We start from the raw sequence: 72,089 nt of genomic DNA on the forward strand, positions 1-72,089 counted from the left end.
CGTCTAGTTGGTAACCAGAGTCTCCTGTAGGGAGAGCGGACATTGTATGTATAGATCTATACGGGATTGACACCCCCACATCCTGACTGCTAGCTACAGTCCACGGCCTACCAAGCCAAGGGGTGACAAATGTCATATTTTATAGATGCTTGTAGGGCGTCTGGTACTCTAGTGTCGGTTAGTATGGTTACGAGTATCCCAGGTTGCCTTATAATTCATGGCCTTAAGGTAACGGTATTTCACCGGCAATTTACACTGTATGCTGGTAACTCATTTTCAGAGTCACACTGTTTTGAACTTGCGAGATGTATCTTTCATTTGATACTGTCTGCGGTCTGTATTCTCTGTTTTGACCTATTCATTTGATACTGTCTGCGGTCTGTATTCTCTGTTTTGACCTTGCAAGATGTATCTTTCATTTGATACTGTCTGCGGTCTGTATTCACTGTTTTAGACCTTACCAGCTGTACCTTTCAGTTGGTACCTTCTGGGGTCTGTGTCTCCATTTGTTAGACGGAACCATGCGTGTCGTTCGTTCGATACTCTCCTGGAGTCTATGATTCATTTGCCTTAGTCAGCAGTCCTCACTGCTGAGGCATATGTTATTTCCCTGACTTCTCTTGCTTTCTTTAATAATCAATTTCAGTATTTTGATAATGATAGCGGTTAAGGGAAAACTACTTCTTACCACATAACTCCGTCCAGTCTTGGTAGAAGGCTGCTTTTATTAAGGAAAATATAGGATTTTCTGGAAAGAACTCTAATACACTGTAAACTCTTAAACTACTACATTTTAAAGTTATTTGAATAAAATGTCACTAATTACTTATGAACTCACCAGCATTTGTAAAAATGGTGATACTCGCTTTTCAAATAACTTGTATTCTCAGGTCAGCATTAGACATGTACATTCCCGGAGCTGTTGATGAAGATAGCTTAGTACCTTGTTGTACTTATTATATTTGCTTGTATACTTTGATACCTTGTAATGTAAACCATGTAAAACTATTACTATTAATGCAATGTTTTGTTGTACTTTGATTACTATAATGCATGTGTTGTGATACTTGACATGACGTCATCCACCCCAAAACGTTTCCGCTGTTCTGGTTTTGGGGTGTGACATTTAAGTATAACTTATGTTTAAGTTCATTATTGTTATTATGAACCTATAAGAAATATATGTGCTAATAACAATAAAATATAAATTATACAAAGTGTTATTATAATACCTTTTAACTGCTCGCGGTACGGGAAATCTGGTTTGAAGGGCCACATAGGGTTGTTAGATTTAAGTTGAACTTAAATGCCAAAATGGTCTTGCCCCCAATGTTTCATGTATGGCCCATGTCTGTACATAGTAGTTTAAAAGTATTGTTTAATACTTATAAAACGATATCGCTCGTAGTTAATAATTGGTCGCAATAACTATTAGACTAAAATCTAGTAATAATGATACTAGGTTTCGTCGAAGGAAAATGTGACAACCGTCAATTTTCAGTCAAGTCAAAGTCAACTAAAGTCAACAAGTCAAACTGGTCAACTCAACTAACCCTTGTGTACGAGGGCTTATGTTATGTATTTACTAAACAACTCGCTATTCTAACGAGAGATAAATCGAAAAGTGCGTAAATCTAGATCTCCTTAACCTAAAACTGTGGTACGTGGCGAGCCAAACCGATAAAACAATGTTGCATACTCATCGGGAGTATGCAAGATCCTTAAACAAGGCTTAACAAGGTTTACGGACCTTGCATTGCGAAGCCAGACACTCAAAAAGGTCACAAATGAAACCTCTCTCAATCGCTTTCACTCTATCCCTCTCTATGTGAAATCTCTCCCTAATCTCTCTAAGTATGTGAAATCTCTCCCAAATATCTCTTTGTATGAGAAATCTCTCCAAGCATGTCAAATCTCTCCCAAATCTCTCTTTGTATGTGAGATCTCTCCCAAATCTCTCTAAGTATGTGAAATTTCTCCCAAATATCTCTTTGTATGAGAAATCTCTCCAAGCATGTCAAATCTCTCCCAAATCTCTCCAAGAATGTGAAATCTCTCCCAAATCTCTCTTTGTATGTGAAATCTCTCCAAGAATGTCAAATCTCTCCATGAATGTGAAATCTCTCCCAAATATCTCTTTGTATGTGAAATCTCTCCAAGAATGTCAAATCTCTCCAAGAATGTCAAATCTCTCCCAAATCTCTCCAAGTATGTGAAATCTCTCCCAAATCTCTCTCAAAAGTTTCCGTAACTTTTTGAAGTCATTCGGGTCATTCCGACCCTTGATCGGGTCAAAAACGGCTTGAAACGGGGTAAAAACAAGTAAAATAGGCTTGAGGACCCGAAACCCCTCTTAAGGACCCGAAACCCCTCTTAGGGCCGAAAGTCCTCTTATGGACCGAACCCTCCTGAGCCGAACCCGAACCTGCTGAGAACCGAACCCGAAGGGTCCTTTCGGGCCCGAACCTCGCATGCCCCACCCGAACCCGAGACTACTGTTCATTCGGGTCTGACCACCTTCGCTTCTGAGACATAGGACCGAGCCTTCGCCTTCGCTTCTCACTTCTGGTTCGCCCCATTTCGTTTCCGGCTCGGCATCAGTAAGGACCGAACCTCGGCCTAGGGACCGAACCTCGGCCTAGGACCGAGAGGTCTCGCTGGAAGTCTTTTTTTTCTCCCGGTTTTCGACTAATTTTGCGTTTTAGGCCCGTTTTTAATTGTTTTAACACGGGATTTTCACTCAAAACTTTATTTTAACATATAAGACCCCTTAATTAATGATTAATCACGTTTTAAGGATAAAACCTTATCCAAAAGAGAGTGGGTGAAGTACAAGAGGTGGAGTGTTGACTTTCCTTTATCCTATGACACAAGCAACCACTCCCATACCCACTCCATGTCACTATTCACCATCAACCCATACCTAGTCATTTCATGGTACTTTCCCACCCTTTTTCAGCCATACACATGGTCAAGGGTAAGAAAACTCTCCTCTATCCTCAGTTCTCTCATTTTCTCTCCTTTCACCAAAAAGATCAAACTCTTTTCTCTCTCACTTCCTCTCTCTAGAATTCGAGATTCAAGGGATGATCTTGGGTTTTTCCTCCACATGTGGTAAGCAAAATCCATTCTCCTTATGATTATTTCACTTCTTTCTACTCAAATCATGGATATCTTACACAAACTTCGTCATAATTGTGTTAGATCTTCGAATCTTCAAGTGATTCTTCAAGTGTTCTTGGGTTGAACACTTCTCTACTTCAACACTTATCTACTGAAATCACTCAAGGTGAGTTCATACCCCTACATTTTTATGTTTTCTTAAGTTTTTAGGGGGGGGGGGGGGAGGGGGATACAAGCTAAAACACAAAGAACATAACTAAAATTTTCTAACAGTTTTCATCAGAAAAGTTGGACTCCATTCACGGACTGATTTGGACAACTTAAACATTCTTGTTTGAAAAAAACTGTTTTAGGTGTAAGTAGTTCCAGTTCTTAGCTTTAAAATGACTACTTTCACATCTCCATACGATTTTTCTACAATTTATGGTGATTTTTACGAAACTGCCTATCATTTCAAATACCAATCCGGACCAGTCTGTAATTATGGACTTTTTCACCCAATTGGAGGTCATTAAAAATCATGATAAAAATTATGAGTAAACTAGACACATTTTGGGAACTCTCAGAATTTACGGATTTAGTTTTCGACTTCGTATGATTTTTCTATGACTTTTCTAAAACAACGCAGAAGGGTTAAATTTAGTTAACAGCATTATAACTTTCATGACACTTTGTATTATGTTGAGCAAAGTGTATAACAATAAGTTCTAAATATTGAATGTGTTTCCTTGTTAGTTTATCATTATAAACTGAAACTTAGTCATTCATGATAAGATTATTCATTCATTTAGAACACGTATATTAAGCTATAATAAGCATAATTTATGGATTTATAACACTAATGTGTTTTCATAAAACAGTTCTTATACATTACAAACATCTCGGATAGACTATAATAGGTATAGTTTATGTATCATTTACTTCTCAAACTTATTTATCAAAGGTTTTTTAGTTTAGTTCACGTAAATCTGTTAATGAATAAGTTTGTGAGTCATTCGCTTCGGGTTACTTCCAAAGTAACAAATTCAAAAAGTCCTGTAAATTGTAACCAGAGTCTCTTGTAGGGAGAACATGATAGTTGTGTATAGATCTATATTGGGTTTGACAAACCCACACCAGAGCTGCTTGCAACAGCTAGACCGGCAGGTCTGTGGTGACAAGTGTCATTTAACGGCGACGCCTGAAGAACGTCGTATTACGAGGCCGTCTATGTCAAGTATGGTTATGATAGCTCATATGTGGTATTAACAATCATAAGATTTACGGGTTCTAACTTTAAATTAGCGAGTTATGTCGATTTAGCTCTCAGAAATTACTTTAAGTATGGAAAAATACTTGTACGTCTTCATATTAAAAAGGGTTTTATGTTCATTTAAAATCACTTTTTATATCAATTACAAATATCGTTGTATATTTTCAGCCTTAGTATTTAAGACTACACACCATTCATTACAAGAGTTTTTCTCAAATCAGAAAGGGTTTTACGCCAATTTGAAACCACTTTTATATCTTTAAGTATGATGAATACTTGTTCGATTTTGGTCCTGGTATTTAGGACCACATAACTTATGTAAGGAAAATATTGGATTTTTCTTGGTAACATACATCTCTTTACAAAGATCGGTTTTCAAACTCTTACCTTTAAAAGCTCATGAACTCACCAACCTTTGTGTTGACACTTTTCAAAACTACTTGTATTCTTAGGAATTCAGTGAAACAGGAAATCAACCACGTTTTGAGGATGGGACGATAAATCGTCAAACAGTTCATTTTGTATCATAATGTAATTGATTTGAATCATGTAAACATATACTTTGGTGTAACTTTTTCAATTATATTTATGATGGTTGTATTTACTTTGAGCACTATTATACTAGTTGTTGTGATACTCTACATGAAGTCCTCCACCCCCGGACGTTTCCGCCATCCTTGGTTTGGGGGTGTGACATAAAATAAAGTTGTTAGAAGCGAGGTGTTGCCCGAATTGCGAATCGTCACTTTAACAAGTGAGTGCATAATTACTTTCATCTTACACATAAATATGAAGTATTTAATATTAATACATGCTATATGTGCTTATTATCTATGTTCCTAATATTTATGTTAGATGAACGATTTATACATGTTTTACATGATTTAAACTGCATATGATTTTTATACCTATAAATATATTGGATAAAGATGGGTAGATGAGTGATGACAAATAGGTGATTATAGAAAGGTGATGATAACTAGGTGATGATAGATATGCGATGATGAATAGGTGATGTGAGATAAGAGGTGATTATGAGATGTCGTAACCTTGACCTGCGATGTTGCGATGTAGTCATCTACCAGAGTATAGATGGCGAACACTGACTAATCCAAACAAGTCATGTGGAAACACTGGCAGGCTCATAACCTGTAGGTGATGAATTACGAGTTCAGGCGATGTAGTAACTACGTATTCATGAGATGATACTCTAACCCTTATTGGACATGTATTGGGGGAATAATCCCTGAATCAGTATCATCTATGCGTTGTAGGCGATGATCCTTAGGAAATGTCCTTAGGAACAAACATACAAGAAAATGCGATGAAAGATAAATACGATGTAGGAGATGACCCTTAGGGTAAATCCTTAGGGAAAAATAAATAAAGATAATGGATATGAGTAATTTGGTTAATTGTTTGACATGAAGTATGTGAAGAAACAAATTAACTATTTTATTACGGTTTGAAAACCCTATATACTCACTAGGTTTCATAACCTGACCCACCCAATTTATTTGTATTACAGGTATCGATACGATGACACATTACACTGAGAGATGAAAGGAGATGTAAATCATTAGTGTAAATGAATGTAATGTCTGTTTATGCTTATGTTTTTGTATTGACGATGACATCCCAATGATTTAATATAAACAAAATACATTTCTTCGAAAATGCTTTGATAATATCTTTATCATGTTTTATGGGAACAAATTCCGCAATATTATTTTCTAAAATGGATACTCTGATTTTTTAAATAAGCATAAATAAAATTTTTAAAATGACCATGAATTTGAGGATCTCACAGAGCCCAATTAATCATCGGTGGTGGTGATTAAAACTCGACTGGTTACACGAGCAACCACCATAAAAATTAGAGTAAGAAGAAATAACATCCTGAAACAAATCACAATAGCCATTCCAACAATGTTCCCGATATTTTTCTTTGATTTTCTAATCGATGATACAGGGATTGTTCTAGTGTCACAGGTGTAAACTCTACACCCATCACCACATAAACTGGGATTTCTCTCTAAGCTTGAGTTTGTAAATGTTAAAAATTGACCTTCATTAGGGATAAAATCCCTAAGATTATTGTGAACGATGTTGGATAATCCATTAAACTACACAAATTGGCAGGGGTATTTTTGGAAAGTTTCTATTTATTAAGTTTTGGTGTTGGTTTAGGTTTCTAGTTTAATTAGTATAAATGTTGTAGATGTTTAATTGTTTTAATTTAAGTTTTTGTAAATTTTTTCATGCGTTAAATAATACTTGGAGCCTAAGTGATTTCCCAGAAAACTTCTTTTCTTCCCCTGTTCATTCTCCCCTGTTTTTCCTACACAGTTAAGTTTTTCTTTCTGCCAGAATCAAGTGAATTGACTCTCAAGTTTGTGTTCCTGTTAAGCTCTAATTCGATTTCCTTCATTTTTTGGAACTTTATAACAGAATCAAGTGAATTGATTCCTACATAAAGTTCATTCTCAATGGAATTAAGTTATTTAATTCCAACAAGCGACACTAAATTTGGATAAAAAACTTAGTTTCACCAAAGATGCAAGGATTGTTCCAGTAAGATCATTGTATTACAAATCAAGTGTCTCCACCATTCTCATACTCAGAACCGTACCTGATAAATTGTTTTGCTTTAAATCCAAAACATGTAGTTTTTTCAAGTTGCCAAATTTAGTCGAAGTTTCGCCGGAGAGGATGTTGTTTCTCAATTGAGGTAAGATTAACCATCAAGGAACAATTGAAATCGATTAAACCATTTAAAAAATTGTTTCTCAAACGGAGGGAATAAATTGACAGTGAATTTGACAACAATAGAGGAATTCCTCCTGATATATTTTTGGAATGGGCTGAGAAATAACTTAAATTCGGAAAGCTATGGAAGATTGGAAGCCACACACATATGTTCAAGGAAAATGCAATTACCGAATTCAGGCAGAATAGTTCCATTATAGTAATTCACAACACATCTAATAACACGAACTCTGATGGCAACCAACTTGGACTATCTTTAATATACGTGGCGTTTTACAATTGATTGTTAAGATGGGTTCACTGGGTGACCCCTTCATATTTTTTCAAAATGACCTTTTAACACGATAAAACACGAGTTCGTGCCCTTAAAATGTAAAAAATAGTCATGATTAACTTTTTAATCCAATATACTAAACATTATTGGGCTACAGTAACAATAACCTTAAAGTTAAATATAATAAATGGTTTAATGATATTTTCAGTTGTTATGATTAATTAATTTTAAAAAGTTTATTTGTTTAAAATTTTAATTTTTATCATTGTAATTATTTAAAATATCAAACATTGTTTTTGTTTTGCAAGGTAACACTATAATTTTTGTATATAATGTTACTTTTAACTATTGTTGTTGTAAGTTATTTAAAAGAACGTATTTGGAAACTCTTAATTATATTGGTTTCAAAAATTTAACTTTTTAAAAATTTATTTGATGAATATCATTAGGTTCTTTGATTGTAATTATTTAAAACAACAAACATTGTTTTTGTTTTTAATGATAACATTATAATTTTATATATAATATTACTTTTAGCTATTTTTATTGTAATTTATTTTTAAGCTATTTATTTGAAAATTCTTAATGATTAAAAAATAGTTTCATGTTTTTTATTAATTTAGGATTATAATTTAGGTTTAACACTATAATTTATAATTTTTAACTATTTATAAAATAGTCTCTCGGTTTTTAACTGAAGTTCTAATTTAAGTTAACCGTTTAACATTATATTGAAACTAATAATTTAACTATTTTGCACAAATCATAAATTATACAAAATTTATGACTTTAAAATGAAAATTGTTAACATACAACAACATATATAAACTAATAAGTTGACTATAATATATGAAAAACTTATGTGTCGTTTGGTTCGTTGGAATCCATTGGAATTAAAAGGAATTGAAATCTAATTTCATCACTTTCCTTTGTTTGGTTCAAGCTTTCAAAAGGAATTGGATTCCTAAGTGAGTCAAATTTTCCTTCCAATGAGAGAAAATAAATTCCATCAAAAAATATAAGGAATTAAAATTCCTTTCAAGTGAGAATGTTGAATGTTACCATATTACCCATTTTACTTTTAACACTATATATGAAACCCCTCTGTCACCACCATCACCACCACTTCCACCACCGCCCACCACCACCGCTACACGTCACCACCACCACCTCCACCGCCACCCACCATCACCACCACCAAAACCTTTGCTACCACCACTCTCCACCCATTAGTACCGTCACCTCCACCACTATCGACCACTACCACTGCTACCCACCACCGTTATCACCACAACCACCACCACACATCACCGCCGTCATCACCCGCTACACACCACCTCTACCACCACCCACCACCGCCACAACCACCCACCACAATCACCACCACTATCACCACCATGCTACCTTCTACCTCCACCACCACAACCATACCATCACCGCCATCACCTCCCCTACCACCACCACCGCCTTCGCCACCATCTTCATCATCACCACCATTACTACCACCATTTCCACTTCCACCACTACACCACCCACCACCCACCACATCCGCCACTACTCATGACCGCCACCATCATAATTACTATCGCCACCATCGTCATCATCTTCACCACTACCCACCATCACCATTATTGCCACCGTCAAAATCACTGCCACCATCACTATCATTTAGTAATTTTATAATTTATATAATATATTTCCACATATAAGTTATAAAACAAAGTAAAAATAATAAAAAAAGAACAATTTTGTCATTTTATATTATTTCAATTTCATTTTTTGCCAACCAAACATAATATGAAATTAGATTCAAATTTCGTTTCTGACAACCAAACAGAATATAGAATTGGATTGCAATTCCTAACAGATTCCAATTTCTTAATAGATTCAAATTCCTTCAAAAACATTCTGCGAACCAAACGCCACATTAAAATCATAATTTTATAAATACAAGTAAAATATGATATTTTAATATTATAGTTTACTTAATTTATGATTGGAGTTTAGTTTTTGCATTAATTTAACATTATTAACAAATTTATAATAACTATTAGAAAGAAATTGAAAAGTCGTGAACGTTTCAAATGCATGTAGAGCAAGTAAAAATGTCTCTTCTATAAATATATTGGACGATATTTTGTGCATTGCGCAGTTATAATTAAAATATTGATAAATTTATGTTATTAAAATAAATATGTTTTTTGTTAGTAACTTCAAGTTAATAATTCTTACACTGATTTATTATAAAACATTCCAAGTATTTTAAACAAATGATAAGCGGTATCAAACATGTGTGTACGAAATTACTTTCATAATAGATTTATGAGTATCAAATAATAGATCATATATTCTTTTATTTAAAGTCGTATCATCTTAATAGTCGCTACCCGTGAAAATAAAATTAAACTCAATTTAGATAGATATATTTATGTGATATTATTTCAATAAAATATATCTATGGGTTGTGTGTGAATTTGAAATTACAATGTAGGTTTTATATTTAACATTTTATTTATACCTTTATTAGTTTTAATGAGTTTTAAAACTATCTTTTGATATATGGTTTATATTTAATATTATATTTAAACTTTTAATAATTTTAATTTATTTTAAACTATTTATTTTGAGGAAAAAATATTATAAAAATAAAATTTTAACCAACTTTTTTTTTGTTAATTTGACATTTTTATTTGGATCTTATATTTAAACATTTTAACTATTTAGAAAAATAGGATCTTAATATATTATAAAGATTATGTTTTGAATTTAACATCATATTTAGATTAACAAACTAACTATATTATAATGAGATTAAAGAATTAATAATGAAATTACAATAATATTGGATTTAATGTATTAATTTAAAAAAAAGTTAAAAAGTAAGGGGTTTCAAATGAATGTGGTTGAAAAAAAATATGTTTATTATAAGTCTATATATATATATATATATATATATATATATATATATATATATATATATATATATATACTAGGTGTAAAACCCATGTATTACATGAGTTCATTTAAAAGAAAAAAAAAAGTTAAATATGAAATTCTAAACATTTAAAACTTTGAATTTATAAGAAAAATTAAAAAAATATTGAATTATTCCAACTTACACAACAACTGAAGCTGTAACGTCCCAAAAATCACAACCAAAATTTTATTTTTAAATTTATGTAAAACATAGTTTCCTGAAAATCCAAGTCAGAAAATCATATTTATTGAATACAATCATCCCAAAATATAAGAGTATCATAACATGTGAAATCATGAAAAACTGTCGATGAGAGTGTACAGTCAAGCCTTTGCCTTCACGCAATCACCAGAAGTATCTGAAGCACATTTATATCCATAACTGTAAGCGCGAAATTTAGTGAGTTCCCCAAAATATCACATACAACATATTATAAATAAACAACTATATGTTATCAACAATCCTGGGGATTATCAGTAGTCCCAATGGGCTAACAGCACACCCGGCTGGCAAACAACACATCCAATGGGTTATCAGTAACCCTGGGGACTATCAGCAGTCCCGATGGGCTAACAACACTCCCCGGAGCTATTAACATATCAATAACACATAATAGCAACAACAATTAAGACCCAACTGGTCAGCATGCACACACACAATGACATAATTAATACAGTGATAAGACTCGCCTCGCGAATAACAAATAAAACACAACAACTCACACACAACGTAGACAGATACAACGAGACACCCAACAACAATAAAGAAGTACCATCTCGTGAATAACAACTAAAACACAATGACTTACACACTAACCCAAGAAAACTTTGTATCTCATATGGGAATCTCGGAACCTCCCACTAAATCACTGCTTCAATCTTGCTAGGATTGACCAAGTTATCGTTCTGATAGACGAGGTGCCCCAGAAATCGAACCTCGCGCAACTAGAACTTACACTTGGAGAATTTGGCGTACAATCTCTCCATCCGTTTAACCCTAAGAATCTCACGAAGGTGCTCCTCATGCTGCTCATTGGTCTTAGAAAAAACCAAGATATCATCAATAAAAACAATCACCGAGTGATCTAACATCGGCTTGTACACCTAGTTCATGAGATCCATGAATGTTGTCGGTGCGTTGGTGAGCCCAAAAGACATCACCACAAACTCATAATGGCCATAACTAAAACAGAAATTTCGTTTTCTGAATATCTTCCTCTCTAACACTGGGTGACCCTTTCAAAATTTTCATAATGACATTTTAAAACCTAAAAACACAAGTTTGTACCCTTCATAGACAAAAAAAAAATAACGAGAGATCATTTAAACTAATATACTAATCATTATTGGGCTACAGTGACAATAACTCATATAGTCATATACTATTTATATATGAATATGTATATATACGTACTAGTTTATAACCCGTGGGAACCACAGTTATAAAAATAATTAAACTTTTATAGTAAAATTTCAAAATTATTAATCAATTATTTTATATAAATTATTAATTTAAGAGATTTTTTATTTGTTATGTGAAATTATAATCGTTGATTCAAATAAATATGTAAAATTAATTTTTTAATATATTAAATATTTTTTATTTGTGAATTAATGAAAACAATAATAAAAAATTTAAAATTTAAAATAGAGAATAAATACATTGACAAATAGCATCATATTAATGAGAAGGTCTAATAAATTTAAAATGAAAAACTAATAAATTGACAAGTGGCAAAATATTAATTAAGATGTCTAATATGGTGACACATGACAAAAGAACTACTCTTTTATTAGTATAGGGATTCATATATGCTAGAACGCTAAAACTAAAAATTCGAAATAAATGACCCAAATTCATTCCCTAATATAACGCTCGTATTTACAATGAGGTTAACGAAAATTAAAAAGAAAAAAACGGTCCAATTAAGGGTGATACTTGTTGACCTCCGGCATGTTAAATGCATATAGTTACAAAAAAAAAAAAAAAAAAAAGCTAAAGGTAAAAGATATAAAAATGGCCGAAAGTTATCCATTTGTATGTAAATTCTTTTCTTATGTCATCTCGTTCTTTTAATAACTTTAATCTACTTTGTCAAAGAAGTATTGTCACAAAAAATGTCTCCAGATCAATCCAGTTTTTATGTGTATCATGGAATTTTTATCAAATGAAACTCGTTTTAATTCGTTGTTAATCTGATTTAACCCAGACAGATATTTATAGAAACCATGTTATGTAGATTTCTCAAAAAATATAAATATAGAAATTGAAAAGTAGTGATATCAAATTATCAATCTTGTAATTAATGCTATAAATTAACACTATTTTGGGTAAATTACACGGATGGTCCCTATGGTTTAAGGTAATCTGTATGTTTGATCTTTAAGAACATTTTTTTTTAACTCAGACTGTCCTTATAGTTTGGTTTTGTTTCGTGTTTAATCCCTCCTACATCTAAAATGAATCGTTTACCCTTTTCTAATTTACATATTACTTTTTAATTAATAATAATCTAAGTTAAAGAAAAGATCCCATGCTTTCCCCACAAGAAATGTTCAAGTCGTTCTCTCACTATCTCTCTCTCTCTCTCTCATTCTCTCTCTTATACGTTGCCAGAGAATCAACGGCTTCAGAACAACCGCCACTCTGTCAGAATCAATCATTACCGTCACTCTGCCACACACCCTCTATGAGACCTTGATCTGCCATCCTCCACTGCTTGAATCAACCCTACCATAGTCGATCTGAAGGTGGCTGCCTCTTGTTCCTCTTTATGTGTCGAAAACCTACAAGTTTGATTTTGATGGGTTGGTGGTACATGAGAAAGAAAAATATTGATAGAGAATTAGAAATCGGTTAGGGAAAGGGAGGTCGATTCCTAATTAGTGAAGAAGAAGACGAACATGGTGGTGGTTCTCCGGAGGCCTGGGCAGATCTTATATAGGGCTAGGGGGCTGTCCCCCCCCCCCCCCCCCCTGATTTTTTTGGCAGAAATACTCCCTATACTTCAATTTTATATATATTAGGCCCAAAAATATAAAATTTTGACTACCCCCCCCCCCCTCCCCCGGAAAGATTGAAGCTCCACCACAGTCCGGAGGTGAAGGACAAGAAGAATAGGGTTTGATCTGAATGTTTGGTTCAAAAATCAAATTGAAGCATAATTTCTTTGAATCGGGTTTGTATGCCTTGTACTTATTAGGGCGTGGGTAAAACAACCTTAATCGTTAGGGTTTCATTTAGAGAATCTCAGAAGTTTTAATCCTAATTTGGTTTCTGACTTTTTATGAGATAATTCACCATTTTGGTATGACTATGCATTTACATTTTCTTGTACTTGTTGTAGACAATATTTTAAGGTGGAAAGAATAGATTTAGTATTAGATAAAACAAGATTCGAATAACCAATTGAGGGGTTTTGTCTGTAAATAGCTTTTCACCCACATCTACCAATTCTTTCTAGTGCCAGTGCAGTATAATTAACATGTTCTTCACTGTCATTCAATCATCGAAATGTTTTGTTTGAATCCAAGGGTTTGAAAATGTTTTCTAAGTTCATCATGACGAATGAGTTGGAGCGGGGAAGGCGACAGTCTTGCCGGAGAAGGAAGGGTGCGGCTGGGTGGGGTGGTAATGGGTCCATCTACTTTAAATATTAATGAAAAAAGAAAAATAAATAATTAAATCATTAAAAAAAGTAATATATAATTTAAAAGGACAAAATAGTCATTTTATGTGTGGTATGGACTAAACGCGAAATAAAACTAAACAATAGAAATGATACGAGTAAAAAAGAAATATTAAAGACTAAACATTCACATTACCCAAAATCATAGAGGTCATTTGTGTAATTTATACTACTATTTTTTGTTGGATAAATAGTATAATAGTATTGAATTTATCGAAGAGGAGAAAAGGGAATAGGAGAGTTAATGACATTTATGAGTATTGCTGACTTTCAAACTTTAAAAAAAGGAGTCCTACGTACTTCCATCTTTGCCGTTCAAAACCATGTTCGTGTTCTCGTTTCTGGAGCCACACCAAAGTCACCCACGATCTATAAGATCATATTCAACCGTGAGTTACCCACGCAAACTACAACGGTTATCAAGTTTCATGTTTAGATGTCACACTGGTATAAAAATATAAATTTTACTGATTAAAATATTTATATTTGTAAAGGGTGAATTTTTTAGTATAATACGGTGTGTGTGCGTCCAATGTAAAAGTGTACATCTATTTCATTGATTGTTGATCGTTATGATTTCCAACGCTCACGATTGGTTACTTGGTTCTTTGGTTAATTATTGTTCTCTATTGAACCTCACCATATATATAAGAGTCGAAACAATATATATATATATATATATATATATATATATATATATATATATATATATATATATATATATATATATATATATATATATATATAAAAGAGTCGAAACAAGATTTTTAAATTTAGATTCCGTATCCTTAATGTTTTAAATCAGTCAAACCCATGCCCACCATACCTTAATTTGAGGAACACTTATCATTTCTTTAACACACTGCCGGATTCACACGTCTGTGATATGTCATATTAAAAAAATTATAATTCAAAACTTGAAATTAATGTGAATGTTATTCTAATTTCATAATTAGTTCCTTTAAAAGATGCTTATCATCAAACATGAAATGCATAGGTATAAATATATTTAATATATTGCATGACAAATGTATATGTGACTTATTGCTTTCTAGGTTTAAACTAAATAACTATGATAATACATAGATGCATAAAAATGGTAAACCTCAACATTCCCTAAGACCCACGTGAAAGGTCAATCGTTGAACACTAGCAATATTTTAGGTGTGACGAAGTTTGAATCCTAAACCCCACGCGTGAAATTCCACTCATCAACTACTAGATTTCCATATCGGAGGCATAATACATAGATTTGTATAATATACTTTATAGAGCTATTTTCAATTATGCTAAAAATTTGAAAGATTATTGACGATGGGATTTAGAGGGATCAAATGACACTAGAGATAATTTAGATTGGCATGGAATGCATTTGGAGTCACTTTTATGCTTATGCGGACCCTTTTTGTGAGCTCACAATTGAATAGAGTTTACATGTTTCCTGCGAATGTTTGACGATTACAAACGTGCGATCATGGGGGTTACAAATTTGCACCCTCTTACGTTGATCGAGTGGTCAAAGTAGGGGTTTCACTTTTCAGGATTACAAGAACAATAGTATTACGTGATTGTTTCATATGTCATTCAACTTTTATGGATGCATAAAAACGTCAAGGTGTTTGGGAGGGTCGTATGCATTTTGGAGCATCTTTTTGATTCGATGCATTGTCTTTCTTGTCTTACGTCTTGTTGTAGTAATAATCATTGTTTTAAAGTCAAAGTAGGGGTTTCACTTTTCAGGATTACAAGAACAATAGTATTACGTGATTGTTTCATATGTCATTCAACTTTTATGGATGCATAAAAACGTCAAGGTGTTTGGGAGGGTCGTATGCATTTTGGGGCATCTTTTTGATTCGATGCATTGTCTTTCTTGTCTTACGTCTTGTTGTAGTAATAATCATTGTTTTAAAAACCAGTTCGAACTGCCAGTCGAACGGGGAACCAGGAAAATGAACAATTAAACTAACACTAGTTTTATGTCTATTTCAGGATCAAAACGAACCAACTGATTTTTATAAAATCTTGGCTGAACCGATTAATTTGAATAAAAACATATAAAAATGAGACATTTTACATAGCATATTTTAGTGACATTTTCACATCTTTTTAGACTTCTATTATCACGCGTGTACATTTTGATAACCAATTGTAGATCCATTCTGTACAATTCTAAAAAAATAAAATGAGAAGATAATAACATTTGACTTGATCTCTAATAGTCTATTAGCTAATTTTATAGACCCTCAAAATGACAAAGATCTCCTTTATATTAGATATTTGATAAGTTTTTCTCTAACATCTCAACTCTAATAGTCTATTAGCTAATTTTTTGGTATGATAACAAAAAGTATAACATCTCAACTCTCAAGTATATTATTTTTATTAAACAGTTAAAAATCTGATTTTTAAAATTTTGGTAAAAATTAATGTTATTATTGATAGTCTAATCGACTTAAAAAACCAAATTTAATTTCTGTTTCTTGTGGCTAATTCTTTTCTAGTTTTGTTTTAATATAATCTTAGACTATTTAATAAAAATAATATACTTGAGAGTTGAGATGTTATATTTTTTATTATCATTTATTTATTTTTTATTTTATATTTTTTATTTATAGATTGTAAGCGGTTGTTTCGTTAGATACTATTGGACCGAATTTAGGTTACTTTTTTTTAAATAGATGCAGATAATATACTTAATATCCTTAGAATTTTAAATTTGTTAGGTTTTTTATTATGATGTTTACCATGATTACTCAGAATTATTCCATTAAACATTAGTTTTTTATCTTTATGTTTTGAAAAAATCTCTTTGGTGCTTTCTTTGTGCTTTATGACCCAATCCCGACCTCCATTGTTAAATTATGTCGCTACAAAAGGCCTGAGGTTCCAAGAACAACACAAGATCCAAGAAAGCTCCAAATTTGAGCATTAGAAGATTCTGAATTTCCCATTAATAAAATCATCAAAAGAAACAAAATTCACATTTGTGATTCTTCATCTGTCAATATGTGCCGTTTCTCATACAAACACCAGCTTCAATAACACCACCCACCACTACAAAAAACAATCATAGTTTGACCTCTCTTAACAACACCCAGCAATGGCGACACAACCATCTGCAACAAATGTTCAGACGACGAGGAAGAAGAAAAAGAAAGGAAAAGTAAAATGGAGCAATCTTTACACGTTTTCTTGTTTAAGGTCACCACCTCCGGTGACCCAATCGGATTTCGGCCAGCCTGGGTTCTCCAGAGTTGTTTTCTGTAATGATTCAGGGATGCACAGAACAAAACCATATAAGTATCCCATCAATGATGTCTCCACAACAAAGTATAATGTGGTGACGTTTCTTCCTAAGTCGTTGTTTGAGCAGTTCCGTAGGGTGGCAAATCTATATTTCTTGTTAGTTGCGGTTTTATCGGTTACTTCTTTAGCTCCTTTCTCTCCTCTGAGCTTGATTGCACCTTTGGTTTTTGTGGTTGGAATCAGTATGCTTAAAGAGGGCGTAGAGGATTGGCATCGGTTCTTGCAGGATTTGGAGGTGAATTCGAGGAAAGTGAAAGTTCATATTGGAAATGGATCGTTTCTTGACAGACCATGGAAGGTGCTACGAGTGGGGGATGTTGTGAAGGTGAGCAAGAATGAGTATTTTCCAAGTGATCTTCTGTTGTTATCTTCTAGCTATGAAGATGGTGTTTGCTATGTTGAGACTATGAATTTAGATGGAGAAACCAATCTGAAAATCAAACGTTGCTTGGAATGTACTCTGGGTTTTGATGAAGAACTGAAGTTTGATAAGTTTAAAGCCACGATTCGGTGTGAAGATCCGAATTCGAGCCTCTACACTTTTGTTGCAAATTTGGAGTTTGGAGACGAAGATGAAGATACGTTGATTTCTTCATACCCTTTATCCCCTTCGCAGCTCCTTCTTCGAGATTCAAAGCTACAAAATACGGATTATGTCTACGGAGTTGTGGTATTTACCGGAAGAGATACGAAAGTGGTTCGAAATTCTATGAAATCGCCTTCGAAACGTAGCAGAGTAGAAAAAAAGATGGATCATGTAATTTATGTTCTGTTCTTCATGTTGCTTCTAATATCTTTAATCACCTCCATTGGTTCTGCTCGATATACAGACAGAAAACATACAGCTAAAGAATGGTGGTACCTTCAGTTACTCCAAGATACAGATGCGTCTTTTGATCCTAATAAACCACTCATTTCTGGGTTTCTTCAGTTCCTGAGAGCACTCATATTGTATGGTTACTTGATACCAATCTCCCTTTACGTCTCCATTGAAGTAGTCAAGTTCTTACAAGCAATGCTCATAAACAATGACCTCCAACTGTTCGATGAAATGTCTGGGAAATCAGTTGAAGCCCGGACTTCAAATTTGAATGAGGAACTTGGTCAGGTTGAGATGATTTTGTCTGATAAAACCGGGACTTTAACATGTAATCAAATGGAGTTCAGGAAGTGCTCCATTGAAGGAATTTCTTATGGTGGTGATGTAAATGCGATTGTTCGTGCTGCTTCTCACAGAATGAATATTAACATCGAGAGCTATCGTTTCAATATAGATGGTGAGGATTCCACGCCTCGTGATAGTATTGAGATGCACGAAATTTGTTCCGATCATGATAATGAAGTAAACAACAGTGTCTTGGATGATGCAAAAACTATGAGAAATCTTGGTATAAAAGGTTTTAATTTTAGAGATGATAGATTGATGAACAAAATGTGGGTTCATGGATCCAATGTCTGGGATATGATGATGTTCTTCAGAGTCATGGCTTTATGTCATACGGGTATACCAGTCGAAAATGGAGAAGAAACAGGAAGCCATAAACTCAAATATGAAGCAGAATCGCCCGAAGAAGTGACCTTTCTGATTGCAGCCCAAGAGTTTGGTTTCCAGTTTTGCAAAAGAACTCAGTCCTCAATGTTTGTTAAAGAGATTGATTCTTCTGCAGAGGAGGTCGAAAGGTCGAGATGCTTTCCCATGATATTCTTTATCTTTATGACTTCATCTCCCCCCTTTATTATTATTTATTATCTAACCTTTTTAAACTATACATATCTATGATTAAATTTCAGGGAATACAAGCTATTGAACTTATTAGAATTCAGCAGCTCAAGAAAGAGGATGTCAGTGATAGTTCGTGATGAAGTTGGTCAGATTTTCCTATTTTGTAAAGGTGCTGACAAGTAAGTTTCTTGATTGAATACTCTTTATTTGTAATTTTGAGGATAAAGATTTAATCTTTGACCTCAAATGGTATGAAATAATATGGAGCTAGCTAAAGATCTTTGTATTGTGTAGCATCATCTTTGATAGGCTAGGTGATAGTGGTAGGACATACCAACATGCTACAACCATGCACCTTGCAAACTATGCAGAAGATGGGTTAAGGACAATGGCATTTGCTTATCGAAAGATTAAAGATTTGGAGTATGAAGAATGGAGCTCAACATTTGCTAAAGCAAAGGCCACAATCGGGTCTGAAAGAGAGGAGTTGCTAGAGAATGTATCTGAGATCATCGAGAAAGATTTGATGTTGTTAGGTGCTGTAGCTGTTGATGACAAGTTACAAGATGGGGTAAAACATCTACTCAACCTCTCTTTTCTCATCGATGAGAAAAAATTGATCACTTCCTAACATGGATTTCAGGTTGCAGAATGCATAGATAAACTCGCACAAGCTGGACTCAAGATATGGCTCCTCACTGGAGACAAAAAGGAGACTGCAGTTAATATTGGGTTAGAATTCTCAAATAGATATGATACGCCTTCATCAATTATCAAATTCCAATTATGGATTGGACTCCTTATAATGTTTTTTTTTGGTCAGATTCGCTTGTAGTTTGCTTAGGCATGATATGAAGCAGTTTCATCTGAGTTTGAGCAGGGACGCTGAATCAAAGAATCAACTAAAGGTGAATATTTATGAACTTGAATTGAGTCGATTTACTCAATCTGAGGTAAACAAATCCGAGTTAGGGGTAATGATTCAACATTTTGTAGCTTTCAGGCTATGAAAGATGACATATTAAATCAAATCGAGGCTTCTTATCAAGTTACAGTAAACGAAAAAACCAAGGATGATCCTTTTGCTCTTGTGGTGGACGGAAAAGCCCTTGAAATTGCTTTGGGGGATGACATAAGAGACCATTTCTTGCAGCTGGCAGTTAATTGTTCCTCTGTTATATGTTGTCGTGTCTCTCCTAAACAGAAAGCCTTGGTAATCAATCCACCTAGATTCATCTTAATTACTTCAAATCATATCCTAAACAATTAGAAATTAATCCATCTAATTTTGTGCAAACTTAGATTACTCGATTAGTGAAGAAATATACTGGCAAGATGACATTGGCGATTGGAGATGGAGCAAACGATGTTGGTATGATTCAAGCAGCTGATATCGGCATTGGGATTAGTGGTATGGAAGGAATGCAGGCTGTGATGGCAAGTGACTTCTCAATGCCCCAATTTCGATTTTTGGAACGCTTGTTAATAGTTCATGGCCATTGGTGTTACAAGAGAATCTCCAAGATGGTCTCTCTACCAAACTTAATTCAGAGAATATGTTTTTTTTTTTTTTTGGGTATAAAAGTATGATGAGACTTACTTTTTAAAACTGATCGTGTATTGCTGCAGATTCTGTATTTCGTATACAAGAACATTGTATTTGGGCTTACGTTATTCTACTATGAACTCTACTCCAAATTCTCAGGGGACGTATTATATGACGGATGGTATATGCTTATGTTCAATCTCTTTCTCACATCCCTTCCTGTCATATCCTTAGGCGTCCTTGAGCAAGATGTTTCCTCAGATATTTGCCTTCAGGTATATATATTTCCGTAAAAAGATGAAATTATCAATCATAAAGACTAACGCCAGCGTTTTCCCTTAATGATATCAGTTTCCGGCCCTTTATCAACAAGGACAAAAGGGTATTTTCTTCAGTTGGAAGCGAATCTTGGGGTGGATGGGAAATGGAATACTTACATCTGTCACCATATTCATCCTAAACGTCAACATTCTATCCTCCTCAGCCTTCCGACAAGGGGGAGAAGTCATAGACATCTCCCATTTAGGAGTGATCACATACACCGTCGTCATATGGACTGTAAACTGTCAGATTGCTCTAATCATCACTCACTTTACATGGATCCAACATATCTTCATATGGGGAAGTATCTTGTGTTGGTATATTTTCTTACTCTTCTATGGTGCTCTTCCACCCGTATACTCCGGCCGAGAATTCAAACTCCTGATTGAAGCAGTGGGACCCGCACCCGTGTACTGGATTGTCACGTTGTTAGTTGTAGTCGTTGCTCTTCTTCCCTACTTCATTTACATGGTCATCACGAGGTCCTTTTATCCAATGGATGATCATGTCATCCAGGAAATGAAGTATGGAAGGAAAGTTGTTGTGGATGATGACATGTGGTTGAGAGAGAAGCAAAGTTCCAGGAAGGTGACCCATATTGGGTTTTCAGCCAGAGTCGATGCCAAGATCCTCTATTTAAAGGATCAACTACACAAGAAAAGAATGTTCATTATTAAATCCATCACCAATAGTCCTATTCGTCGATCCATAACCATTAATTCATTAGAAAATAGAGATTCATCATAATACCAAACTATTGATTGTTGCACACACTTGTTTCTCAGTTGTCCAAAGGCATTATAAAGAGTAAATTTATACATATTTGTGTCTTACATGTTAATTGTTTTCTTACCAAAACTTTGTTAGTCATTCATAATGTAACTTAGGTGAATAAATCAAATTTATCAAGTTCAAGTTTAAGATTGAATACACACTACTACAAAATGGGCTAATAGAGCCCGGTTATAATGAATGATATATGAGCAATTCATAATGGCTGCAAATAAACATATACAAGTATACAACATTGGTAGTTTGAACAAGCTGGCCCACATGTTCCTTTTAAATTGACACGTTATTATACCAAAGTAGAAAAGGAGATATATCAATATCAAGACTAAGAATATTTGCTTTACAAGACCTTCCTGATGGTTTCAAGGGGAAAGCTCATAAGGCTGGCTGAGGTGGTGGTGGGGTGTTGCATGTGCTCAATCTGGTCCTACCGAAATTGGTTGGTTTTTGATGCTATAAAACCCAAAAATTTAAAAGAGAAATATTTGATTTTGTAGTCCATCGTATGATTATCTACTAGGATTAAGAGTAGTAAGTTGAATTGGACTACGTGGGTTAAGAACCCTTCCAATGCTATCAACTTCTTGTAATTTTTGTTTTAGAGTGGCCGTGTTTAATGATACTTACGTTCAAAAAATAAAAAATATCAAGACAAGGAAAGTACTTCATAAGACCAAAAAGAACCATACTTACAGTGGTCCATATCAGTGAAATGCATATGCGAAAATTAAATTGAGGTCCTATAAAATATTGTTGTAAAATGTTATTAAATCTAAGCATCCTATGCATATCTTCACTCGTTAGTAATAAATTGAAACTACTATAAACAACTTTCCAAAACAAGATAAACAATAAACACATTATTATTTTCTAAATATTGATCTTCTAGCATTTTTAGAAGCAAATTCATCAATTATACTTTCATAATAAATATTTTTAAGAAACTATTTTCAATCGAAATCAAAGCCGAAATTTAAGATTTTAAAAGTTTTAATTTTGAAAATTTTCTTTACACTTATGTAGCTGTAGTAAGAATAATCAACAATATTCCATGTGGTAGCCAAGAAACTGATGGGTTTTGAGCATAACAACAATTCCTAAGTGTACATGCAACCCTAATGCTTTGGATCTAGGTTTTCTCTATTGAACATGCAAACTTGAAAACAAAAGGAGAAACCCTAGGAGAGGTATATTATTTTCGAAATTCATATAAAACTAGGGTTAGGTTACATACCTTGATTGTTATATTGTAATGACAATGAATACCTTGTAGATCTTGAAGCTTGAGAACTTAGTGTCACAAGTATAACACCTGTAATGGCTCACAAACACACAATGCAAGAGAATGATATGCGAGAGGAGGAGGAGATCAAATTTTCGGCTATTGCTTCTTCCAAAGACTTGCCAAAAATCATAGCGCTAAAGCTTCTTTATATAGTGCACCAATGATGCTATGGATTAATCCTAATTTCAAATATAGTAATTATCCATCTTATTGTTAAAGAATAAAACTAAAAAACTTTCAAATCGGGAAAAAAACATCAAAATCTAACAAATACACTCATTTATTCGAAAGAATAATGTTGGTAAGAGACGTCGTTCAAATTTCGTGGTCCGTTCTTCAAGCATTAGCTTTTATGGAAACAAATCCAATGAATAAACTAGTGAGAAAATATCTATATTCCATTCCAGCATAATTGGAATTCGTGATTTCATTCTAATAGAATTGGAATTCATTTACCAATAATTATATTAATTCAGGGCATTCTAACATGATATGTTCATGATTATCATAAAAAAAAACATTATTTTATGATAGAATACTATAAACGAAAAAATACTATTCAGTTGAAGCATTTTAGCGAGCGCTTGGTGTGCATCAAAACAACTTTCAATTTCCTGTAAAAATTAGACAATCAGAACAAATTCCCAATAAACCTAAACACATCGAGTTTATCAAAAAACCATTGTTTGATGATTTTCTCAAGGAATCTCCTAGCCTCATCCCCTCCAACCTTCCTCTTCAACGTTCTGATCTCCCAAACCTTGTGAAGATCGTTAACGTTCATCTTAAATCAAACACTAAATCCGAAATCTGAAAGTGTGCCTGATATTCAAATAATTTCGAATCCGATCATGTGTAGAGAATTGAATCAAATAGGCTTCCAGAATGAGGAACCCAACAAGGTTCAAAATCAAAACACCCCCAGGCCCTAGTCCCAAAACCCCTTTGTCATTCCCTCCTAGGGGTGAAACTAGAGCGGAAATAGCTGCCCCAAACATTCATATAATAAAGACAAAATGTAAGCAAACCCAAACTCAGTGGAATGTATCGACAACTGTAATTGACAAAGGCAAAATGTAGTCTTAGTTACTCAGTTGTACCATAAAATCGATGAAGATTGAGATGATTGAAACTTCAGAGAGGGGAAATGGGGTTTTAATCGACAGACGGAGACGAGGAAGACGACCGGAGGCGGTGAAGACGACCAGAGACAGTGATTCGGTGAAGACGGACAGACAATCGAGTATCGACGAACGACGAATGTCACGAAGCTGAGTGATGTGTTGATGTCGAGAAATCGGGATTTTGATCTTGGCTCTTGGGAGAAGTCAATTGGAAAATTGAAACCCTAAAATTATCATATATAAATATATGTGATTAATATCAAATTACCATAATTATAGGATATTATTTGTGGAAACTAATTATAAAATTACCTATTTACCCTTATTTATTTATTTAATTACTTATTTTTATTTTAAATTTTTATTGGCTCACACTTATGCATACAATAACACAATAACTATTTTAAATACCTAAACATATATATATATATATATATATATATATATATATATATATATATATATATATATATATATATATATATATATATATATATATATATATATATATGATTTTTATGTCAAATTTGCATGATTGTAAATTAATGGGTGAAACTTTTAGCTAAAGGTTTAAGATGCTTGTATGATAAATAATGCCTTCATGATTAATGTTTTCGGTTATATTATTTTGTGGTTTGTAATAGACATTTCTGAAGAATGTTTCTTCTACTTGAGATACAATCTAAAAAAACAATATAATATTAGAGGTATTTATAGGTATAAAGATGGAGTTAAGAAGAGACGAACAGAAGAACGAGAGAAAATTTTGATTCAATTTAAAGAATATTGGGAATTGCAAACAAGTTATGTGATGTGATTATGACATTTGAAGTGTTGAATATGTTGGTGTCTCTTAGCACAATTTATTTTTGTATTCAAAAGTTTTTTTTATGTACACAAACCTTTATATATTTTATAGAAGATCGAACAGATGCAACCTTTATGAGTCCTTACGTCAACTCCATCGATTTCCACGACTCTATCGAACGGATGCATATGAGTCTCCTTGCATCAACTCCAAAATGATCTCTGTCCTCCGGTTCAAATTTTCTTGTGATCAACTATCTACTATTGTTGACCTTAATCGTTATGAAACAAATGCTATTTTCTATAATCTTTTGTCTTATAATTATAATTTTGCAAGTATCTATTTAGTTGCCCATTACGCCGTATTAGTATTTGGAATTTTATAAAATGTCCTTTTCCCATATCCTAGTATTAGAAATTTAGAATATGGCCTCTTCCAAGTACAAAGTAAAAACCAAGAAAATGACAAATAAAAGCCGGAAAAAGATATCGAGTATAACAATCTCACTGTATACGGTAGATATGTAGATATTTTCAAGAAATCTAATTTGTTATAAATAAGCATTTTTACATATTTGTAAATAAAAATCAAGGACAAAGATAACATATTTCCATACACGAACCTGATAAACACAAGCAATGGCCACTTTTACTCACATTGTTCTTGTTTTTGCCATATTTGTTGTGGTGCTTCTTCCATTGACCACTATGGCCACCGAATACATGGTGGGAGATGCTAGTGGTTGGACCATAAATTATGACTACAAAGCGTGGGTTAAAGATAAAGTGTTCTACGTTGGTGACAAATTGTCTCGTCAAAAATCTATATCTTCTTTTTGGCATTGAAAATAAGAACATTATTTCAAAGCTGACATAAATTTGTGTTGGATTCGGTGTTCAAGTACCCAGTAAATGTACATAATGTGTACAAAGTGAATGCTAGTTCCTTTGCTACTTGCACTATTCCACCACCTCGCACTGGCCTTACATCTGGAAACGACGTTGTGACCTTGATGACACCTGGCAAGAAGTGGTACATTTATGGTGTGGAAGAACATTGTGCTGACTTTAACCAAAAGTTAGTGATCGATGTCCAATCAATGACTCCAGCACCCGCACCAAGCACTGGAACCAAGTATGACTCTAAGACTTTCATGTCAATGGTCATCTTTATTTTGGCAACGATAGTCATGGTTTAATATTGATATCGTTTATTGATTTACTACATGTAAGAATAAGACTACATGGTCTTGGTGAACTTAAGTGTGGCCATTTGATTTCCCCATTAATGAAAATTATTTTTTGGTTTATTTAGAAAAAAAATCACGAATGATCCTTTAGCTTTACACTTTTTTTTTGATATAGTCTTTATGAAACTTTCTTCCGTGAGATGATCTCTAAGGAGCAAACCTTACACACAAATGGTCATTACCGTGGATGTCAGTTAGATGTGTCCGTTAAATTGAATTTTTTTAGATAAGGACTATTCTGTCATTTTGTGAAACTTTCTTAAAAACCATTTGTAAAATTTTACACAAGGATCATTTGAAATAATACAATGTTAGACTTTCACTTTTTTTTATTCAAATTGCGTTTAAAAATTTCTTTAATTTTTTTCATTTGTTGTTATATATTTAATATATAAATAAAATTTGTTCTTTGGACTTTATCTAAAATATTCAAACTACAGTACATAATTAAATATTTTTGTTTTCTATTTTTTATCTAAATAATTGTTTAAAATAAAATATCAAAAATTTATATCGAACCAATATAAAATTTACCGTACTTATATTATGAAACCAAAACCGAAACATATTTTTATCTTTAACTCAAAATTACATACTTATATTTTTAAAATAAAATAGCAACATACTATTATTTCTGTAATACCACATTTTTTTTATAATAGCACATCATATTTTTTCATAAAAATAAATATATTTGTATTAGATAAATGAAGAAAAAATCTAAAAAATTACATCATGTAAAACTTAAAAAATAATAAAATGATGTTTTTATAGTTCAAAATTTCTAGATAAAAAATAGAAAACAAATTATATATTGTAACATCCCAAAATTTCCAATAAATTTGAATTTTTTAAAATAACATAAATCGTCCATTTAATGTATTTTATTCATACAAATGAAATACAAAAACCCCAAGATCAATTCAGTTTCCAAACATTATTAGTTATAATTCTAAAATTCATGAAAACCTAACCAATTCAATATCAATTCCAAAAACCCGCCTTGAGCCAGTGTGTACAATCATGCATGACCATCCTGTTACCTTAAATAGTATTTTTAAGGGAAAAAGGGTAAGCACAAAGCTTACTGAATTCCACACATACACAATATCATATCATATAATCCTTACCCCTATACATACACAGATACAAATGGTATCAGATACATAACCACGCATGCATGTCAAAGAACAATCAATAACAAACATACTTTTACGGGGACACACTGGATAGGCCCGATCCCCCCTTGCTCAGTACATCGAGCCCTTAGGACACATTGGCTAAGCACGATCCCTTGTACTCAAACCCATTAGGACATATTGGCTATACCCGATCCTCCTTGCTCAGTTCGTTGAGCCTTTGAGACACATTGGCTATGCCCGATCCCCACTCGGATGCGTCGAGTCCTACCATGCATAGTCCTCAATACGTGAGGCAATCCACCAGACTCTACCATGCTTATAGTAATACCCGCATAAAAAAGTACAATACATAGCACACATGAGGTAATGTAAAGAATATATAACATAACACGGTGTAGTTAGGAACTCACCTTTAAACACAACGCAATCTCCTAAGCAACCCGGAACCCAATCACACCTGTTTTCCCTTCATACTTCCTAATAACTGCAAATTAAGTTGAGTTTAGTTACTAAATTTCCTTGCTTTAGCAAATATACTAGTGAGTAAAATGCCAGATTTCTACATAAAAATTAGGGCATGTTTTTGATTTGTTTTGTTCCCCCCCCCCTCTTTAACCTCCATATTTTTCAAAACTGTGTCATATGCAGATAGACTAATTTCGTAGCATTAAAATTAATATCCGCACACCTCCATCCGATTTTTTTGCGATTTATGGCGAATTTTACAAAACTGTCTTGCATAACAGTTTAATCTGGACCAGTATGGGTAAATGGTCGTTTTTACCCTATCTGGAGGCATTTATGTATATTGGTCACAACTAATGAAGTGTAGAGGACTCACATATGAAACTTTGTGCATTGATTTCGACCAAAAAGAGTTTTTCATGATCGATATATGATCTTTCAAAGACAGGGACAGATTAATCATTTTTCCAACAATTCTAGCTTTGATAATTTGGGTTATTTAGTTCCTTAACCCATTAAGACCTAACCCCAAGTGGCTTATATTCTGGAAACAAGTCATTAACAGTAGCAAAACCCATTGAGTCAAAAAGCTAATAAAAAATCCAATCCCAGACTCCAAAGTACATTGCTTAAAAGAGAAAATTCCAATCCCACACTCCAATATGATTAACAGAAGTACAACCTCAACCCATCCACACAACATGTCGACATATAACAACTAAAGGCACATATAGATAACCAAACAGTAACACAAGTAGTCCTACATATCTACCAAACTGACATAGCAACTAGTATGCATAACTATCTCATACTCAACATATCATCAACTACTAGGATATCAGATCCAATGGGCCGGCCTTGGTGCCTTCGACCCCTAAGTATAGTGATGACAACTCACCTCGCAAGTAGCTCGGGATGATAAATGTCGAACTCCCCAAATACAACTCCAAACTCAAACATCTACATTCACGAATGATTCACTTTCATAAATTCCCAAATTACTAAAATACCCACAGAAGTCAAACTGGTCAATCATTGGTCAAAGCCAAATTCAACGGTCAAGGTCAACATTCCATGTTGACCCAACTCGTCGAGTGTAGCTCACTGACTCATCGAGTCTTTCCAGAACTTGAGAAATTGTGAAAACCCTATATGACTCGTCGAGTTTTCAGACAACTTGTCGAGTCCATGCGATGTCCAAATGTCAGGAAAACCCTAACTAGCTCATCGATTCATCTCACTGACCCGCCGAGTCCATGCAGAACCAAAAATGGCCAATCTTCATCTGACTCGTCGAGTTGACCATGCAACTCGTCCAGTCCCTTTAGTTCATTACTCATTTAGAAGTTTTTAATTTGCCCCACAGCTCCAAATTATAGATCTAGCTTCCTAAGGCATAGTTATCACGTAAAGTTGCAAACTTTACGTGCATGCAAGGTCTTAAAGGCTTAAAACACCAAAACCAAGTCTAGAATGAGGTTTAGGGCATGGTGAGAGGCCAATACAAGATAAAGTTGATAACTTTATGAATTTGGGGCCTATAGGAATCCAGATCTGAGACCATGTCCTTGTGATAAGCTCAAAACCAAGAATGGCTCCATTAAACCCCAAAAAATAACCATAAATGTCCATAGAGGAAGATCTAAGCATGAAAGGGTCAAGGTGTTAGCTTTTTACCTCAGATTGGTTGCCAAAACGAAGTAGATGACAGATCCACTTCCTCCTTTTCGATCCAAGCTCCTCACTCTTCAAGTTTCCCTTCCAAGATCAACAAATAACACCTTTCAAGCTCTTAACACACACAATGGGGGTTTAGGACGCGATCTAGGGTTTCCTGTGGCTGCAATGACGATAAGGGAGGCTAGAAACGACCCATAAGTTCTTTAAATAGGGTGCAAACCCTAAAACTTAGGGTTTCCATGCACAACCTCTACTCGTCGAGTCAGGGTCCTCTGACTCGTCGAGTAGAAGTCATAAAATCATGCGGGTTGACTAGGTTTGACACGACGAGTTGGGGCCTCAAAATCGTCGATTTCCTTCAATAAAATGAATATAAAGCCTTTAAAAATATACCTGGGAGTCAGGATGTTACAATTCTCCCTCACTTGAACTAGACTTCGTCTTCGAAGTATGTTGTAGTAAATAACTCAGGGTAATGCTCCCGCATCTTTTCCTCTAGCTCCCAAGTCCACTCGGATCCCCTCCGGTGCTGCCACTGTACCTTTACCAAAGGTACTTCCTTGTTTCGTAGAACCTTCACCTTCTTCTCCAGAACGACCACTAGCCTCTCCACGTAATTTAGGCACTCGTCGACCTGTATATCGTCCAATGATACCACTGCCTCTAATATGCACTTTCGGAATTGTGACACATGGAAAGTGTTGTGGATCTGACTAAGCTCCTCCGGGAGATCTAGTCTATATGCCACCTTGCCAATCCTGGCAATGATCCTGAATGATCCAATGTATTGAGGGCCCAATTTCCCCCCTCTTCCTGAAGCGAATCACACCCTTCTAGGGTGAGACCTTCAGTAATACCATGTCCCCCCACCTGGAAATCCAGCTCAGATCGGTGCCTGTTGGCATAACTCTTCTGCGGACTCTGAGCGGTCTGCAGTCGCTGTCTGATCTGCTGAATCCTCGTGTTGTCTGCAGAACTACCAAGAGGATTCAACAGATTAGACAACGACTGCAGACCACTCAAAGTCGGCAGAAGAGTTATGCTCTATCCGTCCTATCACCCCGTGACCAATCTCACCCCAACAGACCAGGGTGCGACATCTCCGTCCATACAACATCTTATATGGTGGAGCACCAATACTAGAATGAAAGTTGTTGTTGTTGGAGAACTCTTCAAGGGGTAGGTAGGAGTCCCAACTCCCACCGAAGTTAATAACACAGGCTCTCAGCATATCCTCGAGAGTTTGTATGGTCCGCTCACTCTGGCCGTCTGTCTGCGGATGATAGGTAGTAATGAAGTGCAGTCGCGTGCCCAGTTCCTCGTGGTACTTCTCCCATAAACGGGAGGTGAACCGAACATCGCGATCTGAAATAATAGACACTGGCACCCCATGGCGAGCAAAGATCTCGCGGATATACAAGCCGGCCAGCTTCTCGGCCGATGAACTCTCCCATATCGCTAAAAAGTGGGTGCTCTTGGTCAATCGATCCACGATGACCCATATAGCATCATAGCCCTTCACCGTCCTTGGCAGCGTGGTGATAAAATCCATCGTGATCTGCTCCCATTTCCATATGGGAATCTCCAGAGGCTGCAGTTGACCATGCGGCCTCTGATGCTCGGCCTTGACCATCCTGCAGGTCAAGCACCTCTCAACATACCATGAAATCTCCCTCTTCATGCATGGCCACCAGTAACTCAATCGCAAATTTCGGTACATCTTGGTGGCCCCCATGTGAATAGAGAAGCGAGACTTATGAGCCTCCTCCAGAACAATCTGTCTAACCCCACCAGACATCAAAACCCAGAGCCAACCGCAACGGGTCAATAATCCCCGACTATCCTATACAAAACGGGTGTTCTTACCTCTAATCTTCTCAAGCTTCCAACTCTCCTGTCGCATACCCTCAGCCTGAGCTTCCCTGATCAAGCTCACAAGTGGAGAATCCACTGATATCCTTATACATGTCACCAGGGTAGAAGATCCGGCTGACTTGTAGCTCAGAGCGTCCATAAACACATTCGCTTTACCAAGATGGTAAAGGATCTCACACTCATAATCCTTGACCACGTCAAGCCACTTACGTTGTCTCATGTTCAGGTTCGGCTGATCCATGATGTGCCTCAGACTCTTGTGGTCCGTGTATATGGTACAACAGACCCCATTGAGGTAATGTCTCCAAATCTTGAGAGCGAATATCACCGCTCCCAACTCCAGATCATGAGTAGGGTATCTCGTCTCGTACGGCTTCAACTGTCGCGACGCATAGCCTATCACCCGTCCTCTCTGCATGAGGACCGGTCCCAGTCCTGTGATGGATGCATCACAGAACATTACAAAATTCTCAACTCCCTCCAGGATGGTTAAGACCGGAGCCTCGCAAAGTCGTTGTCTAAGGGTCTTAAATGCCCTCTACTGCTCAGGGCCCCACCGGAAATCCACCCCCTTCCTCGTTAGACGAGTGAGGGGTACTGCAATCTTGGAGAAATACTGTATGAATCTCCGGTAGTACCCTTCCAATCCCAAGAAGCTCCTGATATCTGAGGGAGATTTCGGAACCTCCCATTGTATAACCACCTCGATTTTGGCCAGATCGACCAAAATTCCTTCCTAGTTAACGAGATGTACGAGGAACTGAACCTCTCGTAACCAAAACTCACACTTCGAGAACTTGGCATAAATCCGTTCTCGCCTCAAAACTCCCAATAGCCCCTGAAGATGCTCCTCATGCTGCTCTCGGGTCTTGGAGTACACCAAGATATCGTCTATGAACACGATGACCGAGCGATCGAGCATTGGTCTGCAGACCCGATTCATCAGGTCCATGAATACCGCCGGTACGTTAGTGAGCCCAAACGACATCACCACAAACTTGTAATGCCCATAACGAGTCCGGAATGCGGTCTTCTCCACGTCCTCCTCCCTAAACCTGACATGATGGTACCCGGACCTCAGGTCTATCTTGGAGAACCAAGATGCTCCCTACAACTGATTGAAAAGATCATCTATCCTCGGGAGTGGATAACGGTTCTTCACCATCAACTAGTTTAACTCCTGGTAGTCAATGCACATCTAGTGTGAACCATCTTTTTTCCTGACGAAGAGAATCGACGCACCCCACAGAGAACTGCTCGGACGAATGAACTGCTTGCCCATCAATTCCTGTAGCTGTGATGAAAGCTCCTACATCTCTGGTGGAGTCAATCGGTACGACGTATTGGTGATAGGGGCCACACCTGACACTAGGTCGATCTTAAACTCGACCTGCCTCTCCGGAGGCACTCCGGGTAACTCTTTCGGAAACATGTCAGTGAACTCCCTGACTACTAGAACCTTTGAAACTAAGGGCTGATCCCTGACCCGCGTATCTACTACATACGCTAGATAACCCGCACACCGTGCTGAATATACTGTCGAGCCTTGACGGCTGAGCACAACCCTGAAGCCGATCTGGTGCCCTCGTCGAAAATGACAAGTTCTCCCCCACTTGGGGTTCGAACTACCACTCCCTGACACTTGTAGTCAATCATGGCACCGAAGCGAATAAGCCAGTCCATACCCACGATCACACACACATCCACCATGGGAATCAGAATCAAGTCTATCAGGAAAGATACCCCGAAGATCTCCAACACCTAACCTCGATAGACTGAAGAAGCGGAAATCCCGTGTTCGTTGGTGATAGAGACTCACAATGGAAACTCTATCTCTCCTACTGGTAAACCGAACTCCCTACCAAATGTATGAGAGACAAACGACCAACTCGCCTCCGAGTCGAATAATACCAAAGCAGGTAAGGAGTTCACTAAGAATGTAACTGACATGGTACAACACATATAAGCCTAAAAAAATATAATTAGTAAGATAAGGGATTGAAACATACCAGCAACCACATCCGACGTTGTCTTGGCCTCCTTGACTGTAAGATGGAAGGCGCGTCCCTGAGCCTTCGGAGGCTCCGCTCTACCTTGGCTCACGTTCATAATCCTCAACGTAGCCGGTGCTGGGGCCTGCGCCGGCCTAGCAGCAAGCACTGGACTGTTGGCCTTCACGTGGCCAACCTGATCGCAGTGGAAACATATCCTGGAGATGAGTGTGGGGGCGTGCTGGCGGAAATCCCTCTCCAGATGACCCTGTCGGCCACATTTGCGGCATCCTGATGATGACCAACAAACACCCTTATGCGCCTTGTCAAACTTCCCACAAGTACGGCCCTTCCGGCCCCCGGATCTGGAATCAGCGGTCTTGAACCACTTCGACGCCGGCTGCGCCTACACTGGGGCCTGCCTCAGCTCCCTCAGTTGTAGTTTGATCTCCAACTTACGCCGCCTGGTGGCCTCCTGTAGCTCCAACAAAGTGTCATATCTCTGGGTCGAAACAAACTGTCTGTTGTCGGTCTTGAGCATGATTAGATAACGGGTCATCTGAGCCTGCTCTGAAGCAAACTCTAGGTAGAAAATCGCCCTCTCAATGAACATATGGGTGATCTCCGTCACCGACTCCGAATCCTGCCACAGATCCAATAATTCCTACGCCAGTCTCTCCCGCTCAACCCACGGGACATAACAGACACATAACATATCTTAAAGTCGATCCCAAGTAACCTTAGCTCGCTGCTCATCCAAATATGATCCAGTAACCAACCTCCACCAATTCTTCGCTTCGGACCTCAGCAGGTTCAAAGCGTACCTAACCTTCTGGTTAGTAGGGCAGGAGCATGTGAAGAAATAGCCCTCTACATCAGACAGCCACCTCATCGATACAATCGGATCCTGAGTCCCGTCAAAAGTAGGGGGCTTCATTTTGTCGAAGTCTCGGTACTGCAAAGCCCGACTAGCTCCTCCCCATGCCGTTGTTACAACTGTTGTAGCTGCCACAACAGCCGTCTCAGCGATAGCTACATAACACTCATCGAAATACTCAACCATGGTGGTCTTTATAGACCCAAACATCTCAGGCAACTGTGATCGGAACAATACAACAACCTCCTCTTGCAGGATCTATCAAATCTTGGCATCCATCTCGTCCGGTCTCATTTGACCGATAGTCTCGGGTATTGCTGGTCCCTCCTGACCGCTCCCTCCTGATCCTGACCCGGATCTAGTCACAAATCTCCGTGTAACCACCATGCTGAAAATATACCAGGAAGATATAAGACATTCCATATAATAATCCGGGAACCAACTCCCAACAAAGCCCTAGGGGTTGTGACCTCCTTGCTACGCATATGGATCATGTGTTTTCAGTAGTACGGGTCCATACTACCTTCCACACATACCCATATTTGTCTCAAGTATCATCATAACGCCCTAACAATATACGTATGCATGGTGCACACTCAATCCTTACCCCTAGAGGAAGGCTAACTATCTCATAATTGGCCTATTGCCCTCACATAACTCAACCATCCATAAAACTTCCACCAACCCTGAAGCTCTCGTGTATGCTTTCCATACATAACGTTGGACCCTATAAACTTTCGAATACCTGATCCTACCCTAAGCCCTTCATCAGATAAGAACAGGAAATAAGGTCAAACCAAACATTCTCAGGCTATAAGATCTTAATTATGTACGGTCGTGATGCATACACTAAGCAACTACAGTAATGATGTCAATTTCATATAAGGAAAACCCTAGGCTATTAGGCATCATATAAGCAGACATTTCTATCATGCAATTCCTGAAGATCCCTATCCTAGTACTAGCATGTTGTTCTAACAGATCATAATATCAAATATCCGTATGGTATTTTGGTTCTACTTAATGGCTCCGGCTGATCGTACACTCTGCATCCTCCTTTTGTATTTTAAAAACCATTTGAAAATCATTTTAAAAATCCTTTCCTTGGTTTGAGACTGGATTCACGCAAGCGTTCCTCCAATTCACTCAAACCAAGGCTCTGATACCAACTTGTAACATTTATAAAATTCAAGCAAATTTAAAACCTTTTAAAACATTCAAAAACCAATATTGATTATAAATTTGTTTTCAAAATAGTTCCATATCAGAGTATGCCATAAACAAAGTCATAAAATGCGAGGAGGTGCACGATCACGCCTTCGCCTTCCCGCGATCATCCGAAGTACTTGAAACAAAATCCAAAACTATAAGCTCGAAGTTTAGTGAGTTCCCCCAAAATACTGATACACAACAAATAGCACATATACAAATAACATGTAATGGGTCCACAACTCTACAGACTGGATTACCCCTGAGCCCACAGTGTGAGTCTGGCTTGCCTTTCGGGCCCACAGCTCACATCTGGCTTGCCCCCAAGCCCACAAAATAAGTTTGGGTTGCTCTCGATCTCACATCTTATGATTGGCTTGCTCCCTCATTCCTTAGAGTGGAATACAAAAGATTAACCCACAATACAAGTCTGGCATGCCCTGCCCGACCCTCAGCTCGTATCTGGAATGCTCATGAGTCCTCAGTATGAGTCTGGCATGCCCTGCCTGACCCTCAGCTCATATTTGGCATACTCTAGGGTTTGTTGGCTACCGCACGAAGCAGTACAACCTCAACCCATCCACACAACATGTCGACATATAACTGCTAAAGGCACATACATATAACTAAATAGTAACGCATGTAGCCCTATAGATCTACCAAACTGACATATAAACTATCATGCATAACTATCTCATACTCAACATATCATCAACTACTAGGATATCAGATCCAATGGGCCGGTCTTGGTGCCTTCGACCCCTAAGTATAATGAGGACAACTCACCTCGCAAGTAGCTCTGGATGATAAATGTCGAACTCCCCAAATACAGCTCCAAAATCAAACATCCACATCCACCAATGATTCAGTTTCATAAATTCCCAAATTACTAATATACCCCCAGAAGTCAAACCAGTCAAACATTGGTCAAACTAGTCAACCATCTGCTCCACCCTATTAAACCCAAGAGAGGGCCGATCGACCCTTTTAATTATCCAGTATTATGGGCTTAAATTTTGGATTTGCAATATGAACCCTCAAGTTTTCCATAATGGCATAAATAGTCCCCCAAAACGATTTTTCTTGCAACACAATGTTTTTAGGTTGCTAATTTCCACTCTTCATTAGCAAAATAATTACAAGTCCCTCAATTACTAAATTCTTATATTATAATCATTTTATTATTATTAATAATCCTATTTTTTATACTTACAACCTTTAATAAATAATTAAATGGAAAATAGGGTGTTACAACTCTCCCCCACTTGAATCATACTTCATCCTTAAAGTCACCATTAGCAAACAACCTTGTATATTGCACTCGCATATCTATCTCGGACTCCGAAGTCTATTTTGAAACCTTCCCGATGTTGTCTCGGGACCTTTACTAACTCGATCAACTTGTTGGACTAAGGTCAAATTATTTAGTGGCTCCAAGCGTAGCACTGCCTTCCCTACTCGAACAACAATATCACATGGGTCTTGGTATTGAAGCCCCAACAACCAGACGTCATACATTTCGCATCATACAACAGTTCAAAAGGTGGAATAGCGATATAAGAGTGAAGGTTGTTATTGTGGTAAAAACTCTGCTAATGAAAGTTACTAATCCCAATTACCCTCATATTTTGAATCGTGCGTTTACTCAGACCCTCTGCTCATGGGTAGAACGACGTGCTAAACTATAACTAAATATCCATCTCCTCCTGGAACCTTTCCTAAAACTGAGACATGAACCAAATATCCTTAACATGGACTATAGTAACTGGCACCCCATGCCTAGCTACGACCCCTCTAATGTGGATACATTCTTTTTTACTTCTAGTATAGGAAGACGAACTTGACCATAATATGTCAAATGACTCCGACTGTCCCAATCAACATTCTAAATCTTGACTGAAAATATCTCGCATTTGGCTTTCTCATTCAAAACGCCACTTCCTATGCCTTTCTCAATAGCTCCAACAAAAGAGTACACGTTGTCACTTGCAAACATAGCTCCCGTAGTATCTCCCTAGCCGCCTTCCTACTAAGAGTATCAATAACTACACTTACTTTAATGCAGTGTTGTAAAAATACTGATTAGGTCCTGATTAATCTCCGATTAATCCCTAGCCACTAATTGACCGATTAGAGAGCGTCTAGCGATTAATCCATGCATACAAAATGACTGAAACAGTAGAACCCGATGAAATTTTAACACTTTGAAGAAGTTATATCTCAATAGAAACTATTTGAGGTATGATTAATGTTGTATTTATCATATTAACCTATTTTGTTATGATATTAGTGGTATTTATGAAGTTTTATATGATATTAGTCATATTTAGTTTTTTTAAAATCTAACAAATTAGCAATTAATGGTCCCCGATTAATCTCCGGCTAGCCGATTAATCCCTTGACCCCAGTCCACCGACTAGCTAACATCGAGCGATTTTTACAAACTTGCTTTAATGGGATAGTAAAGTATCCATCCTTCGAAATTCTTAACCACATTTAGCAACATAGGCCAAATCCTTGCCAAACTCCAATCAGTCTAGAATTTATGCTCTGAAACTTCCGATACAGACCCTCTAAGGATAACGATCATCCTTACTCCATCATATACGAAACAGACTAATCCCTTAACCAGGAACTCTAGCATTCCCAATTGAAGCAATATCTTCATCGAAACCTATTCAACATCCGAACAGAGACAATACTTTTGACATTCATCCATATGAAGCCTAACACTCAAACTATCTTTCTAAAAAATAAAACTTCCACTACATGAACAAGTCATACCCTAAACACTAGCTAGCAATCTTCCATTGATACACTCAACTGACCCTCTTACATTGTTCCTCTTCGCACCTATGGTCTTTTATTTTGAACTGAACCATACAAGAAGGTACCCTCGTCAATCTATTACTACCCAAACAAACTAAATCATTCTAAACACACATCCAATACATGCCAATTATAAACTCAGATACCATTGCTTTAGCTCACGACACCTCGCCAGTCTTGTTATCATCCTAATCTGGTCTGACTGGCTCACAATCAGCACCTTAATGGGCCTATACGTATAAAACCATCATCACATTGACCTAAAGGAACTCAACCATCATCCAACATCCCATAACAGTAGTAGCCAAGAACAAAACAAAATATCGAAACCTAGGAACCTAGATCTATCTAGTTTTCGGACCATGCCTCAAATCTCCAAGCCTTGATCAAACAAGAACAAGCAAGGTAACTCTCACCATAATCCGAAACCAGAGCTTATCTAAATACTTAATACGTGAATCGATGATGAGGACTCAAGCACTTGATGAACACTTACTCGGACAAGCTGCACCCGCTATAGACGAACGAACCCGTGACATTCTTGAATACATAACAGACGTTAATGATACACCATTCTTGAATCGAATCATCAATTTTTGATAGTTGTCTGTTTTTCTCTTCCATGAATGTGTCACTTGATAAGAATAGAAATTTCAAAAACCCTGCAACAGTTGTCTCAAGTCTTCCCTACCATACTGAGGTTTGTGCAATCCCTAGACTGTTGTACTGGATGCTAACTCTCCCACACTTGGAATCCAATGAACATTTGGTATTTCCCTTGACTGACCGAACCACTTGGAATCCAATGAACATTTGATGTTGCCCTTGATGGATTAAACCCCTAATCATCTTAAATGGGCCATACAGTTCAAATTCTACGTAACTCTACATAATGTGTAACTAGGTGGAACTCTCTTTTCACAAAAATATCACAGATCTTAACAAGGTGAACCCTTGCAAACTCCCATACGACTGGCACATACTCATATGTCTTCCCTTCTACATTGTTTCACATCTTGACCATGAGTCCTTGCGACTATACATATTGATATACCTCGCTTATGAAATCAACTTGTACTAATTATTCTCCCATGCTTGGGTTTGAACTCATACTTGTTTGCGATGACAACCAAACTACACATCAAATATATCCTTAAAATACATCTCCACTATCATAGACAATCCTCACATCGCCATCATGGACAAGTCGATCGGCCACCTCTAACTTCTGAAGGTGCTCCAAAACTCCCACCACAACATCATCATCTTGTTAAATGTAAACGATCCTAGGAGCAACTCGTTCCCAAGTCAAAATTGGTTTAAGGACCCATACACAACCTAAAATCGAATAGGCATTCGCATAACTAATTCTAAGGCTATGCGACTTAGTCGTACAACTTCCCAAACTTGGGCACACTATAAAGGATACAAAAATGGTTATACATACCTAAACATATGTAATTGGGACATAATAACAACATTAACATGAAGAAAACATACTAGCAATGTCTCAAGGCCCTAATGTGATCATAATTATGACAAGGGCGACATATCTGCACCTCCAATACGAAATCTTTTACGAACATGTCCTTTCCATCTGCACCTACTGCATTTGGACTTGCAGCACATGAACACGTAGGTCCTTCAACCCTTACAAAAGATGTTGTGGTCCTTCTGAATAGGGATGAAAGTGGGTCCAAACCCGGACCCGCAAAAACCCAGAACCGGTTAACGAGATTTTTTAGAACCGGAAACCGAACCGGTATATAGGAACCGGTTCCGGTTCGGTTTTGAGTACGGTACCGGGTAAAGTGGGTCTAAAACCGAAAAACCCGGAAACATCAAAGTGGGTAGTTTGGAACTGGATAAAGTGAGTTTAGAACTGGAAAACCCGAAAAAACCGGAATTTTTTGGTAATTACTTACTACTTAGTGGGTTGAACTTTGAAAATTTTCATATTGATATCCCGACTTTGGGGGACTGTAACTCATTGAATATGAAACCAAAATTAACAAAATTATAGTCTAAAATTAGGTATAAACTCTAAAATACAATCTGAAAAAAACCGCATGTCAATTCGACTTTAAATGAATGAGATATGCATGTGTTAATATTTTCATAGAATAAAAAGTACAAAAACAAATAGTTGAAAAGTTGAAAATGTTTAGTTTTGATATCCCGACTTTGGAGGACTGTAAATCATTGAATATTAAACCAAAAATGACAAAATTATAGTCTAAACTCATGTACAAACTGTAAACTACTAGTTGGAAAAAACCACATGTCAATCCGACTTCAAACGAAATAGATATGCATGTTTTAAAACTTTCACCGAATACAAAAAAACTGAAAAACTAAAAACTTTCAGCTTTAATATCTCGACTTTGGGGGACTATAAGTCAATGAATATAACACTAAAAATGGCAAATTTATAGTCTAAAATCATGTACAAACTATAAACTACATGTTGGAAAAAACCGCATGTCAATCGGAGTTAAAACGAATGAGATATGCATCTTTTAAACGTTTTACAAAAACTGGTTCCGATCCTAAAAGTGGTTCCGGTTCCTAACACTGGTTCCGGTTTTTAGACCCGGTTTACCCGACCCCGATGGACCCAGACCCGGATTACTACGAACCTAGATAAAGCCAATTTTTAAACCCGAAACCGGAACCAGTTCTATATATTCTGGTTCTAACGGTTCCGGTTCCAGTCCGATTCCGGTTCCGATCCGCTTTTTCGGTTCTAAATCTCATCCCTACTTCTGACCTCCTGTTCTTAGCATAACAACGTCAAACTTTCTTGATATTTATTAACAGAGTCGGACCTTTTGCCCGCTTCCTCCTTCCCAGTTATGGCTGCAATCCACTCCTCGAACCAAAAAACTAATCTATTAGTGATTTGTGTAATGATACCAGACAACTCTTCTAATAAGGTCAGCGAGACCTCAACAACAGTCCAAACATGCAATATTGTGTTGTCCGATCCAACCCTAGAGCCCTCATCTCCATTTCGTGTAATCAATATTATGTTTAGAATAAACATATACCTCATCACCACATATTCATGTTTTAGTATTACACTATCCTCTATCTACTCGCACACTAGTATACCCGATCACAAATCCTAAAAGCATATGGTATCACTGCAGTAATCATTTATAGTATCTCATTGGCACTCAGTCCAGTAGCAGATCTTGCGACACCATTTCTCGTAGACACCATTCCGCAATCAAATGGGGAAACCTTAAGATTACTACAGTTAACAATGAACATATAACCATGTGATCATTAGTACACTCAGTTTCTTGGATCTCCCCTGCGACTTCTCTTGACTCAGGCATAGATCCTGTGCTTTCGATAGCAGGGGCCCTGCTACTATCGTCCACAATGATCCATGCTTGCTCCATGGTCCATCCTAAAGTAGCCAAGTCACTTCTCGCCAAAGACTCTAACGATGTGTCCTACACCAGCACATGCTAATACTGTTCCTACCTTACTAGGACTCCTACCTCACCCTGCTATTCTACCGAAAAAAAACCTTATTAATTCCAATTAACTATCTCGGGCATACTATTACATGCAACTAAAATTAAGCAGTCTTTCGACTGGAGATCTCACACTACAATGGTTGCACTCAAACAAGAGTTGCGAGATAGAGCTAAACCAACAATCTAAGGCAACTTAATTTTAGGCACATGCAACTTAACATATTCATCCGATAGCTAATTAATAATAACAAGGATTCCTAAGAGCACAAAGCATTCGACAATTAAGCAGTAAAAAATAACAGGCCATACTAGCATACACATAATTGATCTCATACTTAAAATAATAAAAGTTATGAACACTTTCCCTTTTTACCTATGGCCCCGACTGACTATACACACTCGCTTGCGATCACCTTACCAAATCATTCAATTACTGTTTATAAATTTATCTTAGAAAAATAACTCTCGAGCCGCAAACTTGAGTTCATAACTCATTAAAGTAAGCCTGATTCTCTCAAGCTGTGTTGTGATACCAACTTATAACATCCCAAAATTCCCAATAAAATTGAACTTTTTAAAATAACATAAATCATCCATTTAATGTATTTTATTCATACAAAAGACATACTAAACCCCAAGATCAATTTAATTTCTAAACATTATTAGTTATAATTCTAAAATTCTTGAAAACATAACCAATTCAATATCAATTCCAAAAACCCGCCTTGCGCCAGTGTGTACAATCATGCCTGACCATTCTGTTACCTGAAATAGTATTTTTAAGGGAAAAAGGGTAAGCACAAAGCTTACTAAATTCCACACATACACAATGTCATATCATATAAACCTTACCCCTATACATACACAAATACAAATGGTATCAAATACATAACCACACATGTATGTCAAAGAACGAATCAGATTCAAACATATTCCTACTAGGAAACATTGGTTAGGCTCGATCCCCATTGCTCAGTACATCGATCGATCCCCATTGGGACACACTGGCTAAGCCCGATCCCTCGTACCAGAATCCATTGGGACGCATTGGCTATACCCAATCCCCCTTGCTTAGGTCGTCAAGCCTTTGGGACACATTGGCTATGCCCGATCCCCATTCAGATGCGCCGAGTCCTACCATGCATAAACCTCAATACGTGAGGCGATCCACTACACTCTACCCCGCCTAATAATACCCACATAAAAAAAATACAATACATAGCACACACGAGCTAATGTAAAGAATATATAACATAACACGGTGTAGTGAGAAACTCACCTCCAAACGCAACGCAACCTCCCAAGCAACCCGAAACCCAATCACACTTGTTTTCCCTTCACACTTCCTAATAATAACAAATTGAGTTGAGTTTAGTTACTAAATTGCCTTACTTTAGCAAATATACTAATGAGTAAAATGCCAGATTTCTACATAAAAATTAGGGTATGTTCATAAGAAGATAACATTTTTGAGCTGTGTTTTTGTGCAGGTTTAGTGAGATATAACTGAGTTCTTATGAGTAAGTAAACTTCTTATTTTCTCCTAAGCCTAGTTTGTTACCAACGAAATAAGGTTAATGACTACTTCTATGTTTCCTGTCTAGCTTTAGTTTTATTTTTCTGATTAAATAACTTGATTCTATGGAAACTATTCATGGCAGGTAAGTGATCTATTGTTGTATGTTGTTTATCAGGACTTCAAAATATCTTGAAGATGATAACCAGATTGTTAACTTTATTCCAGTTTGGAAATAAAAGCCACCCTAAAAGTACATGATTCTTACCATATGGACAATTCCTCGTTTCTTGCTCTGTTAATGAGTTTATTGAGGTTAATTTTGTCATTTATATGCTATATTATAATTTAAATTATGAGATTCTCAATGATATGGAATTAGATACATTAATGTGAATATTTATCAGGTATGGGATCACATTTGTAGTAAGCTTAAGAAAGTTTGTGATACTTTCTTTTTACATTGTAATAATTTCTTATGTATTGGTTTCAATATTATGGTTTCCTTCTGTAGGAATCCTCCATGATGCATAATGATGTTGTTCTTTGTATCAATTTTAGTAGAAATTCAGAGATGCTTTCTTCCCGATCACTAGATGGGAAGATTAGAGTAAGTTTTTTAAACAATTTTACACAATTTATGCACGTGTAATTATAAAATTTGTTTAATTATGATTATAGGTTTAGAGAACAAGAAATGGACAACAGTTGGATATAGCTTACCAGGTGGCAGGTAGTGCATTCTCTTTTGAAATAGATCTGCTTACTTGTACAAGATGAAGGTAAGATTTTCTTTAATCTCATCTTAACCAACCTTACATTTAGTATATTCATAGTGGTAAATAAAAAGAGATCTTTAATTTTTTTATAGAGAACTATGTTTTAGAGAGTGATCACCAATTTTTGGGTTTATGATGATGGTCATATACGTAAGGTCAGAATAATATTAAAGGAAATATCTAGGAAAAATATGTGTGATTTTCACAATGCAAATGAATTTTGTAAATTATGGTCAACAAATTCTTGAAAATGGGTATGCTTTTGATATTTTTGGACAAGCTACAACAAAGAGATCATGGAAATAGAACCCACAATTTGTCTTTAGCTTTTGAATCCCTTCTATTTGAAAAGGATATCCTCCCATTGGCCTTTATGATTATCAACAATTTTAAGTTAATAATTCTATAAATATATATGAATTACAGGGTAAGAAGATGGCGAAATGAGTATAGATCAAATGGGTTATTCCAAGCTCCGTTAATCAAGATTCGTCGGCATCATAACTTTGGGTTAATGGATTGGACGAGGTGGCAACACGTTTAGACTTGTTAAACCATTAATCAATATTTATTGGATTGAAATGGGTTCTTTCAAGCTCTACTAATCAAGAATTATGTTTTGGGTATTATTAGGACGCCGTTTAAACTTACTAAGCCTCTTGGAAGATAATCTTATGTTGAATAATCAGATTATTGTTGTAAAACGAGTTAATTTTTAATTGAAGTAATATTTTTGTGTTTTTCTATTTATTATAGTAATTATTTTCTTATTATTTTATATTCCATTTAAATTTATAAAAAAAAAATCGCAGCTAAGTTTCATATATAAATGTTTTTGTGATAAAGAATGTTTTTAATTTAGCAATTATATAGTGGCATCAAAAAGTGTTATAGGGACATAAAAAAGTTAACACTAAAACCCAAAAGGCTGCAACGACACAATCAAGAAGTGTCACTAAAGGCCTTTAGTGGCACTTAGTTTTTCTGCCGCTGATACCTGGGGGTTTTTAGTGACACTTTTTCGGTTTTTAGTGACATTTTTTCTGTGCCATTAAATGTCATTTAGTTTGTAATTAGGATTACTTGAAGAACTATAAAGTCGTGAATCGTGTTTGGCTTTGCTTTTAAAACAACTTTTGAACTTTTAACTTTTCTAAAAAGTTAAAAAAGTCCAAAAGATGTTTGGCAAAATAGAAAAGTTCTTTTAAATCAACTTTTAGTCATGACAAAAAAAAACCTTTTTAAAAGTCATGAAATACCATTTATTTGTGATTTTTGACTTTTATCTTTTAAAATTCTTAAAATCTACCCAACACATTTTAAATACCCCTTTTAGAAAAAGTCCTTTTGTAAAAAGGACTTAAACATCCTAAATCTTATACAATTATTTAATTCCACATTTTAATGTGATATAAGTTAATTTAATATAATTCCACCTTTGCATAATATTTTGGAGAATTTTTTAAGAATTTCACCACAAATCGTAGGGCCTCTTCAAACTCGCCATGACATTTATTTTTGAAATGCTGCAATAAAAAACAAATTAATTATTCACCATGTTCGAATCAATTTATATAGTAACAAAAATTATCATGTGAAATAGTAGTCAAATGTTTGACCTTTGTATAGGAATGACCATAAATATGCATATATATTGAAAAAGTGAGTTTGAGTTGTGGAATGCTTCTTTTACTTAGGATTTCAAGCACAACTCCCTCATCAATCTTGAACCCTCTACTTGTTGCTTCTCCTGTTTGGAATAGTCTTTGGGCGTCACACTTGCCAATGTGTACACTAACATCTGCACTATGAGCCATTTGTGATGCACTAAATGCCATTAAAATCTACAAAAAAAAAAAAATAAAAAAACTTCTAATCAACCATTTCCCATATGGGTTTGTGTACTCTTATGTATAAAGAGTTGTACTATATTGATATGTATAACTATTCATTCAGAGTACAAATACTCATGCACAAGAAAAAAATATCAAGTTTTTGGTCTGGGATGGGTTTATATGCTATGTGCGAAAAGTTGTGCATTTCACAAAGTACAACGATTTCTGTGCAAAGTACAACAATCGATGCACAAGTCAAGAAAGGTTACCTTTTGGTAAGAATGTGGGGGTTCAATGCTCATAATGTCTTGATCCAAATGCCTTCTGAATTTACTTTGATAAGCTTGTTGAATGAGGAAAAAATGGCTTGATTTCCTGCCGACATAAATCTCAATGAGAGCCTTGTAGTTGACACAACCCCTTTCTTTAAAGATTGCATTTTTAGCTACGATAGCATGGCGTTCATGTAGATTAATCATCAACAATGACAAGATTGTGCATGTTTTTGATCCCCCATATATAATCAATCTTGTTATGTAGATGATCAAATAAATCTTCACCATACATCTCCATTTTCTCAGATCTTTTGGCATTCATGTTGCGTTGATAGACCCGTGAAGACCCGAACCAAGAGGCTAAAATTTCCCAAATTGCCATGAGTTTGCTTGCAAATATCTTCAATTGAGCTTTGGGTTATTGGTTCTTCCATGGTTGGTTTAAGGTTCAATTCAATGTATGTGGTGTATATATAGGAAAATTATTACATGGAAGGCAAGTGTATGGTTTCATGGAGTCATGGTCCACTAGCATAAATGGTAACTTTTTTTTTTTTCTTGAGAAAGTTGTGTACTTTTCCCATGAGAAAGTCTATTCCAAGTGTGGTCAACTATGATTAGTAGAACAAGAGTTGCAGAATTTGATTATGTTTTATATACGTTGTATATTTTATTTGGTTAATCTTCAAATAAATTTGTTTAACAAAGAGGGAATATTATATGCTAATTCAAAGTTATATATTTTTGTTATACCAAAAATCAAACTTCCGAAATTATAATATTTTATAGACCAATACAACAAAAAATGAATAATGTGATTTTTTGCAACGGGAAGTGCATATTTACCTACGCATTGTCATTTTACTATAAATATTTTTATTTTAATGATCTACTTGATTACTAAATAAAGGGAAAAGTAAAAAAAAAAGTTTGTCTTTTATTTTCTTTTTTCCATTGTGTCGAGACCAAGTGTAGGGTGGCAAGTGATATGTGAGTGTACTTTCGTATTCTTATGCAAAAGTGCATCAAGAAGCTTTTGTATTCTAGAGATTTAATGGATTTCCTTGTAGACTAACCTCATCATAACTTATAAAATTTACTAAGTAGTCAGAATTTGTTAACTTAACTTAGAGATTTAACTTTATATATTATGTTTATGTATTATTAAATAAATATACAAAATACATTACGGCATTATCAATTAAATTATATACAAAATACATCAATAAATCATAAGGAGTAAAAAACCTGTAAATCAAAACTAGATCAAGAAAATGTTAGGTATGAAGTATCAAGTATATATGAATGGTTGTATGCCATGATAGTGTAATCCTCAAAGTACAGAATAAAGGTACCTTTAGTTGATAAAAGTGAGATGATGTGTGCATGGAAATGAAATAACATACATAGTTAAAAGTTGAATAATCTATTTTCTAGTCAAACGTTTAAACTGCAACCCTAATGATCATTTCGTTTTAAACTTTTAAAACATTACTGGTATAATGTATTTAATATTAAATATAAAAAGCATGTCACGGGTCCCACATGAACCACACTACGTCTCATCATTTTACGTGCATATGGATGACAAAATCTTCTCTTTCTTGTGTTTATTTTATTATGATCTTAGTTTAGTTTTTGGGGGTCGAGTTCTAAGATAAACCCGCACTTAACCAACTTTGATCGGTTTTTGCCAAATTAAAAACCACACCACCGATTTTTATATCATTAATTTCAGTTTGTTATGGTTTATTCAATTTCTTTTTATCGATTTGGTTTTTGCTTACAACTAGATAATATCTTGAGCAAATTAAATGTATGAGATATTTGGCTACCCAATACCCAGATTTGCACAATAAGTCTCAATACTGACATCATAATGATATTAGAACAAACAAGATAATTTTATGATCATTATGTTTGGTTAGCCAATATGAATGGAATAAATTTTTCATATTATATGTACATAGAATATGTAAATTTAACAGACTTCTATTTATAAAAAAAATCAAAACATTATTTACAACAAAAATAGAATTACAAATAGTCAACAAAAACTAAACTGCTATACTTAGGAGAGGCCAAAAGCAGTCTTGACCAAAAGTCAAAATAATACCAACATCAACCTAAAACAGAAATACAGATTTTTTATTTCTTGGTCAAGAATAACTTATCAGCATCATGTAAATCACCATACACACACAACCCATTTATAAGAATGTTTTATGTAACTGCATCAGGCTTAAGATTATGTGACATCATTTCATCATGTAACTCAAACGCCTTTTCAATTTCTCGAGCTTTACAGAAAGATTGAATCAGAATGTTGTATGAAACTTCATCAGGAAAAATCCCATGTGAGAACATATGATTAATCTGTAACATAGATTCTTGAAGCTTTTTTTGTTTACAAAGACTTCTTATGATTAAAGTGTATGTGACATGAGTTGGTTCTACACCATTACTTTCCATTTCCTTCTTCATATCAAACACTTTTTGCATATTTCCTTCTTCACAAAAAAAGTTCATAAGAGTGGTGTATGTTATAGCATTACGTACTAATCCATGATCCCCGATGTTATGAAATGACCTCATTGCCCCTATTAAATCTCTAGCTTTACAGAATCCATATATCAAAGAATTAAACGTGACAATAGTGGGATCGATTCCTCTCTCTGTTATTTGATCAAACAATTGTATACTCTCATGATTCATACCGAGTTTTGCATACTTATTGATCATAATATTGTAAAGAACAACAATATCTTGAATATCATCACCACTAGTTAACATATGAAACTGCTTTCTTGCTTCAAAGAGTGATCCTCTCCCACAAAAGCCCAATAAAACAGCTCTATGAGTGAAAACATTAGGAAAGATTCTATTGTTGCACATTTCCATGTATACTTGAATTGCTTTTTGAATCTCCCCTTGTTTGCAAAAACCATGAATGATGACAGAATACATAACATCAGGTTTTAAACCCTCTATTTCCATCTCATAAAGCAAACATAAAGCTTCATCAACACGCCCAATCTTACATAAACTACTAACCAAAACACTATATGAGATAAAGTTTACTTGATGCCCATAAGAAACCATTTCATTTTTCAAGTTCATGCTTTCATCAACTTTTCCTTCTTGACAATTCCCACATATGAGTGATGTATATGTGATACTATTAGGGTTCAACCCTTGCGATAGTGTTTCTTGAATCATCTTTGATGCCCCATTTATCTTACCAAGAACCTGAAAACCTTTAGCAAATGTGTTGTATGTAACTGAATCAGGTTTGACTCCATGTTTGACCATGTCATTAGTCAACTTCAGTGCATCTTGAATAGAACCCGCGATACATAGTCCATTGATAAGAATATTGTAACTGTATGCATCGGGTTTTACTCCAAATTTCAACATCAAACAGAAAATCGATTGAGCAATATCTACAAATCCCATTTTGGAGAAACTTGACATGACTGTGTTAAATGAAGCAACATGAGGTGAGGAATCTTTGACATGAAGAAGGGTTATTGCTTCTTGCATTAAGGATTGCTTACATAAGCCATCTACAAGGATGGAATTTGTTTGTTTGGTTTCTTGGATTCCACTCTCTTTGATGTCATTGTACACATCCACATGCTTTCAGAGTGTCTTAGGTTGTGTAATAAGCTGTTGTAGGTTAATATTGAAGGTTGAATGTTTTAATCTTTCATTTTGGCTATAATGTAAAGGGCATCATGAACCATGTTGGATCTAGAGTAAGCAAATGCAAGCATCTCCCAAACAGTTGCATTTGATTTCCAATTCTTGAAGTCAACTGAAAGAAGCTCACAAAGTGAAGGCCCAGAAACAGAGCCTATCAGAAGAAACAATAAACATGCATGTTGATGTCCATGTATAAGGATGTAAACTAACAAGCTTGCTTATGATCTAATAATATATAAAATTCCATAATTTCGAATTCCAAAGTGATTTCTAACTATTTTTATGTACGGAGCAATAGAGAAACTTCAAAAAAAAAAAAAAAGTACCTTCTTCTTGAAGCATTTGCATGAAGTTAGAACGCAGCAACTTAAGCATTCGCTGACTAGCCAGCACATGAGCAATAACGAGCTGAGAAACTCTCGAATGCTTAAACCCATACTCATTCTTCAATAATTCAAACAGCTCGACAGCAGAATCTGGGTCGTCGTTTCGCAAGTGATCTATAATTTCATCAACCTGAGTGGAATTCAGGTCAGAAACAAGGGGTTTCACACCGAGTAATTTGACACCAGAGCTACCCAATACTTTAAGTTTAAACAGGGAGAGGATACCAGAAGGAAAGGAACCGTTTGCAGCTGGTGAAGTGGTTGAAGGTTCTAGTTCAAGGGATACCGCAGATAATAATGATGAACATTTAGTTAAAATGAGGGTTGAAGGACTTAACCAAGGAAAAGGAAGACGAAAAAGTGATTGACATTGATGCCCAATACGATTGAGCATGAATCGGTTGTGGTTCAGTCGAAAGGGGGTAGTTCTGGCGCCAATCGCATCATAGGCACCGACAATCGCGAATGAATCAACAAAGAATTAGGTGATGTTTCGTTCGCACAAGCCGAAGGAATTCCAATTGGAATTGGAAAAGGAATGTGCAGAATTTGAATCGAATTCCAATTCTTGTCGGCAGGAAGGAATTGAAATTCGTGTAAAACGATAGAATTATCTTTTTTTTTCTATGTTGCTTAAAATGACAGAAATTCAAAGTGGACTGATTAATTGTTTGTTTGGTTCGCAGAATGTTGTCGAAGAATTAGTTCTACGGTCTATTTGGTTGGCGGAATTAGAATTAATTCTAGAGTCTGTTTGGTTTGCAGGAAATAAAATTAATTTTAGAATCTGTTTGGTTCACAAGAAATATAATTGTAATTCATGTAAAATGACAGAATTACCTTTTTGTTTGTTTTGTTTAATTTTACTTTGTTTTCTACGTTATATGTAAACATATATTATATAAATTATTAAAATAGTAAAATTTTAATTTATTGATTGAACATTCATGTTAACATATTATGAAAATTATGTTAATAAACATCATAACTTAAAGTCATTCCACTTCGCATCATAATAACGTTATCAAAAAGCATAACAATATTTTGATCAACATCCTAATAAACATCCAAAAGAACTTAAAAATCCAAAATACGAATTAACATCCTAATTAATAATACTACCCTTCCAAAATGTATTTGACCTAAACCTCTCTATCACCTTCTTCAATTTGCCACGTTTTATACGTTTATAGGATCACTTCTTATCTTGGTCAAAGCTTTGAATGTAATTTGCAACAGTAAACATCACCATTCATTTTCACAAATGTTGATGTTAAAAAAATAAACAAAAATAGGAAGCAATTGGAATTCATGTAAACAGAAAGATTATTGTTACATAATAGCATGGTTTTCAAAAAACAGAAAAAAAAAATGAATAAGCATCCATCTTCAAAAAAATTGATTTTTAGAAAAATAATTAACAAATTTGGTTTTCACTGAAATTGGTTTCACATACAAATAAACATCTATCTTCACAGATAAATACCAAATTCGACTTTCACACACTACAAAAAATGTCATTTAGTGGCACACAAAAAGTGCCACTAAAAACCCCAAAAAATGTCACTAAAGACTTCTTATACAATCCGTGGCACACATAATAAGTGTCATTAGAAACGCTCCCACTAAAACCATTTAGTGGCACATTTTGCTTTTGTCGCTGCAGTTTTTTAGGCTTTTAGTGACACCTTTTTATTTGTCACAATAAAATAATACTTTTTTGTGGCACATATTTTGTGCCACTAAAAACTCATGTGATTCAAGAATTCATGCTACTTTTAGTTACATATTTTGAGATTTTAGTGACACTTTTTATTTGTCATAATACACAAAAATATTTTGTGGCACATTTTGCATCGGTAAATACTCATGAGATTCTATAATTTTACTTATATCTATATAATTTTTATCTATAACATAAAATAAAAAATAATTAAATTGTTATACGTAGAAAATAATAGCAACTTTATTGTTTTTCATCAAAAATTTTAAACTTTTGAATCAAATATCTAAGTAAATGTCAAAAGCAGCTAAACATTTGAAAAATCATCTACAGATCCTTGTGTAGTTAAGGTGTGGTTTACATTGGCATGTAGAGAAGCCTTCGTAATAGCAACATACAAAAAAGATGACAATTAGTTCATTTGACACCTCAAATGTCATATATCACATAAAAATATTATAATAAAAAACTTTCACCTTTAATCCATCAATGAGATGACCTGACATGCTTCCAATGTATGTCCTCCTGCAACCTCTAATGTCGGCTTTGTATTTTACACCGCCAAGATATATTCACATGAAATTTCTACCAAGATCAACACCACATATATCTTTTCAAATTACTATTTCTGGTCCGTCTTTGAGAATTATATTTTCCAAATTGGTTGCTAATCTTGCTGGAAACTGCACCTCTGTTTTCACATTTAGTTTATCCACCTCATAAATGATTAAGTAGATTAAAAAAGTAAATAAAATGATAAGTTAATACAAAAAGGGAAACCTTGAAGATGGTATGTCCAATAATGGGGCATGTCAGCATGAAAAAAATGGAGTGAGGAGATCAAATTTCTGATGCAAGGTTGAAAGACTAAAATATTTTTTTGTCAAGAATAAACATTAAGTAATTGATTGTTTTTGTTAATGATCTGATATAATAGATCAAAAAGCCAAGTACTTTATCTTTGGTACTTGTCATAAATATTAACTAACCTGATTGTTCATAAGAAGTCTTACCTTTCATAAGAAGTCTTACCTTTCACAAGGGATATTTTTGAACAGCATTTGATTCTGTCAAAATCATGAAAGAAGATACAATGTTAAAGTAAAATTAATGCAAAATACATAATATTTGAAAAGGGTATATCATTTACATATCAATACGTCTTCAAGATTACCAAGAAATGAAACATGGAATGAAAGATAAACATAATTTTCTATGTCATATTCTAATTAAACATGTAGAAACAAAAAAAAGTATAAATGATTAAGTAATACCTTTTCAATATCTTGCATAGATAATATGATTCCATATGTTTTGACATGTCAGAGATCATTTCAGAACACCGCTAGAAGTTAACAGCAATAGTTAAACATTAGTGAAACCTGGATAAAAGATATAAAACTAGAAAAAAGGAATGAAAATATAAGAATGCATGAAGTTTCAAATCTTATCATCCTTTAGGACTTAAAACTTCATCAATTGAATTGAGCATCACTCTTTGTGAATACTTTTTAAGTGTTATTCCCTTAGATGAAGAGAAATATTAGGTTTATCCATGGGGACACCACTGGTAGTTAAAACACATAAACTATTAACGAACACAAAGACTCAATAGAAACAAAAATATCATTTTTTCAGCACATAACTAAAGTAATACCTGTGATTTGAAGCTTCCCAATACAAAGACAATGTGTGACATCCCCAATTTCACGGTCAGAAAAGACCGATTTGTTTATGCTTTGTTTTATAAAATTAGAGTAAATCCCTTTGATTAAAAGAGTTGCGGAATTTGTTCCCAAAACAAAACATGATAAAATTTATCAAAACGTTTATCAAAGAGAATGTATTTTCATTAAATAATAAAACCTCGGGATGTCATGTTCCGATACAGACCAAAAGCATAAACAATATAAAATAGACCTTACAACAGTTATTTGTAACTACTGATTTATAATAAAAAATCTCTCGTCAAGTCCACCAATTTATACTCTTGTGCCATTACCCGTAATGCAAAGAAAACTGAGTGGGTTAGGCTTGGGAGCCTGGTGAGCATATAGGGTTTTCAACCCACAATAATACATTTATTATATTCAATTATCAAACAATCAACCCAAATACTCATTCCTATTATCTCCTTTATTTCTTAAGGATTTACCCTAAGAATCAACTATCATTTATCCATTTATTCCTAAGGATTGACCTAAGGAATTGACACAAAGTCCACCACTGCCAAGGTCCACAAATTAAGACTGGTAAGCACTTAGTTCAACATACTTAACAAACACCTAGTTCTAACACTCCTAGTGAACAATTAATTCAAAACATCTGGTGAATACTTAGTTCTAAAACACTTAGTGAACACACTCAGTTCAACAACACCAAGTGAACACATCTAGTTCAAAAATACTTAATGACCACATTGAGTCCAAAAATACCAAGTGAACACATAGAGTTCGGAAATACCTAATGAACACATTGAGTTCAAACACCAAGTGAACACATAGAGTTCAAAAATACCTAATGAACACATTGAGTTCAAACACCAAGTGAACACATAGAGTTCAAAGATAACTAATGAACACATTGAGTTCAAAAATACTTATTATTTCATCTCACATCAACTATTTCATCTACCCATGTTCTGCCCAACATATTTGTAGATGCAAAAACATATACAGTTTAAATCTTTTAAAACATTTATAAAACATTATTTCAACATCTATCTCAAGTAAACAAACAATGTATAAACACCTAGCACATACTTCATAGCAAATACTTCATATCTATGCAGTAGAAGAAAGTGAATATACATTCACACATATAACAACAAAATATACACATAACACGTATTTCGTATAAAATACTTCATATTTATGCGTTAGAAGAAAGTAACTACACACTCACTTGGTTAGACGATGCTCGGACAACACTACAGCTCTAAGAGTAGTATTCTTCGGTGAAACCGCGATCACTTTGCACACTGGGCTTCTCGCGGGCAGAGCTTCGGCTCGGAAACTCTTTTCTTCTCGGGATCTTCGGGCTTTGGGACTTGCTTCAGGTCTCGGGGTTGATACCGGGGCTTCGGGGGTACTTCTTTGCACGTAAATCGATGCAATACAGGTGAGAGATGAGAGAATGAGCAACCAAACTCGGCTGGCCATTCAAATCTATTTATAGGACAAAATCTGCCCTTGCCACGTTGTGGCACCTTTTTCCACGTCGTGGGCTTGGTCGTCACTATATGCATCATCGCAAGTTGCATCTGGGGGACTCCCGGAGGTTTTAGAAGACTGGCCACGTTGTGGCACTGCTTGCCACGTTGTGGTATCTGACAATTTTGGGGTTACGCACCCCGAACTTCAGAAATTCATAACTTTCGCATACGAACTCCGTTTTCGACGTTCTTTATATCGACGCGAAGGTGAGATTATGTTCTACAACTCTCGTTTAGACTCCATTGGATAATTTTGACTTTATTTTTAATATATTATAATTATATTACTTATATATTATTTTTAGTAGGTCGGGACAGGAAAACTACGTTATAAACTCATAACTCCTTCGTCTGACGTCCGTTTTCGTCCGTCTTTCCGTCGTTTCACTACTATCGATGAGATATTCAATTATCATTTAGATTGTTTTGGATAAATATCGCTCTAACGTAAATTCACTATTTACGTCGCGCTGTGTCGTGCCGGTTCTGTCGCAAAACTTCGACAAGTCATAACTTCTTCGTTATAACTCGGATTTCGACGTTCTTTATATATTCGGAAACCTCATAACATAAAATACATCTTAGTTAAGATTACTCCTTCTAAATAATATTTCCCAAAAAAATCATTTTTGATGCTTATCGTCTCTAAATTTACTAGCCCTGATCTACGGGCGTTACACAATGGATACAAGAAAGGAGTTCATGAAGGGGGCATAGGTCAACTTAAGTTTGACCAAACAAGAAAGACAAAAAAAAGATGTTAGGGAACCATCAAAAACAACAAAAACCTTAATAAATGAAAAAAAAACAAAAAAACATAACAAAACAAAAACCTTTTTTGGTAACGGAGAACACACATAAAAGGGTATGATGTGGGTCATAGTGAGTGCTTAATCTTGTTTAAGCACCATTCATCCACAAATTGATAGAATCCAAAGTCTTTGTCTACAAAAATAGAGGCTGTATAAATGGAACATGTGTCAAAGTATGTGGATTCTTAGGTAGCAAGATTGTTGTGGAAATAAGAGATCAAAGATCATAGATGAAGGTGTAGATTACCGTTTAAATGTCTTCTATAAGACTTCCTAAAAGAACCCTCTCTTTTTTCCCAGTATTCATAATTGGTACCTATATCAATATACGTATACTTTGCATCATAAATTTAATAAACAAATGAAAGTAGAGCAATAACCAATCTCATCACCGTCTTTAACTCCTAAAGTAGCTACAACATCTAGATATTCCTCAATATAAATAATTTATGTGTTATGTTTTTGAATAAATGAATAATATTATTATTCTTGTCATTATATGATACTCGATCTATGTTACCTGTAGTTTACAGTTCATTTTATTTGCATACTACCTGAAGATCTCTATTGAGCAAGAAGAATCATCTCTACCACTTGGTTGTTGAAGCCTAGATATAGAAAAACAAGTCATAAAGCATGGAAAAGGTAATAAACGAATATTATATATGTATATATATATATATATATATATATATATATATATATATATATATATATATAATTCAAAGAAAAAGACTAAAATGAGTGCACACACCTATAATTGCTTCATCAATCACTATTAACAGCTACAAATGGTTTCTAAGATCTTGTAATACATCTATATTGGCCTGTTTATGGAACATCATCAACCTACATACAAGAAAATAGGCAATCATTAGCCAAGATCAGCAATGTATGTCCTATAGAATCAACTCTAATAAACTATAACTAGATTTTAATCATAACATTCCTAACATTGTTCATTTTACTGTTACATGATATAGTTATCCAAAGGAATTTCGAAAATGTAGATGCTATTTTAAAAAAAAATCATGTTCAGATCAAATCTATTTCCTGGATTGTTATCCTAGAGAGAAAACGCATCATACATTCGTATTTAGCTTAACTGCAAATTTAAAATTATAAGCTAATCAATATATAAAAGTGAAATCAACACATTTCTCCATATCTTCAAATAAAAAACCGCCCATAAAGCATAATACAACAGTCACTGATCTGAAAGCTTCAAGAACACCGACACAAATCACTGTAAAATTGAAGTCTAGCGAAACAATCATAAATATAAGGAGTCAAAAATGAGATACCTTTCTTGGAAGAAGGCAAGAGTAAAATTAACATCAAGACCTAATTGATTTAAATAAGCTTCGATATTTTTAGCAAAAGAAGCCGCAGGTAGTTCCTATAGTTCATACATATGGGTACTAGGATCATTTCTACCTTAAGCCAACTCCAAACTTAAATTTTCGAGAAAAAATTGTTTACAGAACATTTTCACCTTTAGGAAAGTCATTTCTCATTTGAGCATTTCATCGAACATCTTCTCTTCATGTTTCTAAAAAAGAAGTTATTGCGATGTTCACCTTGAATTCACATTGATCGGCACTTCCATTTGGGTAGAATATGTTATTCATGTTTAGATTACAGAACTATGGGCTATATCATCATGTTTGTAAAACCATTCAGGGGAAGAAACGTGTGTTTGATGAATGAACCGACGACGATGGATCATGTGACGAGAGTAGACGAATTTGGCAGTGATGGTGCACGAATGCAACAACAGTGAAGTAGGTTGTGGCGACGCTGATGCAGTAAGGACGATGGTGGCGGTGGTGCAGGGGAGACTATGTGATCTGAAGAGTGATTGTTTGAATAATACTTGGGAAGGGTTTGAAATGTGGGTGGGGTTAAAGTGTAAAATATATTAATGGTTAAATTGTGTATTTTGTAAAAAGTTGAAGGGTAAAATTGATTATTTTGTAAAAAGTTGATGTGTAACTAAGTCTCTTGGAGATTAAAAACAAAAGGACGTGGATATTAATCGGTGATAAATTCTATAATTAGAGTTAAGATAATAAGTTTACTAAAATACCCTTGTGTGATTAGTATATGGGAGGGTACAAGAGGATGAAGGTAAATAGAATAAAGACAGGGACGATTATGAGAAATACTAAAAAAACGGACCAAAGTTGTAATTTTCGTAAAGATTATGGATCATTTTTATAAGTTACCATTTTATTATAATAATTATACCATACAATTTTTTTAATCAAATAGAAATTTAGTGGCATATTAAAACATTATGTCACTAATAATTATGAATATTAATGACATAAAATGTTAAGTGCCATTAATTCTATTAATTTTTATAGTGGCATATAAAATATGCCACTAAAAACATGATATAGTGGCACATTAAACATATGCCACTAAAAATGTATGTCAATAAATGACATTTTGTTTGTAATGACATATTCAATTTTCGTATATATGGATTACACAGCAAAAAAACGGGGTTCAATAGTTGTAGCGATATATCGATTTCACAGCAACAAGTTCGAAATTGACATATTGATTTCACAGTATGAACAGGAAAGAGAGACATTGTGATTTTTTACAGCGCCAAAGAACGAGAGTGAGATACATGTTTTTTAGATCGATAGTTGTAGTAATGCACATACCTGACGAATTAATGGGGAAGACGAGTTGAGTGTAATGTAGGCTGCAATTCGATTTTGACAAATAGATAGATGAAGAGTCGATCCGATTTTGACGAACAGGAGAAGTGAGCTTGGTATCGGCTGCAAATTTGATTTGTTGAATACGTGAGATGATAAGGTTTTGGTTTTTAGAATTAAAATAAAAAGTTTATAATGAGAATGTTTCATTTTCCATGATGGTATGGAATTATTTCCAACAAAAATCATTTTGTTGCAGGAAAATATTCTCCTCCATATGAATTAATGTTTTTTTCATTTAGCATTCTCTTTCCCTTCTTAATGAATATTTTCTCATTTGGCATTCTCTTTCCCTTCTTAAAGTAGAACCAAACATAGGAATTCGAAGAAACTGGAATCCTTTTCCTTCAAATTCCAATCATTTCCTTCCAACCAAACGTGCTCTTAGGTTTTTAAGAAGGAATTGGAAATGATTTCGGTAAAACGGTAAAACCCAATAAGGGTAAAGGGGGCAAGTAATATTGTTCGGTCAAACTACAAAGACTAGAGATGCAAACGGGGGCGGATATTAGCGGGATTGTAAAACCCATCCCCGTACCTGACTTCCATTGCCCATACCATCCCCGTGCCCGCCCTGCCAAATACCCGACGGGTTTGTGTAACACCTGGAATCCAGAAGACCAAGAATGGAAAGAAAAACCTTAAGTCAAAGGGGTCAACTCGTCGAGTGCAAGGAAGAACTCGACGAGTCGGAGCGTGTCCCGTCTCGCGGATTAAGTGACTGACTCGACGAGTCAGGGAGACTGACTCGATGAGTCAAGTCTGGGTTGGGAAACCCTAATTTTGGGACTTGGTGCCCTATTTAAACGCCCTATTCTCACTTCTAGGGCTTCATTTGCAGCCTCCACTGTCTAGAGATGAAAGCCTAGCCACCCAAATACATTCTTGAGCTTGTGTGAGAAGATTAAGGTCCCTTTTGAGTGCATCTTGAAGGTTGTAGGAGGAAGGAGCAAGGAAAGGAGTATAGATCCAGAGTTTGGATGACATCTCAGATCATTTGAAGGTATGAAGCTTATACTTTGACTGTTAATCATCTAGATCCCCTTTTCTAGCTTGTATTTTTTCACATTTGGGCCATTTCTGAGGTTAATCCGAGTATTAAGCCCTTAAGGATGTATTGGACTTCAGTTCTGGGCACTTTTGAGCTTGGGAAGCTCAGAATTGCTAGCTTTATCCAACTATGGGCCCATTTCATGACCTAGACCTTCATTTTAGCTTGGATTCGGTGCTCTAGATCCATAGCACCTTGCATGCACGTAAAGTTAGCAACTTTACGTGTGCTGCTAGTATTAGGAGTCCAGATATATGAGTTAGAGGTGTTGGAATGGACTGTAATCGACAAAATAAAGATGATAAAGGTGGACTTGGCGAGTCTGTTCTTGGACTCGGCGAGTCGGGTCGAAACCCTAATCCCTTCTGGTTATGAGTCAGACCAGTGAGTTGGGAGGTGACTTAGTGAGTTGGACAGGACTCGGAGATTGGAAGACTCGACGAGTCATGGGGTGAATTGGTGAGTCGAGTCGCGACTTGTAGGATTTTCCGAGTTTATGAACTCGGCGAGTAAGGTCAACTTGGAAGGTTGACTTTGACCAGGACTTTGACTTTGACCATAATTGACTTAGTTTGACTTATGGATGACAGTTTGGGGATAAGTGTTATTTTGATATTGGTAGCTCGGGGAGCTAGAGGAGCAGCTGTTCGGAGAGTTGTTGGATAGCAATCAGGAGGGTATCAGCCAGAGCTTCAGCAGTGCAATGTGAGTCTCCTCACTGTGTGAATGGGTCTAAGGCCACAATGCCATCCCATGTAGTTTATGAGTAGGAAGACCCTGGGGTTAGCCCTAGGGACTGTATGCTAGTATTATGTTCCGGACCAAGGTCCGATGCCGGGCGGGTGCTCGAGGCAGGTTTATGTGTATGATATTCCAGACCAAGGTCTGATGCCGGGGTAAGCCCGATGTATGTTGCATGATAGATTATACTTGCTGTCTGTGTGATACTTGTATGTGCCTGGTAGGGAGATGAGTGTGGGCGAGGTCTCGTATCTCATCACTAGCAGAGTATGGACGGGGTTCCGTATCTCAATAGTAGCAGAGCAGGGGCGAGGCCCGAGATAGGAGAGAAGTGAGTGTGGGCGGAGGCCCGTACCTCACCAGCAAGAGGAGCATGGACGGGGTTTCATGACTCATCAGTAGCAGGATAGGGGCGGGGCCCATGATAGGCGAGGCCTCGGTACAGGACTGTTGTAGAGTATTGTAGCTTATTTGTTATGTGTTATTTATATGATTGTATATGCTTAGCGGGCAAGGCCCGGAGACAGGCGGGGCCTAAGAGAGACAGATCTGTAAACCGAGCAGGGCTCGATGCCAGGCGGGTCCTGATGCCAGGCGGGGCTCGATGCCGGAGCGAGTCTGATACCGGGCAAGTCCCGATGTAGCGGGCGGGGGCCCCAGTACATGGATATGTGTATGGTACGTGGTAGGTTGGGGAACTCACTAAGCCTCGTGCTTACGGTTTACAGTTTTGGTTTCAGGTACTTCCGGTAGCGGAGGGAAGAGCTCAGGGTGATCGCATGGCACACACCAATGTTTATTCAGCCTGGGATGTTACACTCTGATAATAATGTTTTGGAACAATGAGATTTATGTTTTGACAGAATGATTTGATGACTTGGGGTTTTATTATTAAATTAAAACAATTTTTTTTAAACTGTATTTTGGGATGTTTCAAGTTGGTATCAGAGCCTTGGTTTGAGGGATTCGGGCACGGTCTCGAGTGTGTCTGGACTCAAACTAAGGAATTGGTATGAAAATTTTCAAAAGGAAAATCATTTTTGGAAAAAGAGCTTTGAGAAAGGAAAGGAATTTCTAGAAAAAGAAAGGAGTTTTGAAAAGAGAAAAGAGTTTTGAAAAAGTAGAAAAGGGGTGTGGTGCATGCAATCAGTCGAGCTCAAGTAAGTACCCCAAAATACCCATACAAGTTATGTTATGATATGCTTACTAGAACTGCATGCTAGATTAGGGCTAAGGATCTAGGAGGATGCCTTATGTGCCTGTTATATGTGGATGAGCTTTATGAATTGCATGCTAGTATAGATTCCTGAGTAGAGGATAGAACAATTTGATTGGATTATATGGTTAGTTTATTTCCCATTGTCTGAATGCTGCTTGCTTTGTGATCGTGCGACTCTTAGTAATGTGAGTTGGCTATTAAGTGTCACACCGCAAAACCAGAACGGCGGAAACATTCTGGGGTGGATGACGTCATGTCAAGTATCACAACATATGCAGTATAGTAATCAAAGTACAACAACCATTGCATTAATAGTAATAATTTTATATAGGTTACATTTCATAGCAACATCAAAGTGATACAAGGAATAATATAGATGCAGCTCGGTACTAGGCTGTCTCTGCAAAAAGCTCTCGGGATGTACCTGTCTATCGATGACCTGAGAATACAAGTTATTTTGAAAGCGAGTATCAGCATTTTTATAATGCTGGTGAGTTCGTAAGTATTTAGTGTCATTAGTATAAATACACATTTTATTCAAAATGACTTTATGAAAGATAGCAATCTAGAATCTACAGTGTATTATCATTCTTTCCAGAAAATCTTATATTTTCTAAATAAAAGAAGTCTTCTGCCAAGACCCGACGGATTTATGTTTTAAGGAGTAATTTTCCCCAAAAATACTATCATTATCAAAATACAGTATTGACGTTAAAGGAATAATGAGAAAATCACAAGTAAAAATACCAGGGGAAAATAATATATACCTCAGCAGTGATACTGCTGACTAAAACAAAAGATAACGTAGACTCCAGGAAAGTATCTTATGAATAATATGCCTGACTCAGTCTAACACAAGGAAACACAAACTCCAGACCGTATCGAATGAACGATACAGCTAGCAAAGTCTACAACAAGAAATATACATACTCCAGACAGTATCGAATGAACGATACAGCTAGCAAAGTCTAAAACAAGAAAATACAGACTCCAGACAGTATCGAATGAACGATACAGCTAGCAAAGTCTAAAACAAGGAAATACAGTGATAATTCTTGTTACCTTAAGGCCATGACTTATAAGGTAAACATGGAGATACTCGTAACCATACTGATTGACAATAGAGTACTTGACGCCCTGCAAGCGTCAGAATGAATGTGATATTTGTCACCCCTTGGCTTGGTCGGCCGGGGACTGTAGCTAGCAGTCAGGGCGTGGGAGTGTCAGTGCCATATAGATCTATATACACAATGCCCGCTCTCCCTCCAGGAGACTCTGGTTACCAACTTGACAACGGGGAAATCCGTGTCCAGAGGATGCATCTCGTAATTTCGAATTCTATTATAAGTATTGAAATAATGATATAGACTCACGAATGAACTGACTCCTTTGGAATTCTAGTACTGGAAAGAGTAAATAGAATCTCCTAACTATTCCTATAATATTTACTAACGTTTCAGGTCTATGAATGATGAATGGAAGGATGCCCTTGCTACTTAAGGGAAATGAACTGGTCGATGGAAACCTTTATGTCTATACATGTATACATGATATATAAGTAATCTTTAAACGACCTTCGGACGGATAACCGATACCCACCAGAACACATCCCAACGAGGAAAAGGAAATAGGGCGAACTAGCCTTCCTAAGTCTTTTAAACATTATATATATAACTATACAAATACATGCATGCATTTAACGAAATAAAAGCATAGAAGAAAACTTTGATGAAAACTTTGGAAAACCTTTACACATAAGAAATTTACGACTTGATGTCAGTTTGTAAAACAAGTTTTGAAAATCTTTGGAATCTTTTGAAAAACCTTTCATAAACAACTTTGAAAATGATTTTTATAAAACAGATTAAGTGAAGAAAACCTTTGGAAAACCTTTAACAAGAAATTACGACTTGATGTCTCTTTAGTAAGCAAGCTTGAAAAACCTTTGGAAAACCTTCGGAAAACCTTTCGAATACTTATGATAATCTAAAAGAGAAATTCATATTTTAACAAGAGTTGAAAGCGAGATTGGAACATCTTAAGCTGGATAAAACAATTATTATGCAAAAATCTATTTTGCTATATAGTTATTAATCACATGTGATTTATCTAATAACTGTATAGATCAACTTGTATTCCCCCCTATAAAAGCAGTTAAAATCATTTAAAAGGTTAATTCAGGGGTATGAACTCACCTGCTGTGGGTGGGTCGGATGGAGGTGTCGGTTGGGTGCTCGGTGTCAAGTGAAGACTTGAACACACTTATTGACCTAGTAACATATGAAGGCATATGTTTACATACAATTAGTGATGCTAATACTAATTAAACACATATAAGCATCCTAATGTGTGGAAAAACACTTTGGTCAAGTGCTAGGAGGCTATTGGGTTGCAATAAGGAAGTGTATGGCCTAGTTAGGGAGTTTACTCTTCAAGAGTAAACTCTTTATGGAGATTTCGGCCCTAAGACCATATCCCCATGAGTTTACGGCCGTAAACTCATGGGTGGTGTGTTGTTGGATGCTAGAAGGGTCTTACAATACTTGTGGAAATGGGCTAGGTTCAATTTAGGGCATATGAAGGGGTTAAGGCTCCAAATGAACTATTTAAGGGAGTTCACGACTGTAAACATAGAGTTTATGGCCGTAAACTCTCACTTGGTCCTTCAACTCATGATTTAAGGTCTTAAATGAAAGAGTATAAGGTTCTATGCATTTTTCCAAGCCAAAGGGGGAAGTTAGGGCATCATTTGGCCTTCTTAAGGGAGTTTACGGCCCAGGGACCAATCCTTGGGGGGTTTACGGCCGTAATTCCTAAGTTCATGGTTTCCTTGGTGTTTAAGGGTCCTACTTCGATGGTGGTTGGTTCTAGACATTACCTCAAGCCATAGGAGGTGTTTAAGGGGCAATTTAACACCTTAAATGGTGTTCACGACCTATGAAGAGGGGTTTATGGTCCAAGAATGTTCTTGGCCGTAAAATCATGTTTACTCCTCAAAAGACAAGTTTTTGGTGTTCTAAGCTCATACATGCAAGTCCCTAAGTCGTGGCTAAGAACTAGAAGTGATTTGGAAGGGTTTTGGGGCTTCAAAACCCCATTTATGGGTGTTTGCGGTCCAAGAGTGTTCTTGGGCCGTAAACACATGATTTTGAGGATTTTGGATAATTTAAACACGAATTTTCATGTATATCAAGCTAAACAACAATCTAGGATAGATTACTTACGATTATGGAGCTCGAAAGAGGCGTTTTTGGATCGAAAGCAACTTGTAGAGAGAGAGAGAGAGAGTAGAGAGAGGATGGAAAGGTTTCAAATGAAGTCCACTCACCCTTATATAGGGTTTGAGTTTGTGGCTCAGTGGAAATCTACTCGATATAGACGTTAAACGGGGCTTTTGGTCGCACCCGATTAAATGGTTGTAATTTGACTTGATTGCAACTAAAAGTTTTCAAGGGAATATTGAGGGTGTTTCTAATTTGTTCCAACCCTTATGAAGTCATAATAAAAGTCCCAATTTAATTAACCTAATCCAAAAGGTTAACGGACAATTTAATAAAGCGAGTTTTATTAACGGAAGAAGAGGTTAAAATGACAGGATAAATTTCGGGTTGTCACATTAAGTGAATATGCTAAGTCACATATGGCACAGGCTGGATAATCTCAGAGTGATGGATTTGACCCTATTGCTCAACTCTCGTTTGAGTCTAACCCTTCTAGGGATGAATCTATTACTCGAAAGATTATCTAATCTTCATTGCATGTGGCTATATTCATGAGGTAGCTAGTTGACATTACTAGTAATTCCTTCAGCAACTGAGGACGGAGTAAGATAGAAGATACCCTAGGGCAAGCCTAGGATGAGATTAGTGTTGGGAGCAGTATTAGTAAAAGGGACTTGGTGGAGTCGAGGCAATTCTTGAGGAAAGTACGGATAGATGTGGAAGGTAGTATGGGCCCGTACTACTGAAAGCAGAGGATCCGTACTCGAACCAAGGAGGGCTGAGATGAGACCACGGAACTGGTAGTGTGTGTGGGATCCCTCGATAGTATTGAGTATTCAGATGGTTGTTATGATATATTGCAACATGGTGACACTTCAGGGTAGACCAGTTGGCGGTTCAGGCGCCGATGAGTGATCGGGCTCAGGTTTAGGAGGCAGTCAGCTCGAGGAGCAGATGAGAGAGTTTGTATCAGCTGAGGTTACGCGCAACATTCTAGACCAGACTCCTGTGATATTTGGTTCGGTCAAGGAGGGTATATTGGAGATTTTGGATGAGAGGATGGGAGCCTTCCGTACTGAGATGATGGCTTTGGTAGGGGCGCATACCCAGACATTTTGAGAGTTCAGATCTTGTGGAGCACCAGATTATCATGGGGCTAGGACCCTATTGCTAGCAGTAGATGGTTGGATGAGGTTGCCAACGCTTTCCATACGAGTCGGTGTCCCGAGGGGGACAAGGTCAGACTCGCCTCCTGTCTTTAGAAGGACCAAGCGCAGGATTGGTGGGAGGAGGTTGGTCATGCCATTGGGGATGATGCCGCGTTGGACGCAATGACACGGGGTGATTTCTCGGCCAGGTTCAGGGCTAAGTTTGCACCAGTGATTGAAGTGTAGTAGTTAGCACGGGAGTTCTAGGACCTTCAGCAGACTACTGAGACTGTGGCAGAGATCACCACCAAGTTCAGAGAGAGGGCTCTTCTTGTTCCGTAGTATGTGGCGGACGAGGAGATGAAGAAAACCCGATATCACGAGATGCTGAGGAGTGATATCAGGCAGTTTGTGAGCAGGTCCAACTGCAAGACGCTGGAGGATATGATTGCTCGTGCCAGAGAGAGGGAGATTGATTTGGAGATAGAGAAGAAGAGGAAGCCAGATGAGATTTTGACAGCTACAGGTTCGAGGGATTTTCGGGGCCGCAGTCATTGTGACAAGTGTGGCAGGACGCATGAGGGAGCGTGTAGGAGTGACAGTGGTGGTGATTCTGGTTGCTTCAGTTGCGGCCGGACTGGTCACTTTAACAGGGATTGTACTGCTACCACCACCCAGGGATCAGATATGATTTATTTCCATTGCAGTTAGCGGGGCCACAGGAAGGCCCAGTATCCGAGTTTGCTTTCAGCAATACCGGTGATAGCACCTGCCCCTGCGACTTTGAGGATTACCGATGCCCGTCAGGGCCGAGCAGAGGCGCCTACGGCGAGGAGCAGGGCTTTTCAGTTAGCTACAGTGGAGCTGCGAGCCGCATCGGATGTTGGAGGTGTGTATCTTTTACTTTCTTGTCAACTTTGATTCATGATTTTATTGTTATGGTACTGTATTGATGTTAGTAAGTATATATTTTGGAGTATTATATTGCTTGCCTATGAATGAGATTATATGTGATTTGCATGACATGGATGAGAGAGTAACAGTCCAAAGATGTTTCCCTTTAGGGTAAGTTCTCAAGATGCAGTCACTGTAGCAAGTGTAATTGGGACTTGAAAGGTGCTCTGTTAGTTGGCAAGATAGGTTCAGATCTGGTAAAGGGTTAGATGGAGCACCAGCAAAAGTAAGCGTGATTGACAGCAAATCGACACTTCAGATGATAGGAAAGATTTGGAATCTGTTTCAAGCAGGGAGCAATAAGGGATTAGCCGGATCAAAGTGGGGGAGAACCCTCCGAGTATTCAGAGATAGTAGCATGCTAAAATTGGAAGAGTTAGTGATCTCCGAGAAGGGGAGGAAAGCGGTCCGAGGGGTTGCATGGATAGAGGGGTGCAGGAGTTGGAAGTTTGCGAAACTTTCCAACATTGAGTTCATGTAATTATGATTAGTAAATGATTGGTTTGGGAAAATTCAGGTCAGAGGATCGCCAACAGGACCCGAGTGAGTCGGGATGAAGATTATGTAAGCGTCTGGCACGGGATGCCTTTGGATTAGTAGTCAGTGGCAGGGTGAGAGTGTGGTAGAACTGCGTGATAGCCACAACTTTCAGTAGAGGCCAGTCAGAGGAGTATAGGCGAGGGACCGTATCTCCTAGTTAGTGGATCTTGGGCGAGACCTGTGTCTCCTATTAGCATGATAAGGATCAAGAAAGGATAGCAAGTTGAGATTAGAGGAGGAGTGGGCATGCATAGCTCTGGATAGGTGAGACTTGCGGGAGAGGCCGCTCCGAAGTATAGTTTTGGTGAGACCCGTGGACGAGGCCCATGTACTTATAGCAACAGGTGGGACCTGGTAGAGACCTTAGGGTTAAGGTAAGGAATTAGGGATCCCAGATCATCTAGAGCCAGAGTGGCTAGGTTGGTAGGGCAGTTCAAGTAGTCATGGTATCTTCAGAAGTCACTAAGAGCGGCTACGGGAATGTTCTTGCATTCGGTAACCGGTGGGGGACTGATATTTCAGGTAATGGTAGATCAGTTGGGACCAGGGTGGTCTCGGTTCATCCGGTATGCGGATGAGAGTCAGCAGGACTTCAGGCAGGAATGATGGTAAAGGAATTGGTGCAAAAAGTTGTGAGCTGATCAGGTGATGCTAAGTTGCTCACCGCGGAATAAAATGATCTCAGAGTAAATGATTTGGCTCGGAGATGCCGTTCTCGTATGAACCTTAAAGGTAGCAGAGAGGGATCTGCTACTCAAAGGATTGTTCGAATTCTCACGCTGGGTGGAGTTTTTAGTATTGGAGCATAGGATGTGGGATTATTTCGTGAGTATTGGTGTGATGGCCGGCACTGGGAGTGGCATGAATTGCAGTTCTATCAGAGGATTGGTCCTTATAGGAGATTGGAAGGGTTTGTTGCTTGTGGAAAGTTGCCTTGGAAAGGCCAGTGTCAGTGCAAGGTAACGGGGTGACCCCCCCCTTGTGTATCAAGTGTAAGTGTACTGGAAGTACCGGTAGGGTCACCGGTTGAGTAAGAGTGTTGCACTCGATGGGTAGTAATGATCGGATTATATTGAAGATGGTATTTTAAGGATTTGAACAACAGCCGAAGCGCGTAGCCCATGGTAAAGTTGTAAGTGGATTGTAAGGTAGTTAACCGTGTCAGACTTCGAGGACGAAGTCTAGTTTAAGTGGGGGAGAGTTGTAACACCCGGAATCCAGAAGACCAAGAAAGGAAAGAAAACCCTTAAGTCAAAGTGGTCAACTCGTCGAGTCCAAGGAAGAACTCGACGAGTCGGAGCGTGTCCCGTGTCGCGGATTAAGTGACCGACTCGATGAGTCGGGGAGATTAACTCGACGAGTCAGGTCTGGGTTGGGAAACCCTAATTTCGGGACTTGGTGCCCGATTTAAACGCCATATTCTCATTTTTAGGGTTTCATTTGCAGCCTCCACTGTCTAGAGACGAAGCCCTAGCCACCCAACTTCATTCTTGAGCTTGTGTGAGAAGATTAAGGTCCCTTTTGAGTGCATCTTGAAGGTTGTCGGAGGAAGGAGCAAGGAAAGGAGTATAGATCCAGAGTTTGGGTGACATCTTAGATCATTCGAAGGTATGAAGCTTATACTTTCACTGTTAATCATCTAGATCCCCTTTTCTAGCTTGTATTTTGTCACATTTGGGCCATTTCCGAGATTAATCCGAGTATTAAGCCCTTGAGGATGTATTGGACTTTAGATCTGGGCACTTTTGATCTTGGGAAGCTCAGAATTGCTAGCTTTATCCAACTATGGCCCCATTTCGTGACCTAGACCTTCATTTTAGCTTGGATTCAGTGTTCTAGATCCATAGCACCTTGCATGCACGTAAAGTTAGCAACTTTACGTGTGCTGCTAGCATTAGGAGTCAAGATATATGAGTTAGAGGTGTTGGAATGGATCGTAATCGACAAAATGAAGATGATGAAGGTGGACTCGGCGAGTCTGTTCTTGGACTCGGCGAGTCGGGTCGAAACCTTAATCCCTTCTGGTTATGAGTCAGACCAGTGAGTTGGGAGGTGACTCAGTGAGTTGGACTGGACTCGGTGATTGGAAGACTCGACGAGTCATGGGGTGAATCGGTGAGTCGAGTCGCGACTTGTTGAATTTTCTGAGTTTATGAACTCGGCGAGTCAGTAGGCTGACTCGGCGAGTAAGGTCAACTTGGAAGGTTGACTTTGACTTTGACCAGAATTGACTTAGTTTGACTTCTGGAGGACAGTTTGGGGATAAGTGTTATTTTGATATTGGTAGCTCGGGGAGCTAGATGAACAGCTGTTCGGAGAGTTGTTGGATAGCAATCAGGAGGGTATCAGCCAGAGCTTCAGCAGTGCATGGTGAGTCTCCTCACTGTGTGAATGGGTCTAAGGCCACAATGCCAACCCATGTAGTTTATGAGTAGGAAGACCCTGGGGTTAGCCCTAGGCACTGTATGCTAGTATTATGTTCTGGACCAAGGTCCGATGTCGGGCGGGTGCCTGAGGCAGGTTTATGTGTATGATATTCCAGACCAAGGTTTGATGCCGGGGTAAGCCCGATGTATGTTGCATGATAGATTATACTTGTTGTCTGTGTGAGACTTGTATGTACCTAGTAGGGAGATGAGTGTGGGCGAGGTCCCGTATCTCATCACTAGCAGAGTATGGATGGGGTTCCGTATCTCACTAGTAGCAGCGCAGGGGTGAGGCACGAGATAGGAGAGAAGTGAGTGTGGGCGGGGGCCCATGCCTCACCAGTAGCAGGAGCATGGACGAGGTTTCATGAATCATCAGTAGCAGGACAGGGGCGTGGCCCATGATAGGCAAGGTCTCAGTTCATGATTGTTGTAGAGTATGTTAGCTTATTTGTTGTGTGTTATTTATATGCTTAACGGGCGAGGCCCGAAGACAGGCGGGGCCTAAGAGAGACAAATATGTATACCGAGCGGGGCTCGATGCCAGGCGGGGTCCGATGCTGGAGCGAGTCCGATGCCGGGTAAGTCCCGATGCAGTTGGCGGGGACCCAGTACGTGGATATGTGTATGGTACGTGGTAGGTTGGTGAACTCACTAAGCTTCGTGCTTATGGTTTATAGTTTTGGTTTTAGGTACTTCCGGTAGCGGAGGGAAGAGCTCGGGGTAATCGCATGGCACACACCAATGTTTATTCAGCCTGGGATGTTACACTCTTGTTAGAACTAAGTTCTCTCAGGATCGAATGATTCTATGCAAGTTAATGAATACTAACGTAATAAAGAACACGAGAATTGCACTGAATATGTCGAATGATTATTACTTCAACAACTCAAATGAGCTCGACAAAGAACTTCAATTGTAGAGGTGTTTAGGGTTACAAAGATAAACGTGAAGATCGATAACTCTATCATGCATACATGCATGCATATTTATATCAAAACCCTATTAGCTATTCTAGATTACTATCAAACTAATCTAGATAACCATGAATGGACAGGCCCAATCCGGATACAAAACTTATGGCCCAAGACGCAACACAAATGGATTCAACAATCTCCCCCTTTGCATATTTGGAGCCGAAACCTCATTCTCTTTTAACAACAGAAGGCTTCTTCACAGTCTTGAACACCTTCGGTATGATGGCTAACAGTTAATGGCGAAACGCACCGAAGCATGTCAGTGAAATTCTTCTTATCAGCCTCTGAATTTTGCTTGCATCGATGTATGAGGTTAATGATATGCTCCAAGCAATCTGTTGAAAAGAGATGTTTATCAACTAGAGCAAACAGAAACCTGTGAGCTTCACCCTTCGTGAACATGACAGTATGATTTGTTGAATCTATCTGTCCCATTTTCATCTTGTTCGCATCACCAGGTTTCGGTGTAGTCTTCTCAGTCGGCTTCTTATTCATCACCTTTGCTATCTCCTGATCCACAGTAGCAATTTCATGGATGTAGGAGGCCAACATTCTTTTCAAATGTTCTAATATAGGCTCATATTCCTTTGGATCAGAGAGCAAAATGTTGAACAGCAGAACCCAGTTCTGTTGTGACTTTCGGTTGAACACCTTCTGCTTTCACACTTACTCTCGGTTGAACAACACAAGCACTACACTCTCCCCCTTGTTTTGGAGGTACAACTCCCTCCGAAACACCTTTCATTTCACTCAGTATTGCAAGAGCAGGAAGGAGTTTGGATGTGAGATGATTGCAAATGGTAAGAGTCAAAATGGGATCATGAGCTTCAAGCAAATTTGTCAACAAATCCTTCACTTCACCTGCATAGCTTTTATACATGGCCCGTTGAGTTTGTAACAAAGAGATTTCTTTTTCAGCTTGGGCCAGCTGTACCTTTTGAACATCAATAGTGGCTTTGTGTTTGGCCAGATCCTCCTTCAAGACACTTTCGGTTGCCAGACTAGCATGAAGAGCATCAAAAAGAGAATCCAC

At 36.7% G+C, this 72,089-nt stretch overlaps 3 protein-coding genes, 1 long non-coding RNA gene and 1 pseudogene across 4 annotated transcripts; 3 read left to right on the plus strand and 2 right to left on the minus strand.

Annotated features, from left to right (window-relative positions):
• Window positions 1-16,712: 16,712 nt before the first annotated feature.
• Window positions 16,713-21,851, plus strand: LOC111917280 (probable phospholipid-transporting ATPase 4). Its single transcript, XM_023912964.3, has 9 exons — window positions 16,713-19,072; window positions 19,184-19,294; window positions 19,410-19,686; window positions 19,759-19,847; window positions 19,939-20,023; window positions 20,119-20,328; window positions 20,418-20,642; window positions 20,745-20,936; window positions 21,013-21,851. Exons 1-9 carry the CDS (start codon window positions 17,187-17,189, stop codon window positions 21,727-21,729), a joined length of 3,792 nt encoding a protein of 1,263 aa, XP_023768732.1. The 5' UTR covers window positions 16,713-17,186; the 3' UTR covers window positions 21,730-21,851.
• Window positions 21,852-25,629: 3,778 nt separating this feature from the next.
• LOC111917167 (blue copper protein) lies at window positions 25,630-26,189 on the plus strand. Its single transcript, XM_042900560.1, has 2 exons — window positions 25,630-25,799; window positions 25,883-26,189. The coding sequence occupies exons 1-2, from the start codon at window positions 25,630-25,632 to the stop codon at window positions 26,187-26,189; spliced, it is 477 nt and encodes a 158-aa protein (XP_042756494.1).
• Window positions 26,190-43,259: 17,070 nt separating this feature from the next.
• LOC111917278 (uncharacterized) lies at window positions 43,260-44,834 on the plus strand. Its single transcript, XR_002858834.3, has 3 exons — window positions 43,260-43,925; window positions 43,997-44,097; window positions 44,521-44,834. It is a non-coding gene; the product is annotated as an uncharacterized LOC111917278 (long non-coding RNA).
• Window positions 44,835-45,331: 497 nt separating this feature from the next.
• On the minus strand, window positions 45,332-46,713 carry LOC111917166 (uncharacterized). Its single transcript, XM_023912818.3, has 2 exons — window positions 46,199-46,713; window positions 45,332-45,938 (listed from the first exon to the last, which is right to left on the minus strand). Exons 1-2 carry the CDS (start codon window positions 46,520-46,522, stop codon window positions 45,660-45,662), a joined length of 603 nt encoding a protein of 200 aa, XP_023768586.1. The 5' UTR covers window positions 46,523-46,713; the 3' UTR covers window positions 45,332-45,659.
• A 1,424-nt stretch (window positions 46,714-48,137) lies between these two features.
• On the minus strand, window positions 48,138-50,974 carry LOC111917277 (putative pentatricopeptide repeat-containing protein At1g13630; annotated as a pseudogene).
• Window positions 50,975-72,089: the final 21,115 nt, after the last annotated feature.

This window comes from Lactuca sativa, chromosome 3 (assembly GCF_002870075.4).
Source record: "Lactuca sativa cultivar Salinas chromosome 3, Lsat_Salinas_v11, whole genome shotgun sequence".
NCBI lineage: Eukaryota > Viridiplantae > Streptophyta > Magnoliopsida > Asterales > Asteraceae > Lactuca > Lactuca sativa.

Excerpts from the sequence above, each read along its gene's own strand:
- LOC111917166 (XM_023912818.3), bottom strand. The coding sequence starts at position 46,522 with ATGCCAAAAGATCTGAGAAAATGGAGATGTATGGTGAAGATTTATTTG. Across the intron at positions 45,939-46,198 it reads CCCCACATTCTTACCAAAAG|ATTTTAATGGCATTTAGTGC; the intron begins GTAACCTTTCTT and ends TTTTTTTTGTAG.
- LOC111917280 (XM_023912964.3), top strand. The coding sequence starts at position 17,187 with ATGGCGACACAACCATCTGCAACAAATGTTCAGACGACGAGGAAGAAG. Across the intron at positions 19,295-19,409 it reads TTTTGTAAAGGTGCTGACAA|CATCATCTTTGATAGGCTAG; the intron begins GTAAGTTTCTTG and ends TGTATTGTGTAG. Across the intron at positions 20,024-20,118 it reads AATCAAAGAATCAACTAAAG|GCTATGAAAGATGACATATT; the intron begins GTGAATATTTAT and ends TGTAGCTTTCAG.
- LOC111917167 (XM_042900560.1), top strand. The coding sequence starts at position 25,630 with ATGGCCACTTTTACTCACATTGTTCTTGTTTTTGCCATATTTGTTGTG. Across the intron at positions 25,800-25,882 it reads TTCTACGTTGGTGACAAATT|GGTGTTCAAGTACCCAGTAA; the intron begins GTCTCGTCAAAA and ends TGTGTTGGATTC.